The following is a 72089-nucleotide window of genomic DNA, read 5'->3' as shown; positions in this document are numbered from 1 at the left end:
AATGAGAAATAGCATAAAATATTACTTAATCTGTGTTTAATAAATGTAATAAATAAATAAAATAAAGCTCAAATGAAAATCTTCAATTTTAATGTCTTTAAAAAGAAAAATTTACATATTCGAAAATTGGAAATTTAATTGTTACATTTACCCGAGTATCATTCTTCTCATGATGAGAGAGATGAGTTGGATCCATAATAAAAAAATATTAATTTGTGGAATGATCCCTTTCGAACATTCTTATTTCAACTCTGTAATTTAGTACATAAGTTAACCGGAGAAAATGAATAAAAAGAAGTTAACTACTCTTGTTAAAAGCTAAAATTGAGTATTTTTGTTCCATTATTTGACCAAAATAATGATTTCTTACAGTGCACATTATTTTGTTTAAATATATAATATTTGAAATATTTATGTTTTATTACTGCAGAAAACCATTCTGAATTGCTATGTTGCTTTATTTCTGCCAGAAAGATACACATATTTAGAAGATACTAGTAAACAAGGAAGAGGCTGTAATTTGCATCTCAATGAGATCAAACCTCTTCAAAACAGAAACTTTTATGCATAAATTTTTGTCAGTAATTTCTTTAAAATATTATTTTCAAACAAGTGGGAGAGTATGTTGATAAGCAAAAGCATGAAAAGAAAATAGAATGAAAGTAATATAAAAAAAAGAGAAGTAAAGCACGAAATATAGAAAAAAATTCATTTGACATTTATTATGACTCTCATATCATAAACATTCTAGTTTTAGGATAACAATGAAGATGAATGACAAATAAATGTTACAAACAATAAATAATAGTATAAAAACAAATTACTACAAAATCAGTTACATAGAAGTGCCTGATTCATGACTTTTCTTGATATTTTCATTTTGTACTTTATCTAATTCCCATAGGGGTATATTGTTTTTCTTTATGGCAACCTAAGATCGAAAGGAAAATACATTAATAGATTTCCATAAAAAAAAAAACTCATAAAGTAAAAAATTTATAATAGTGTATAGTAATAAGCTTATTTTTCGAAATTGACACTTGCAAAACAAATTTTAATTTGAAAAGGATACACCTGAAGGTATTTTTCCTGCACAATTGAAACTAGCTTCTACTGAGTAATATAAAGACACACACTATCAACTGACATTTAACATAATCATTTCATTACTTTAGTTACACAAAGAATGTATAAAAAAATGTTTCATCAAGATTTCTAAAATCTTTGAAAGTTTTATTTTAAGAAATTTTAATCATATAGATATACACTCTTACCTTTAAACATTTCTGGTACTCTTGAAACAAAGGCTCACAAATACTTAAATCTCCTTCCTTGTTTTTCAAAAACCTTTCCGAATACCAATAATTAAAACATTTTTCATATTCTTTTTTCAGCTCTATACAATCCTTTCCAAGACTGTCCATTTTAGAAAAACATAATATATTTTTTTACAATTTGAAACTAGAATGAACATAAACCTGAAATAAAATAGACATCAAAATATAGCAAAATTCAAAATAAAAACAAATAAATACCTTGAAATGAAAAGACATTAAATAATAAAAATATTTTTCCAATTTTCTTTTTAGTTTTGTAGAATCCTTGCAATTTGTCCATTTTAGAAAAGCACAAAACACTTTTTTCCTTTTTAGAATTTTAAACTAAATGGCACCTGAGGATAAAGAGTTCAAAAATAATAAACTTATTAAGAATACATAATGAAATATAAATGAGTTCATTAGAAAATAAATTAGTTGTTGTATAAAAATAATGATCTACAATACAGTTATACAAGCAAAAAGACCAGACAGCACACACAAACTCACTTGTATGACAAATATTTGATCAATATGGAAACTTCCTGCTACTTATTCTAATACAGTGTTACCGCGAACTCTACCAATACTAAATAATTCACATATGGTACCGGTACTGCTTAGAGGTCAAGATTACCTCAAACAAATTTTTTGGGTCAATATTGTTATTAATAATTACCTACACACCTTACACAAAGAAATAAAATCGAAACTTTTGTGCAACAAACAAAACGCCAATAAAAGGCAGAGAAAAATCACCAGAAGATCATAATTGTATAGTGCATATTAATTTCTATAATATTTAGTAGTACTGAAGATAATTAGATTGAGTATAAAAATATTTACGTTTAGCATATTCAGGACCTGACTATCGAATGTATCTCAAATTATACACTATAAGTATTTGATTTTGTGTTCAATGGTACCTTGAACACAATAAAAAGTAATAATAAGTATTTTGAAATACAAATCTGAATTTTAAAGTAAAAGGGACGAAAAATCTCCATCCCAGGATTGAGATAATGTTTTTATAGCTCTTTCTTTGATTTAAACAGGCATATTATATGAAGGATTTCTTTTACAGAAAATAAAACAATCAAAAAACTTTTCTGACAAATTACCAGAATTTTGGCAGTTTAAATAAAAATTTGCAGTTTGAAGCATAGAAACTTGATGCAACTAATTGTTTGTTTACAAATGTTACCAGGGCAGTAAGTTTATGTAGCCATTATTAAAAAATACAAAAGAAATTTAACAATTTTCGTGATGTGAAAAATATCTTATTACTGAACCTTAAGACATGCTTTAAAAAATATTGAAATATTTAATAAATATTAATTTAAAATTGCTCGGAGATTTTATAGAACTTTATGTGAGCTTGGAACTTGCATATATTCCTACGAGGTTGTTGTATCTGGGCCACCGAAAACTGCAAATTCATTTTTGAGTTTTGAGATCGAGATTTTCTGGAAAAGCTGGGAACCTTGGGAACGTGTTTTCAATGAAGATAAATAAATAAAGTTGTATAAATTTGTTAAACACGTTCTAAATTTGTTTTAATCATGACAATTAATGCAAATGATTGACTATTGTTTTGAAAAAATTACAAAGCGTTAGCAATGTTTATTTTTATTTGCTAGGGCTTCGAATAATTGATACAACGTATTTTATTCCTCCATTCAATTATCACCGGTTTGAAAGAAGGAAGTATAAACTACCTTCAGACATTTGTGTATTTTTGTATTGTTATGGGCTATGATGGAGTTTTCTCCCTTTTTAAATGGAAAGATTCATCTTCTACACTATACTATGAAATAAGTTTAAAGATACAATTGTTGAAAGAGTGCATCTTTTGTTTCTTACGATCTGCTATTCATTTATCTAGAAATATATATTTGGAATAAAACTGTATCACAATGAGTGAAAATTCGCGACCTTTTGTTCCTAAAACTCCAATTGACTTTCAAAAGTTAAAACTTGACAGATTGATGGCAAATCCAGTAAGTATATAATAAATATTCGATAGACCTATGCACGTAAGTTTTCTTGCATATTGATATAATTCTCTTTGAAAATTGTTGTTTCCCTTGAAAGCGAGAAAAACTTTTTTTTAAAAACAAACGATTAATTGTTCATTTCCTTAATCATTTTCAATTTGTACCTTATGTTGGAAATAATAATTCGTCACATAATACAAGTTTAAACAACTTATTCTGCAATTGTATGTTAAGTCGTGAAAAATATGTAAAGCAATTTTATTTATTTATTGAAAATATGAATTGATATTTAAAAAAAAGTAGAATACAACTGTCCCGTGTTTCAAATTTAAAACTTCTTTGGGCCTAGTTTTTATTTATTTATTTTTTTTATTTATTAAGTATTGAATAATATTCAAGTTAAATTATTATGCAAAATATATTTATTTCAAGATGACTTATTATTCAACATACTTATGGAAAAAGTAATTACAATGTTTTGGTTGTCATATTTTGAATTTCAAAATTTGTTTACAATTTTGATTTTATTTCTTCTTCAAATTCCTCATCACAATTACTTGATCTGGAAAAAATTTTACAAAATGTAATTTTGTAAATTAGTTTTAGAAAAGTAAATGTGATGGCCACTTTTGGAAAGATTCTTGCTTTGCCAACTAAGCAATTTAGTTGTCTAGTTTTAGCAACAACCATTAGTGAATGCAAGAAGCTTCAAAAAGCTTTATAAAATAGGCAAATTAGCCATATCTACGCACACCAGTCTGTGTTTTTGTTAACTTCGTTGTAAGTACAAAGATTAGGCACTTGCATTTGGTACCATCACATACTTTTATATTGATATCTGTTCACAGAAACTTCAAGGTTCCGTATAGATTTTAAACTTGTTCAAAATGTTAAAAAATATGCAATATTGAAGTTTACCGGCAGTTGTCTATGTTGTGTCATACATTTCATGTTAAATCCCTTCAGGAATTTTTTTTTTTGGTTAGACTTCTGCATTACTTGACCTACATTATGGCCAAAACTTTACCTACATTATGGCATAGATACTGATCTGAAACTCTTGCCTGATGCCATTTTATTTTAATAATTTTATTAAATAGTTATTTCAGCTTACACATTTAGTTTGGCAAGTATGACTTGCGATCTCAGTGAGAAAGACAGGAGGTTTATCATGTGATTGCCAGACAGAATTGTATTTACAAAGTTAAGCTATTGTTTGCTGTAGACATGATAAAAGAGGAAACATTTGTTTTATATTTGTAATGTCATATCAGACTACAATTTGTTACTCAAAATACATAATTTTTAGTTCTTTATTTTGCACAGGAAAATTTATCTCATTATTAAGATTGAAAATATTAGTTTTAACAGTATTCTATATGTAAAAAAAAAAAAAAAAAATTTAAGTTTTAGATTTATGAGTGTTACACCTTCAAATTTCAAATCATAAGAAATAATTACTGGATAACGCTCTTTTCGTGCTTTGTTTTGTTTGTTATTTTTCAAACATCTTTCTCTTTTATAACCAATTAATTGTTTTATGTTTTCTATATCTAGGATAAGCCAGTCATTATACCTGATGGTCCTAGAGAAAGAAAAGGCTTTTCTGTTCCAGAATTTGTTCGAAATGTCATGGGTATGAAAGATATTAATTTTTACCAATTATTCATAAAATGCATTTTATTAATTAATTATTCATAAATGCTCCAGTGCATACACTTCATATTTCTGATTCTTTCAACATAAATGAACTTTATGACAGTTATTTTTTATCTGTGACAAATACTTAATTTTCTTGAGGCAAAAATAAATCCATCATTCTGTATCAGGTTCGGCATTATTTCAATCACTTAATTAAGACTAAAATATTTTTTTTCATTTTATGATTATTAAATAAATTCTGTATGGTGTAATTTTTCTTTTTAAAAGTTTGATTTCATCGATAATGAAGTTTTTTTTACTTTTTTTACAAAGAAATAATAAAGGAGAGAGGTATGTATATTACCATAGTTCAAAAAAAGACTCAAAAGAAAAAAGGTTAAGATTGGCATAAAACTTTTAAATTGATTATGGGGTTGCTTGGGGTTTTAAATTGATTATGGGTATTGATGCTTTATTTTTGGCTTTGTTATCTTTTGATAAATCGCCAACCATAGATCTCTACCCATGCTCCTAACTGTCTGTTGAAAACAATTCAATCACTTTTTAATTTGGTTTTTGATTAGGCTGTTCATGGGAGATTTATCTCCCATGGCTTGTCCTTATTAATATTATTATGCAAAATTTATTATATTACATAGAAAGTCTTATTATGGATAAAATATCTCGAGCTTTACAAATACAAAATAAAAGTTTTATTATAATTATGATTCAGTTTTCATCTTCAACTGTCATTTTCATTATCCTGTTTTCATCACAATCTTCAATTAGCCAATTATACCATACAACTCTAATCACGCCTAATTTCGTCATTATATACAAGCAAGTGTTATATGGATTTAATAGGTATAAGAAACTTAAATATTAAATCTAGTTTGAAAGTGCATGTCCAGCTGTTACTTAACTCAGATTTTGCATTCAGTATGTATTTTTTATTATGAGTATATAACTTCGTGAAAAGAAAAAAATAATTATTAATATTGAAAAGAAAAATAAATAAAATTGTAACTATGCAAATCCAGGTAAGAATTTCCATCTTCAATAGGTATACCTCATGATATAATATAAAGTATACATTCATTATAGCATTTTATTCGATTTAGCATAAGTCTTCTTGCTTAGAATGCTTTTTCAATTTTTTTGATCTTAAAGTTTTACCTCTTTAGTAAGGTTTTAATTGTTTTTATATATTTATGGCACTTTATTTTATTTCCTTCACATTTTGCAAATTAATGCAGCACAATTGAGTTACATTTTTTCGGTGATTCAAGGTTTTTGTCTAACAAAATTTTTTAATTATTTTTAGTTCATATAAATATTTTTCTTAGATAGTGATAATACTATAAGCCAATTTGATGTTAATGAAATGTTTGTAATATAGGATCAAGTGCTGGAGCTGGTAGTGGTGAATTTCATGTTTATAGACATCTGAGAAGAAAAGAATATACAAGACAAAAAATGATTGAAGGAAAGGCTGAAAAAGTTAGTTATTTTGTTTTGCTTTTTATTATTGAATATATCGTTTTGAGAGTTAATGTGATGTTTTAATAAATGAATTATCCTATATTGAACTTTTTTTCCATTACATATAAAATTATTAAATTTAAAAACTTAATGTAAATTGCAAAATAAATTAACTTTAAATCATGTAACAATAAAATAGATTGTTTCTTAATGCTTTTCAATCTGGATTAAATTGCTAATTTTATGAGAACCCTAAAATCAATGCTTTAGAAAAGTATTTACTTATATTTTACGTATTCAGAAAATAGATAAAGAAAGTGAGGGACAAACATTTTGTAAGTATTTAGTTTAACGATTTGATAACTTGGAATGATTTCTGAATTATTACTTGCAGCAAATTAGGCACAAAGTTCTGATGAAAACAAAAAATGAACTGGGGAAAAAAATTGCCTAACAAAAAACTTGAACCAAATAACTCCTAAATATTTTTTGTTTTAAATTTTTTGTAAGTAGGTAGAAAAACCTTTTTGTAGTTATAATTGATTCAAACCATGCGTAAATGGAAATGCTTTCAACTAGTTGATGTTTAAATCAGATTTTTCATAATGTTGATTCAGTTTTTCTAGTTTTGATCTTAAAATACTTTATAACAGTCTTCACTTGCTCATACTGAAATTTCTAATGATAAATGTTAAAAAGAAAATAAACAAATTTTATCATTTACTTTTAATTGGTCATTGCAAATCTCATCCTTGAGGTTTAAAACTATTGATTATTTGAGTATTTATTTGCTATAAAAATATGAGTAGTCCAAAGCTGTTATATGTGAAAGAGAATTTCCTTAAAATGGTAATTTTGCTTAAATTTTGTCTACTTTGGTCAATTTTTTATGGTTCCATGAAATTCATTTTATAGAGAGCAAGCAGTAACAAGTGAGCATTGGATACCTGTAAGTGACATTATCATAGGTAAATTGTGGCATTTGTCGATTCAGAACCAATCAGGTTTGACATGATGTCGCCTACCAGTTTATCCAGTTAAATCTGAATTAAATCACATGGTTGAGCATGATCAACTTCACTTCTTCTGAAGTTGCAAGTACTGAATTCTGTATAATATTTGTTTTAAAACTTTACAAGATTATTTTATTTCATTAATTGTTTATTAAAAAGAATTATGAGTTATTTTTTTAGAATGTCAAAGCAAAAAGTGAATCTGTCTTCTTTTTTTTTAAATAATTAAATAAACTGTTGTCCGCATCATTTTATCTGTTTTTCTTATTTTTTCTTATTATTATTATTGCCTTTGTATTTTATTCCAAATACAATTTTTTCACTGTTTTGATATTATGACAAAAGTCAATTTCGAAGATAAATAAAAAGTGTAAGGAATAAATAACAGAATCTAATTGTATGATAATTATATTTTTTGCTAATAATTGGGTGGGTACAGACTCCTTATACTCCTTAGAAACTCCTTGGAAATAAAAGAGTCTCCAAGGAGTATTCGGAACTACTTAGATTTCTAAATTAGTCATTAGAAACTCCTTAGATTATTGTGTTGCATAGATGAACTTACTAAGTATGCTGATGAATTTGCTGTCCAAACAGGGAAACTAAATGATATGTGAAAATCTAATAGTTTAAGAGAAACTTTAAAAGAAGAAAAAATTGAATTGCAAGAGTTAAAAGAAAAAATAACAGTGTTGATGTTAATCGCCCAACTGTTGCTAAGGACACAATGACTTTTTACCATTTCCGGAAAAAATCAGAGTAGACAAAAACATTGAAAATTGTAACCTGAAAATGGCAGGTGCATAACTTCCTATCGAAAAAAGCATGAAGATCCATCTCTAAGCTCATAAATTTTCAAATCTCCAGCTCAACTGCACAATCATGCCATAAGTTCTAAAATGGCTAAAAAGCAATAGCACACCAAATCTACAACTACTAATTGTAAACTTATCGTCATCCCAAACATCGACAAATCCATTGTGTAACTGAAATTAGTTTGTAGTGTAGCGGAACTTAGTTTTAATGCTGAAGTTTAAACTATTATTAGTCTTAGTTTGACTGTGGTATGAAAAACTCATTTGTTACAAGAAAGTAACCATAACTTAACAACAATTTCTTTGTTTTTTTATTATTTTTTTAAATTGCAAATATCTTATTTTGGGATTACAAAGTATGGTGCAAATTTCAGTGTATTAAAAAAAATATCATGATACCAAAGCAATTGTACTTTTAATAAGGCATTGAGAATAATTTATTAAAGAATATTTTTTTGTCATGCTCTCTATTCAAACCAAAATGTTCTAATTTTCCATTAACCATTTAGATTTAAGTTTTAAGAGTTTCACAGCAGTCTTATAATTATTAAATTAAGTACTGAGTACTCGAATTTCATTTTTATTTAACATTATTTTTAGGAAAAATTAGATGAAGAATTTCAAAGAAAAATAGAAGAAAATAAAAGAAAAATGGAAGAAAAGACATCTAAAAATCGTGCCAAAAGGTTTATACTTTTCATTGACTTCTGCAAAATTCAATGTTATCATTGCTTTGTACTATGTCACTAATTATTTTTATATGGTAGATAAATAACTTTAAGTGTTCATAATTTCACTTAAATTTTAAAATTAATTATAGTTTTTAAATTTTATGTGAGTATTGTAGCCATTTTTGTACTACAAGAAATGTTATCTTATTTAGCTAGTATGAAAACAAAAATTAATGCTTTGTCATTAATTATGATATTTAGTCACTATTTCAAAGGATCAGTAAGTAAAAGATATAACTAGTCTGTTCGCATTTTCACTTGTCCATTTACATGTTGCCATTAGGTTTTTAAAAAAAGTTAATAAAGTAAATTTATATAAAAAAAACTACTATACAGATAATGTGTAATGTCTTAGTTATAATGAAATATATTACATTGTAACAAAAATACAAGTTAAAACAGGAAATCAATAATCCACTATACCAAAGCAGCATACCATCCCTTTACCGCTATTGCTTGTCCAGTTTACTACTGATAATTATGTTATGGTGGTTAAAAACAAATTTTAGTGGATCGAAATTATCCTTGGTTCATGAATGAATGTAAGTTACAATAAAGACTGAAACAATAATTTTTATACCAATGTTTACCTAGCACATAAATTTTTTTTAAAACTTATATAGCTTTTCAAAATCTCAGCTAGTCTAATTCCTCTGTGCTGAATTTTAGAAACATGTTAGAAGATGCTGGAAGTGATTTATTGTATCTGTTGGAAAAAGGCAATTTTCATATTGTATATTTAGAAACATTGTGTCTTTTAAGCAGAAACATTTAAGCAATCATATGAATTATCTTTGTAAATAGAATCAGTGCTTAAAGGTTACTCAATTTCCCCTCTCCGTTACTATGATATTTACAAATCTTGCTTTTTTTCCCTTCTACTACATTATTATAATGTACAGTTATGAGTTATTGACACTTTTTAACTGCTGTGTGAATAAAAATAGTGTTGCTGCCTGTTACATCACTGTTACATTGTTACCAAAGCAATGAAAGTTTTAAAAAAAAAAAAATATTTGACCTTGTGCTGCCAATTTTAATTACAAGGAGTGTATGCCAGTTCTAGTATTTAAGTGTCAAAATTTCTGAAAACCATCAATGTAAAAACTTTTGCATGCTCAAATTTCCATAGATTTTTCAAAAATTTCCATATTGAAATTTTCATTTCCATCACTTACTAAAATTGTTCAGCTTCCTACTTTTTTTTAGTTGAATATTGATAAGGCTATTCAGAGAAATTAATGAATAATGTTCCTTTTCCAGAGAAATGTTAAAATTTAGGAATGGTTTTGATTTTTTTTTTTTTTTTTTGGTTATTTATTCTCCATAATCATTTTATTTATTCTCCATAATTTTAGGTCTTATTTTTAAAAGCTTTTTATTGATGAGTTTCATACTTACTTGATGTTTTATCATTTTTAATGTTTCACAAATATCCTTGAAAATGACTAAGTCAGAACAATTTCTAATCTTTTTACTCCAGGTATTATAAGAACATGCATTCTAATTGAAAATCTGTGAATATTTATTCTAGTTGCTAATAATTTAGGCATATTCTGTTTTATATGATATTCAGTTTCTTTTGCACATAACATGCAGAACATAACATTTGTTTCTAAATATAACCAAGTTTATTTTGCAACGATCAATTTACATTACATTTGATAATGGTGTTTGGTAACGAAATTCTGTTATTTCACATAATACTATTGCTTTTTTTATTCATTGATTAATAGTTTCTGAGTTTTTAAATTTTTTTAGGCTGAAACGAAGGGAAAGGAAAAAGCTGAAAAAAGGTTAGTATATTTTTTCTTAAATTTGTTTAACTGAGAAAAATGTATAAACTAACTATAAAATGTTGAATATATTTTAAAGGTACTAAAAATCCTCAAAGTGAGAAAAAAGAAACTAGCTCTGATAGTGAGAGCGAAGAAAGCTCAAATGAACAAGATTTGGAGCAAGATGAAAATTCATTAGTTAATCCAAAAAGTGACGAAGTCTCTGATGCTAAAGACTCAAGTTAGAGAAGGTAATTTCTTAAAGTTCATTTAAGAGTTGGTATTAAGAGTAAAGTTGAAGAATAGAAGGATTAGTAGGAATGGTAAAGAGTCAGAATTTTTGTCCGTTTTTAATTGTTTCTATTTCATGTATTTTAATTTTCATCTGCCCCAAAGAAAATTTGAAATCAATTTCTTTTTCTTCAATATCACTTTTTGTACATTATTATTTCCATCAGACAAATTTAAATTTGGGTAACAAATCCTGTTTAGTTTAGAATTAAATTATTTTATTTAAATATTGTAAAGATATCAATTTTGTGAGATGAAAGTAAACTTTATATACCTGCAAACTCTGCTGGAGTTTCCCGTAGATTCTTAAAGTTTTCCCTTTTCTCCTGGTTTAATCGAAAATTCCTTAAAATTCTAAGTTTATCTGAGAACAATTTCCCATCAAAATAGTTTTTTGCTCAGTTTATTGTATTGTTGCTAAATAATTAAGTTAACCTTAGTTATAGTAATCTGCTTAAAACATTTTTTAAATATTCTAAAATTTTTAGAACTCTCCGTTTTTAAATTTAAAAATATGTCGTGACTTAAGTGTCTAAAATGAAATGAATATCTATTACTCTAAATTCAAAATTATCATAGACATAAAAAGATTCAAGTCTGTTTAGTGTAAATTATAGACAGAATATATTGCAGTCAGTTTAAATTTGTGTGCTTTTCGTGTAATATAGTTTTGATATTACAGTGACTAAAAAAAAACAACATATAATTCAATGTGTCTAATTAGGTGCTATGCAATAGTTGGTGTGAAATTTTTACTTTTTTCGTTTTAAAAACTTTAAGTATTTTCCAGAAATTATCTTCTTGGTGTATTTATATTATAAAAATAGACTATTTTTTATAACATATTTATTACCAAATCTGCATGCAAAAGAAATATATCAGCTCTTTTTTTCTTCTTTTTTTACATTGATTGTGATAATTCTAAATATTCTACATCATTTTTCTTAAAGAATGGAATAGTAAGAACAATTTAATTGATGTGGCATGAGCAAACTGCTTGACTCTAAATTTTCTGTACAGAAGAATGGTGTGCTACTGAGAAAAGATGAAAGTAAATACAATGCTGTTTTGTGCAGAGCTACACTGTCTGTTTCCGGGAAGGCTTGTGAGCAGCTGCAGTATCTTTCTCTGCAAATTCTGTTGTGCATGATACTGATCGTGCCATTGCCACACTAGTTAAACCGTCTACTACAGAAGGACTAGCACAATTGCTTGTTGTTTGGCTTATCTGCTTTTCTCCACCAATGGAACTGGCAAAGGATGGTGTTTTGCTGGCGGCAATGACTAAACGGGGAAAAAAACATTAGCTTTAAAATGTGGTTCAAAGAAATCTTTTAACTAACATTGATCTTCAAAATTTTTTATTAAATAAGATATTTGGATAAAAGAAAATCTGATTATTTTTAGACATATTGCTATATACATTAGTAAGCCTGGTAGCAGAATTTAGAAAGTCAATCTATTCTAAAATACTTCATAACTTTAAATTTGTCTGTGACACATAATCAGAGAAACTATTATTGTCAAAATTGTATGTATACAAAAATTTGTACAGATAATGTAGATAAAAATTATGCACTAAAAATATGCTGTTAAAAATTCATTTTAATTTATATTTTTTACATAATAATATTTTTAAAGAATTGAATAAATCCCTATGAAGCCTATAACTAAGTAAGCAGTTTTTTTTAAATTAATATTTATTTTCTTTATTCCCCAAAATTAAAGAAAATTAATTTGTTGATTTCTTTAGATTATCTATTTTCAGATTGACAAACATACAACTTTTCAGAATTACACTTATTATTGAGGTGTAACAGGTAGTGATTGTGTAAGTTTAAAAAATTATTTTTCTGCTTCTTCTCTCAACAATTTTTCATCCTTTTTTCAAAGAAAGAAAAATCCGAGATCAAAAATAATTGACAGTTTTCGCTGCTATGCTGGAGGGTTTCTGCTACCAAGTAATATTTTGTACTTCATATAATTTATATTCAGCAATATGAATTAAGAGGAAATTAACATAGTAGAAAAAAAATTAAGCAATGAACATGCAAAGTAGGAAATATTTTTATAAATTGATAATTAAACATCTGATGTCCAAAAACTACTTATTAAACAGCCTCATATTTTATACATATATTGCTTTGAGTATTCATTTAAATACTCAATTTCTGAAAAAGTAGAAAGATTGGAAAAATTATTGATTGATTTTGGAAAATAAGATGGGTAATAACATTCTGAGGCCAGTTATTTTCATACAACTGCACACATTTTAAATTCTTCTTCCTATTGATTTGAATCATTTTATAAGTGAGAAAAAAATTTATTTTTGTGTCACAGTTTTTAAATAATTAAAACTTGGTTGTTATTATTATATAAACGTTTCTTTTTTCTTTTTTTTTTTTTAGTGATTATTTTTGTGATTTATTGTGAATACCAAAAAGGAAAAGAAATTCAAATGGGTCATTATTTATATCAAGAAAATGCCTTCATATGTTGAATTCTTTGACTGAACTAATGTGTTGATTAAAAATATTGGATTGTAAAAACTTGATGCTTCTGAAAAAAATTTTGTGTAAAAGTTGTTTCATACTTGGACTTGTATATCTCATTTAAATCGTTACAATTTATGTATGCATTTGTAAAATAAAATATTTCATCAGAAGCAGTGACTTATTGGGTAAGAATTCATTTATATATATATATATATACATAAATAAATATTCCGCTTAGATATTTTACAATAATAACCTTAGCCTTCTTTGGACATTAAGGCATTTCATAAGATTAATTAGGGGGAAAAAAGATTTCATGTGCAAGAGTCCTATTTTAACTCTTATTATTGAACAAACCCTCTAGAATTGTGAAAGATTTAAGGATATTAGCCAGCTGCTAAACCCAGTTTCCGAAGCAAGTACCTTAAAGTCGGAATTTATACTAAAGTTAAAAACAATTACATGATGTTGAATGCTCCCAAAATCTGATTTAACTAATTTCAAAAATTCTAAATAATTAATTATTCTCCAAAAATATATGTATCAACTGTATATACATTATAATACCTTATGTTTAGTAAGGCCAAAACCAAAATAAAGAGGAAAGTTTTTCTTATGAAGTTTGAATTGGAGAATAAAATAACTACCATTGTTCGCATAAATATTTTTTTCTTTTTTGCCACTTATTCTAATACTTTGCAAATCCAACTAAATTTATCTTAGCAAATCTAAAGTTGTGATAATTTTATAATTTACACAATCTAGTGTTGCCATCATGTCAAATGCTACTGCTAGTGATAATTTTTTTGACGATAGTATTGATTTAAAATTGGGATGAAACAAAAATTTTAGGATAAAATACCTTTCCAAAAAAAGTAATTGGTCCAATTTTTTCCACAAAAATCAAGGTAAAATTTGCTATAAATTATTTTTTTCCTGATAAACCATTAATTTATGTGTATGAAATTAATTTTTCCTTGATAAAAGAACAATTAATATACACAATGATCTTTATGTTGTTGTCAAAATAACTTGAAATTTGAACTTAATTAGCAAACCAAGGGAGCTTTAGATTCAAGGCTCAGTGCTGACTTGTTTTCATAACATATCTTCTGAGTAAAACACTGATGCTTTTACATGTGGCGATTACCATGTAATCCCCACATGTACCTCCCATAGTTAAAATACCAATTATCTATATTGTCAAAAGCAAATTAAAGCTTGTGCTTTTCAATTCCTTTGTTTAAGTGTTTTGGTGACACTATATTATTAAATTTATTCAACCAAAGGATCAAGTCAATTTAGTGACAAATGTCGTACGAGAAACATCGAAATCAATTTGATTGTCAAATGAAACTTGGAAGGGTTTCTTAGAATCTTGCAACTTCTTTCTTTATCATCCTATAAACGAACAGGTTTCGATATTTTTTGTCATGCTTTCCTCAGTAGTGATTCATTAGAATTCGTAAATATTTTTGTTATTTCCTTGCATATTGGTTTTTTGCGACGAAAAAATAAAATCAAAAGCATTTCGACTTGTTAATTACGGAATGCCCTGTTTATGACTTTAGGCAATTTTAATTAAACACTGTTAGACTTCTAATTCTATTAACTCGAAAGTTGCTAGAACACTTCGTGTTTGGATATTTTATGTCCTGCCTTCCTCAGTAGTGATTCATTAGAATTCGTGAGCGTTTTTATTTCCTTGCATATTTAATTTTTGCGGGAAAGAAAAACAAAATTTATAGCATTTCCACTTGTTGATTACGGAACAACGCCATGTTTATGATTTTCGGCAACTTTAATTAAACCCTGTCGGACTTAAAACTAATAGAGTAAGACCTCTCTCTAGTTTCATGAAACTGAAGATTGCTAGTATCTAAGGACATATCCTCTGGTCAATTTCATTTGTTTGAGAAAGGCTAGTTCATATAGTCAAAAGACATATGAGCTGATTGCATAGCAACTAACTGTACTGGATTTTCCTGTAGACTGTTAGATTTTGCCAGTTTCTCCTGGTCTACTGGTTTAATAAAAATTCTCCTGGTCTTTGTACATCTTAAAAAATTCCCTAAAATTGAGTAAGTTTCCTTAAAAAATCCTTATTGGAATAGAATTTTTGATTGTATGTCATTAATCATTCTACGATTTCAGGAAGAAATCGTAGAATGTAAAAATGTCAAGCAACCAAGATATTTTTTATTATAAATTTTTGCAAAATATGAAATAGTGACTTGAGAATCATAAATACTTTTACCAAAATGTAAAAATGAAGAAAACAATTTGTAAGACATTGCATTGCTATTGTTTCGAGCAATCGTGTGAAATCTTCCTTTAATTACAATTAGGACTGGGCTATAAATCGATGTATCGAGACATATCGATTTAGCGCATATATCGGCAAGACGATACAGCGACTTTCATTCAAGGTGATACATCAGAAATCTGATTTAAGCCGTCGAGTAAAGACAACGAGCGCAAAACGATATAAGACACGCAAGAATATAAGATAACAACGTTCCGTTAAGACTCTTCTCTTACGTTCCGATGTCGACTCGCGCTGTGGAAGACGATGTTCTTTTCGTTATGTTGAAATGGCCTTGATTGGTGAGCTGTAGAATCAGAGTTTTGAGAACACATATCGTTATATCGCATGTTCCTTTTCGCACCTCTTAGCTTTTTTTTTCTTTGTCGCAACTTTTCTTGTAGATTATTTTCAGTGGGACTAACTTCGTGATCGCCGATGTTACCTTGTTCTGAAGGCAATCTATTATTGAAAAGAATATATAAAGAAGAGCTTCTTCATTAATTAGATAAGTTTTTTTTTAAAAAAACTTCTCTTTATTTTTAAATGTGAAAATTATCGGCAATCTAATTTAGGCGCCCATAAAGAATTGAGTTTGTTAGTTTTTTTCTTTACTTTCTTTTAATTTATTAAAAACTTTTTGGATGAAACTTCTAATAATTTAATGAGTTTTTATTACTGATTTTAAATTTATAAATCTTGTTGTTTTTATTTTTAGAAATAAAGTTAAAACGAAATTTATTTTCGTCTTTTGGATTTGGACATAAGTCAATCAACTTTGTTTACACCAAAAATTTGAAAAAATCGAAAATTGAAAAATTATTCATTTTTTAAAATCTTCAGCACTTCGTTTTATTAGAGAGTATAATAATTTTTTTTAAAAAATATTCTTTTCATATTATTTGTTAATTAGCTAAATATATTATCGAATATCACAATTTTTTTATTTTTAAGAAATTAAATCTTACTTTGTTTTTCGTTCATAATTTGGTCATTATTTAATTTAATTATTTATCTGAAATGATAAGGTCCCGCAGTCACGGTTCCCTGCAGATCACCGAAGTCAAGCATCACTGGCTGCGGTCAGTGTGCGGGTGAGTGACCACTTGGATCAGTCTGCTTAGGGACCGAGGGTGTGCGGTATTGGTCCTCGTTAAACTGTTCTACCGTAAAGTGCTCGACTTCGCGTGCAGGTCGTCGAGCTACCGAAGCGGGGGTGCCATCCCATCTGCAGAGGATCAAAATTGTCTTCGGATCATCCTCAGGGATGTTTTCCAGACCGTCGCCAATAGCCATTGTGCGCTCTAGTGTGACGTAAATGAACTATAATAACTGAAATGATAATAATAAAAAATAGTGTTTTAAAAGCGTTTTTTTTTCTAAAATTTATTTAGCACTTTGTTTTAAACATACAAATAATTTTTAACGTTTCATTTAGAACATTACGATCGAACTTAATAATTATGTAATTATTTATGCACAATAGTACAAGAAAATATTAATTTGTAAAAAACGCTTTAAAAAAAGTTTTTAACACTTTGTTTTACGCGTATTATGAATTTTTAAACAAACATTTCAATAAATATTTTAAGTAAGATTTGCACATTGTAATCAATTTATTTAATATCTTTCTTAAGCAAAACATATATATCTTCGAATTTATAAATTGATTTAAATCAATCTGAGTATGAAGTTTTGATAGAAATCTGACTTTCTGTGCCTTACTAGTAAATGAAATTCAAAAATACTATATCGCGATACATCGCTATATCGCGATGTAAATCTGACGATGCATCACGATATATAATTTCTAATATCGCCCAGTCCTAATTACAATCATAATGTTGCTTAACTTCTCGCATCATTCATAAAAATTATTAAATTAAATATTGCTTTAAAGTGTAATTTATGAACGTATTCATGCAATGATGTGCGTTTCTATCTTTGCGGTGAGAAATTTCTGTTTAAAATATATAAATAATAATTTCCTGTTGACCTTTTAGTAGCTGGAAGTAAAATCATTTAAAAATTTTGACCTTTAATTGCAGTGATAGATCTTGTAAACGGATGGAAATATTAAATCCATAATTCTTGGATGAATTCAGAAAAAATTCTCGCGTATGAAATGTTACTGTTAAATATTTAATAAGAAATTAACATTTGCTTAATGAAAATGTATACAAATGAATTTTAAAAAAATAATAAAAATACATTGTGTATATTCTTAGAGCAGTTTATAATAACTATTTTATTTTTACATATAATCATAATGTCAATTTCAAGAATGTCATTAAAACAGCACGTTTTATATAAGTTTAATATAAATTTGCATTTTTTATTAAAGTAAAAAGATAGAAAAAAGATTTATACAAGATTGGCGTTTTTTTTTTTTAGTAAAATGTAGGACCAATTTTTAACCAATGATGATTTTCATAAATTTCAATCGCCAAATATAAACATATAATCGACACGTATTTTATGCTCCTTTGAATAAAAATTTTGGAAAGAAAAAAAATTCATAGAAAATCTTTATTTACGAGTGTTTTTTTTATTTTATAATATTATTTTATAAATACCTAAACCAAGCAGTTGATCCCTATGTTATGCTAAGGGCTAAAAATAGGAAAATTTCGAAATAAATCGGCCTTGGAAAGAAAATATTTGAGGGGGGGGGGAGAATTATAAAAATCTTTTATTTCTTATTTATTTAAAATGTTATAGTATTAAGAGTGATGTTTATAGCATACAGAGTATTATTCCATAAAGAGTGAATACTATCGTATCAAATGTTTGAAAAACATATTTTCTCTGAATTAATATAGAATTTTATGACAGATTTGGGTTCTGTGCTTCAAAATGGTGGTCGAAAGTACGGGACATTTAATGTTAATTTATTCCTTTTTTGCTTAATTCACCATTTCATAGAAGTCATATTTTTAATTCTCCAGAGGTGGAGAATAGAGGGCCGATTCCAATCAAATTTAGGATTTTGTCATTTGAGATAACGTAGAATAAAATGGTGTAGAAATTTTGCAGCATTTTTTTTTCCTGTTTATTATTAAAGTAAATAACAAGCAATAAATAATCACAAAAATATTTTTTTTAGAGGAATTATCTTTAGATTAACGAATTTTATAATTGTGCGTAAATAAATTTTTTTATTCATTTAAAAATATCAAAGCCCTGGTGAAAAAATGGAAATTAACATCAAGAGGAGACGCTATACCAAAGAATATGGTATGTATATTCCTGGCAAAAGGCCCGATTATCACTTTCTGGGGGGCCTCAAAAATTAGTAAAAAGTCCACAATATTACTTTTTTTAAAAAATACTGAAAGAATCAGTTTTTCTCAAAAAAGTCATTTTTTTATTTCAAATTTTCTTTATATTGAGATAAACCAAACTCGTGTAAACAATACACTTATCAAATTCGAAAGTACAGCTGAATTTTAATTGGTGCAATTTTTACTCCAACGACTTAAGTAAATGCAACGAGAATGTATTCGCAAAGTCTCTTATAAATGATTAGTGTCAACAAGAACTAAAAGCTTATTCTTAACAAATATGTAAAGCTGTAGATGGAAGGCTACAATCTTTAAAATAATTCAGCTAATCAGTGACTTTTAGCAAAAATCACTGATGAACTTACTTTTCTTTAAATTTTTATATACCAATAAATATGAAACAGAATTTGCAATGAAAAGTTTCTCCCTGGGGTGCAGCGTCCTCTATGGACATGACAATTTCCCTTTTTGTATATTTCACCAGGTATGTTGAACTACTAAAGAAAATCACAAAATTTTTGCACACAATTGGGTATCTGCAAGTGACGTCATCGTAGCCAGAAGCCAATCAAGTTCGACACACATGCCTGGCATCAATACAGGTATCCAATTAAATCTGATTTAAATCACATGCCTGGGCATAATCACTTCATTTCTTCTCAAGTTGCAAGTGCCGAATTGTAAAACTCGTTTATCTAAGGATAATTCTTTGTAAAAAAGTTATATTTTTTATTTTCCTATATTATTTCTTATTGTTTAATTTAAAAATGGCTGAAAAATTTTTGAATTGTAAGGTAAACAAATGACAAAACGAAATTTGGAACGGCATCACAGTTGTAGAATTCTTGAAAAATAAAAATTTTAAATTGCGACTTCCTCGAAATTTCATTACTCAGAAACTATTTAGTCGATTTCGCACAAATTTTCGATTTTGTGATTAAAAAATACGTAGTTTAAAATGCGTTAAAAAAGTATGCTTAATTTAAATTTTCTTGGACCATTATAAAATTACACAATAAAAATTATAAAATAAAAATTATAAAATAGAAATTATTAAATAAAAATTATAAAATATATAAAAATAATTTTTCACGTGGTAATTCAATAATTGAGTTTTGCATTTGCGCACATGAAATCACGATTCAATTAAAGACTTAAAGAGATATGGCGGAATATGACTACTTATGGCGAAATGACTCTCCTGTTCCTGAGCAACCTATTGGGATTATATTTTCCAGATTATGGCTATACCCTCCCTATTTTGAAGGTCAAGAATCCAAATCCATTGAAAAAATTAATAATATTTATCCAGAAGAAGTATGTTTTTATACTTGATTTCGCAAGTTAATATGCTCCATCAATTAATTATCCTATTTCAGTACAATTCCTCACACCATTAACCTCCTTCTGTGAGATTTAATAATAAAAGATTGTGCATGAAATAACCATTGTTATTGAAAAATACATTTTTCTCTCGAGATCTTTATTTTATAAGCTCTTGCTTAGGTAGATGTCAAAAGTAACAAACAAACGAAAAAAAAACAGAGAGAGAACTCCAGATATTGTCTGATATAAATCATAACATTTATATTAAACTGAAAAATAAATAAAAACAAATTTTAAAGAAACTGAAAACGAAAGGCGAAAAAAAAAACCAATTAACTACAGGAACGGTTTTAAGTCTCGTCAACGATTGAAATTATTTCTCATTTATTTTTTTGGATTGAGTCACGTAATTTGCATTAATTCTTTAGGTTTGTTTTTCAGAAGCAAATGATTATTTTTCAAATCTAAGTAATCGCTAATTTCGTAACAATTTACATTTTGACAAAATGTTCTTACGTTAAACTGCAATAAATAAACAATTTGTTAAAAAAAATGAAATGTAAAAAAATTGAATTTTCCGAGAAAAAAAAATTATGAATGAGAAGCAATTACGGGGTTGATGAACGGAGCGATTAAATGGCGGAGATTCCTTGTTTATTTAAAGGAAATTTGTTTCATTTTATAATATTGTTAATAAAAATTATAATATTGATATGAATATAATTCTAATCTGTTGAAGAACGTAACTTAAGTGTAGGTAAAAATAGCTGTACTTGTATTTCACCGGAAAGGGTTGAGATTGTAAATTAGTAGGTAAAAATCCGATTATTAAATTAAAAAAATTACTTAAACATTCCGTTTTTAATTTTGCGCACTGTATGTTATACCCCTCATTGCAGATTTCTCTTAAATGATATTTTTCCATCACTTCTTCGATTGAAATTCAGTTATCTTCTAATTTTGTTCTAAGTTCAATCATAGTACACCCATAAACGTTTTAACAATTTTACGTTATTTTTCAGTTAAGATTTGGTCGAAATTTCTAATAAGTAGACAAAAATTATTTTTTATGACATCGCTAACACAGATGCAAAATATTATTTTGCGTAAAACGCATTTATATTATTACGTTACAATGCCTATAAAATATATAAATATACATAAAACAAATCGTTAATAAAAAAAATATTTTTAGTTAGATTGATTGTATATAAATGAATTTGTCTTTGATAACAGGCATTTTACTTGGGTTTTTTTTTTTTTTTTTTGATATAGTAAATAGTTTTTAAAGAAAGCTGTTTTATAGAATAAAATAAAAAAACTATTTACTAAGTAGACTAATTATTGAGTAGAACTTGAGTGACATTATGAAGTAAAAACGTAAATAATATCAAAATTCATTCTTTTTGTTCAAAAGTTTGCTTCAATTTACTTTTATTTTAAACAAAATGTGCAAAATTTCAAAAGTACTTTTTAATTAAAAGAAATATAGGCCGGGATAACCTGGTCGGTAGAGCGCCGGGCCCATGTCCAAGAGTTCGTGGGTTCGAACCCCGCCGGCCGAAGACTCCCCGTGTAGTAAATGGTGACTGATACACGTTAAATTTGTCGAGTCGCAAAGTCCTCCATGTTCCCATAACAAATCAATAGCTCTGGGGGTACTGGATTGGAGATTGATACTTCTCTGATTCAGGTCAAAATTACGATCTGTGGATGAATGAATGGATGTCTGAATGGGTCCACCCTATAAACGGGTGTGACGTATGGGTGTGGCAGAAGTCGAATTCTTGGCCATAGATGGCGTCACTGAAAAGCAATCGCACCCCTCTGCCTTAACAGGCATACGTCAACAACAACAACAATTAAAAAATATTATACGTACCGTCATCTGGGGCTACTTTGTGCAGCGGGGGCTACCACTTTTCAAGTGCTGCTATCCAGTATTATGTTTTTTTCAAGTTAAAAATGAGTGGAATTTGAAGATAGAAGTCTCCTCTATTATTACATACATTTTTTCGAATTTTAAAACAATCTCAGAGTGTGTTTTGTTTATCCAATGTCAACAACTTTCCGAGAACGTCGGACGTCGAAAAATGTGCGTGGAAACTTTAGCTGTGAGATGCAAAGACGTTGATAAAACAATTGTCGTAAGTGCAAAATTTTTTATTTATATATTAATAAACAATTATATCATGTTAGCGTTAAAAAAATTTGAAAATTAATAACAAATCCTGCACAAAGTAGCCCCACATGACGGTAGTACTTCGTCTTTTATTTATTGAGATAAATCTATAATGTTCTAACTACAATAAGAAAGAATTAAATTACTATTAGTTATAAAAGCAGAATTCATTGTTGCTTCTGAAAAACTATTATTTTAGCGACCCTTTTTCGAAAAAAGGTGTGCATTTCTTTACTAGGCAAATATTGTTTATTATAATATTTAATTTCTTAAAAGTTCTTTGTGAGAGTGATCTCTAAGTAAAAGTGATTTTATTATAATATTTTAAGAATAGTCTGTTGAAAAGAAACATTTATACTTACTGTTAATTTGAATTTGGGGTGGAATATATGTATCAGGTGGAGTCTTCACCGTTGTGGACGTTATGCAACCCATGATAGATTTCTTTAAAATGCAATTTTTCCAACACTCTTAAATAATTCAATTTCTTTGAAATAATAAAAATACGATTGAACAATTATCACTGTTTTATTTTGCTCAATGATATAAAACTATGAAACAGCTATCACTGAATTATTTTTGGTTAGTTCCAATCATTTTGACAGCCTAACTGGCATTCTCTTCTCACATTGCTTGAATTAAAATTTATGCATGATGCAATTGATCATGCAATATAGCATCACATAATACATTTGACGTGCAACATCAGTTATTAATTTCCCTTTGATTTTTCTTTATATTTGCAGCCGAATAAAGACTATAGACAATTGCTTAGCTATGAAGACACATTGCTTAGCTATGAAGTGCTGAAAGATTTAGAATTAAAATCTAAATGCTCTAAAACCGGTCAACTGTAATTCTACAACTTTTCCACAAACAGAACTTCTAGAACCAAAGTTTAATTTCCTTTGGAATCATAAATCTTGCAGAAACCTTTTGTGTGTTTTCCTACGAGCTAACGTTTCGGCACAAATACCTTAAAATAACTTTTCTTCCAATTGTTGAGACTTCTCTTTGACCGAAATGGAACTGTCGCCGTTTAAATCACATTACAAAAATCAATCAATGCGATATCTGGGACTCCAAATTAAACAGTAAGCATTCTTAATTTTTAAACTGACATTTAAAGTCACAGCTATTTATAAACACTGAGTACGTAAATCAAACTTTTACTGCCCGTTGCCGCCAATCAATTAGTTGTAGTGCCAATATCCTGTGGTTTACCAACTAAGATCAATTTGCACGCCACCAAACAGTTTTTCTTAATGGCTTCCCGCCGGAGTGTTTATCCGGAATCTACTCCCGTCTCTCCCGTTGCTAGGATATTCTCATAAGAGGTCAATCAGGACTATTCAGTTGCCTAGCAACTATTATCCGGAACCTAGCCCGGGAGAGGAGAAAGGAATAATTTTAAAGGTGGTGGTCTTTAAAGGGGCGAAATACCTGTGATGATAAAAAATAAATTTTAATTATTTTTCACTTTCTAAAAAGCAGTTTCACTTTCATTCTCCTTATAGTATTTGTTTTTAAATAATTATGTGCTAATGTAGGAAATGCCGGTATTTTATTGAATAGCTTTGACATCTTATAGAACGTCTGATGTTTTTAGAACAAAAATGAAGATCTTATGATCTTTATCTAGGTAGTCTAGATAAATAATTCTTTTTTTTTTTCGGTGAAATGTTAAAAAAGGTCGTGATAAATCTATCTTTTAAAAGATGTTCACTTCTTAATATTGCAGATTAATTTTAGAAAGATAATAATAAACCGCTAATAAAAAATTTTATTGCAAATTGTGTTGTACAAAATTAAATGAATGCCTTTCTTCTTAAAGAAAACAAAATATTTATTAATAGTTTGCGATAGGAAGGAAGTTATTTTGTTGTGAATTTCACGTCATTTTTTTTTTTTTTTTTTAAATAGAGCTGGGTCATTAAAGGAACTTTTATACTTTTCCAGTATGTCGTTTAGCATTTTATATAGAATGCCAAATACATTGCCATACACCTTTATAGAATACCTTTGGCGATGTAAGAAAAAGTAACAGTGTCCTACTTTGCCGGCCAGTTTTTGGTACAATATAAAATGCCTAGTCGGATTTCAAGCTTTATCTCTAGCATACCTTTTAAGGTTGAAATGATTTCCTAATCATCTTAAATATATTTCATTGAAATTTTTTTTTATTTTCTTTAAAAACAAAACAATGAAATTAATGGATTGATTTTAAAAAGCTTGTATCTATATTTATCAATCAATTAATTAATTTTTAATTAATTTTTTGATTGGCTTGAACTGCTGATCGTGTGCGTGCAGGGCCGGATTAACCTATAGGCACACTAGGCACGTGCCTAGGGCCTATGAAATTCAGGGGCCTACAAAAAAACTTGGGAGAAAAAAAAATTTGTTGACAAAAATAATTTACCTTTAAAAACAACAAGTGTATTTTGCACAAAATTATGAAGATACAAATAAAAAATAATATTTTTCGGTAATAAATTATTTTGCAGAATCTTATGATCTCATATATTACTTTTTTGCGATTTTTGGTAGATAAAGTTCGATAAACAAATTTGTAAATTAAAATCCATATTAATAAAAATGTAAAAAAAAATATGCAAGAAAATTTTAGCATATATTTTGAAAAGAGGGGAGGAGTGGGGGAAGGAGGGGAGGGCCCAAAAATGGCTATGCCTAGGGCCTACGAAAGGTATAATCCGGCTCTGTGTGCGTGTGTTGTATATTTCGTAACAGCATAACTTTGAACCCAACTCAGAAGAAGAGAAACTCTTGAGTCAATTCATGGTGAAACTGTCAGTAGTTTGTGTTGCAGGGAAAGGAAAATTACAAAAATTTTCCATGTGGCAGGCGGTGATGGGACTTTTGGAATATTTAATTCCAGGGAGTTTGGAGTGGTAAACGAATCAAATCAAGCAGCCTTAGTACTAAATTCAGATTCAGACCTGTGAATCTATAGTTTTTTCAGGAAAATGGAGGAGGAAAAAAATAGAAAATTCAGTAATTGTGAAATATAATAACATTTTGGAAAAGTGAATTTGTTCTAAAATATGTATATTTATTTATTTATTTTAAATAAATGAAAAGTCTTAAAATCTCTAATCTACACAAATAGGCGTATGTGTAAATTTATTCATTTATTATTTATTAGAATTATTCATTCATTTTAATTACTGAGATAAATTTATAAATTTCTAATACTATTTTTTTGTTCAATCGAATCTAAACATATATTAAAAGTTCGTATAGAAACAAATGCTTTTAGATTTCTAAAACATCTTTTTTTTTCTTTTTCTTGTCATAACTGTTCATGATGCTCAGAAACTGTTCAATCGATTCTTCTTATCATTTATTGCGTTACTTAAAATGACTTTAACTTTTAATTCAACTTTTATGTTTTTATGCATACATTAATTTAGATTTTACATTAAAGAAAAAAATAGTTTCTTTAAGTGTCAGTTATTTCATAATTTTTATAAATTTTGGAGAAATTTAGAATTAACTAATAATCTCCTCAAAAAATTCTTCCAGGAATGCCAATTATACCGATCTCTTTTTATTATCAAAAAAAGTAATCAATTCTGCGACTAATCAAATCCTCTTGTAGCACAACTTTCAATACTTTTAGTAATTTAGTATAATATTCATAAAAACAGTCCTTTTATTTATATATTTTTTCAAAAAAGTATGTTTTTCTAAGTAATTACATTAATTACATAATAAATAAAAACACATGTAGCCGTTTTTAGTTAGGTATCATTTTTGTGCCTCAGTATGTTAAAAGTGATATTAAAATAGTAATAACAACAAATGGAATTAAGCACAGAAAACATATTTTTATGATTTATGAAATGCGCTGATTTATTATCTCCAAAGTTAAAAAATCTAGTTCGCCGTGTAGTGGTAGTAGCTTTGTTTTGTACCTCTTTTGTTTTGGGGTAAAAAAACGCACATGAAACAAACTTCAATGTTTATATAAATTCAATTATACGTTCGGTAAGTATATGCCTATGTACTTCATATTTTTCGATAGCATTTAACTTTAAAACTAACATATGAAAAATTGTCTGTGCACTACAGTTCATTGGATAATTGCAAGGACGTCAGTGTAATTAAATCGTGGCATTTGTCGATTTAGAAGCTCGTGGTGTCGCTTACAAGTATTCAATTAAATCTGATTTATATCACGTAGTTAGGTATAGTCCATTCACTTCTTTCCGAGTTGAAAGTACCCTATTAATAGGTATCTTTTTTGAAAACTCCAGAAAACAGCAGAATCGACAAGTCCTTCACACTATATTTGATATATTAAATAATTTGACAATTTGTACTCTGTATATTTGTGTAAGTTGAATACAAAATAATTAATTTTACCAAAAATATACTGGTTCAAGTTTGAAATAGGTGGAAACGCTTTGGAAGTCTCACAAGTCACAGCCGAGGAAGGAGGGATGGAAAACTTATAAATCTGTTAAATTGCCCAATGACACAAGGGCTCGAAAAATTCTTATTGAAAGCTCCCCAATTGTCCTCAAGAAATCAAACTGTTTCCAATTTCGCTTTCTTGACTAGTGAGTTGCTAAATTCCAATAACCATTTTATTTATTTCTCACATCAATATTAATTTGTGACCCCTAATGTGTTGTGCTATTTTTTTTAAATAATTTTTTGACAAGAATTAAAAAATACATACTGATCACGTGACACCCTATTGCACATCAAATTTTCACATAATAGCTGTATGTAATGGATGGTTTACTGTGTAAAGTTAAGCGCAGATGACGCTAAATGGTTAGAATTTGTCGTAAGACTTCCGGGTTACCACTTTCGACTGATTTTTATGCCTAAGCTTGACAAAGCGCACAATCAAATATTATCATGCTTGTAGTATTTTCAATATAATGCGTTCTTTAATCTAATTTTCAACGAAGCAAACAACAAATAAACTCGGAAGAGTCCGCAAGCTTGCTATAATGCTTCCCAAGAAAGTAACAAACGCTGCTATTTTACACAAAATAGAGACAAATACGGGATAAGGCTCAAAACTTAGCTAACCTTACGCTTTATTTATGGTGTAATATTAATTTCGTAAAATTTGTTTTCAGCTCACCACTTGTTATTTATAAATTGCAGAAAATTCTTAAGAATTTTAAATTTACGTGCAAATTTTAATACAAACCACAATAATAAAACTTCCTTGAATATTAAGTCTGTTTGCATATCGCCTCGTAAGCATAACATAAACTGATAGATACACCGGAAGTTTTCTTAATTTCTTCCGGTTATTGTTTACATTCAGTTAACCATCCTTATGTCGCATGTGAAAGTTATGCACTGACTTAAAAACTATTTGGTACCGGTAAAAAAATGAACTTATTCTGTATACTTGTTCCATAATGATTATGTTATAGGATCTTAAGCGAATTTTCAGATTAATTAACTTAGCCTGGAATTCGAAGTGTATAACAAACTTGTAAACAAGACTCTATAGTCTAAAACATTTCATTGAAAAGAAAGTGTAAGCTTCTTGGTGTAAATTTATTTAACTTCATCCTTTGTGATCTTCCAAATTAAGCTATATTTTTTATCAGAAAACTATTTCTTAAAAAAAAAAAGAAAGAAGAAAAAAAAAGGCATTCGAATGTATAACTTTATCAAACAATTTAAAGAATAATTTTTATGAGAAATATTTATGTCAAAGGAAAAACAATAGATTCTGCGAATAAATTTGTAAAATTAATTTTTAAACCATTCCTGAACTGATTAAAGTTGTCATCACATTTTTATATAAAAAGTTGAAAATATTTTTGAATTCTACAAATTATAATAGGTTACGTCTTCTGAATAAAAAAAATAATTTCTAATTTCTTAACTGTTCGTTATCACGTTAAGAAATTCCTCAATTTAATAATTAAATAATAATATTGAAAATTCGAGACACAATCACACTTTTAGTTCCACATTTTCAGAATTAAACTTGCAAATACATATTATGCATACAGAGACACAGAAACATGATAATAATAATAAAAAAAAAAACATAGTACAAGTTATGAAAAATATAAACTAATACTTAAAACGCATCAGAAAATCCGCAATATATATATATATTACAAATCCAAAAATAATATTTGCTTAATATTTTGCATGAGCAGCGTATACAAAGTGCAATTTCAATGGAAACAAAATCTTACTCTTGTGGTCTTGTGGTAAATGTTAGAGGGGTAAAATTACAATATTTACATTTTTAAGTTCTTTTTACCTAAAAAAGAGAAGCATAGTTTTCATTGACGTCCCATTCGTTAATTAATTGATATAAATGTACCCAGACGAAATTCCTGTATGTGCTTCCACTTATTTTACTTAAAATTTAGTTTTGTTTTATTTCTCCATTTTTTTTCAATAACATTAACTTTTGAAAATTACTCATTTGTTATTCTTTTCTCCTAATTGGTTCATAAATTTATGGTAAATCCTTTGAAGATCAAGTGATTTGGCCATGAAGGGGAAATAAAAAAAAAAAAAAATTTGAATAATGATTTTTTAAAATCTTTATCAAATTTTTCAGGTCGAGGATTCTCGTTAAACAGGGAGTTTACATACCTAGCGTACTAAGTTACTCGAATTAAGTAATAAAAAATTTATTTGCAAATTTCTTTTTGTCTCCCATTGTTAGAAAATGTACCAAGAGTCACGGTCACACCATGCCAAAATTTTATTTTCATGTTATTATTTTATTTTATTTATTTATTATAATATCAATCGATAATAAAATGACAAATTATAATGCATGCCAGAAAAATTTCTTGTCAGAGATTTTATTAATAACATTAAGTAATTAAGATAAAAATTTTGTCGCAGTAACCAGCAATTACTAATTTGTGAGAAAAATTTCTCATTTTATTCAATTTTGACCCTTCCTTGCAAGCATTTTTTCCTTTTTTTTTCGTAAAATGTATCAGGATGACATAATTCATGCTCTAGATTAAAGGAAAATAGATTAAAAAAATATAAAATAATTAAAAAATGGCATGATGGAAATATCCATCATACCATTTTTTACCAGATTTACATCTGTACACATCTTACATCTTTACCAAATTTACATCTACACACAGTACAAAAAAGTTAAAAAAATAGTGTATCTTTGTATAATTTTTATTCCTGAAGATAATTAAAAAAAAAGACAATTATTATTCTCTTTCTGCCACACTCTTATAATTTCATCTGCATCGCGGTACTAGTCATCTGAATTTTTGACATCAACAAAGTCACCTTCTAATATCCAAATTCCTTCTAACTGATCCAAGTAATCTTCAAAGTCCCTCTCTTTTAAATTTCTCTAAAAAGATAACATAAAATAAACATGTACAGTAAAAAACGTTATCGTCATACATTCGAAGTGAAACAACTGTATATAGTGATGTAAATTTTTGACACAGGTGTTTTTAGGTAGTTTATTTGAGGTATTCGAGTTATATTTATTTGAGTTAAAAAAAATTTTTTTTTTAAATCTTTTAATAAATCGCATGTTTCTTCCAACCTGCCATGTTAAAACCTACTGCTATGATTATGACAGTCGATATTTTCTTTTTACAGTTATGTTACTTATTACGCAACAATCGTGAAAAAAGTTGCTAGCAACAACCAATTTACAGTAAACCTGTTTTGTATACAATTTTTTGTTCACCAAGTGTTGTGATGGTAATTTCCATCATCATGCAAAGAAGAGTTAATAATTAAATAAATGGAATTATAAAAAACCTTGCTCTTATCCATTTTATAAATAGATAAACAAATTAATTTTTCATATTTTTTTCTAAAGTTCTGATAAGATATTTTATAAGAACTGGTGGCTAGATACATTAAAATAAATAAAAAAAATAAAATAAATAAATAATGATAGAAAATGGAATAAGATAATTTATAATTAGTGCCTGCGAATGTAACTCTCAAACAATTTTTTTATTAAAATACATTTATGAAAAAATAAATTTTTTACTAAAAATACAGATCTAGAAACGATCAGGACTTTCTCACTATTATCAAAATTAGTAAACAGAATTATTTTTAATTAAAAGACATAAATTTGAAGTCAGAATTTTTTCTGTTAATTCATTCATGTTTAAAGAAACAAATTTTTTTACATTATTTAATATCTATTTAAAAATCGTAACAGAAAAGTTATCGTTATTTTATTTATTTTTTTGCATAGAACTGTAATTTGATTATTATACTGGATATAAAAAAATACACACACTAGATATTCTTGCTGTCGTGTCCATGGAGCAGCCAGCTCTAGTGCTTCGGAGCTATAACGGATCACCTGAAGTGGCAGCATACCCAGCCTTAAGACATTCGCATGATATGTTTTGGGAATTTGGGCAGTTCTTGCAGTTCTATGGATAATTTAAATCATACATTAGATGATAAGGAATTAATGAACATAATAAATAATTATATACGGAGTTGTTATTTTCTTTTTTAAGTTAAGATTCGAATATTATTACAACCATTTGAATAACGAAAAAATTGTTAAACATTTCCTTTCTCCCGAAAAAGACTCATAAATAGCGATCGAAATGAACTGCAGGTAGCGTAGAGCAGGGCACCTATGACAAGAGCCATAGGAGAAGGAAGTACACAAGTTTTTTGTCTTGATTTTCAAATTGCTTAAAAACTTTTAAATTAGGAAACTATATGGAACTGAAAACTACATTGAACAAGGTTTCGAAAGAAAGCGCCATGGAAATTTTAAAATAACATTTGTGAAAATTAAATACGAAAAATACCAAGAAAGGGGAAAATATCGTAGTGCATTCCTATACAACTGAAAAGAGGAAGAGAGGGAAGCCATGAAACCGGTCTTCTGGACAGAGGGCGCATTCGAGCGTTGCAATCGCGAATGTAAATGTAAAAAAAAAAAAAAAAAATGCTGAAGAAGAATTTTTTTCCTACATGAACCCATGTGATTGTAATGTAGTATATATAAGTAGAAGTTAAAGTAGTTATTTAAGATAATATTCATTAATTTATTTTTTTAAGGTATTAATCTTTTTAACTGTAACTTTCTTCACTCTTAGTGAATATTCATGTTCATTGTTTTGTTTACTGTGTGGATTTCATAAAGAATTTGATTCAAGTTGTTATTTAATTACATTAAGATTTTCTCATTTCTGTTTTATTACTAATTCGGCAAAAAAAGCTGAATTTAAAATTTGGTTTTTTCTATGGTCATGGTTGTTAAGCCACCTAGTGAAATGACTGAAGCACCAAAAAAAATTGATCTTGGTTTGTTAGAAGAAGATGACGAATTTGAAGAATTCCCAACTGAAGGTATTAACTTTCAAATTAAAATAAGCTGTACTATTTTTCTTAGTTTGTATTTCAGATTGCTTATTTAGTCGCACGTGTAATTGTTTACAAGAATTGTATCACCTTATTTATTACTCAAAATGTTTGATACCATGGTGTTTAAATTATAGATTGGACAGCAAAAGAAGAAGATGAACAAGATATTAATGTCTGGGAAGATAACTGGGATGATGACAATGTTGAAGATGAGTTCAGCAATCAATTAAAGTAATATTTTATTCATTTTGGAAAACATACCTCTTTGGTATTATCTCTAATTAATATTTTAAGTTATTAAATTACTGTTTCTATTTTTCAAGAGCCAGCAATAACTTTAAAAGAAGAAACTTTAGGAAAGATATTTGTATCGTGATTTTGCGGCAGAATAGTCGCTAATTCTTAGCAACTTCCGCGCCAGTCTCCTGCAAGAAACTAAAAAAAGACATAACAGAGAGGGGCCAACTGGAAATGCTAACTTATAGTCTTTTCACTGGTAAACCTCGGCATGTTTTTATTTTTAAAAAAGCCAAGTTTCTATTTGACGATTGTAGTTGCACAACATATCACGATATGGAAATATATCCCTAGACAAACAATAGTATATTGTCATAGTCAGCTTTCGCTATTTTAATGTGCCTTGACCTTTGAATTAAAAATTTGTTAAAACTTTCTGTTAAGACTAAGCAGGGTTTGCCGATTTAAATCAAGATTTAACTTACGATTAAATTCATGTCGCAAATAACTTCAGTGTATTGAAAAAATTCTGATTTGAATACAATTTTTTTAACATTTAGCTACTTTTTATTTGTACTTCTTTAAACTTATAACTTAAATTTAGTTATTTTCTATAGGAAATGAAATTTGTGTCTGCAAGTTAAAATATATTTTATTATTATTATTATATACTATTATTATATATATAGGGGGGGGAGCTATTTTCGCCCAGTAGCGAAACATAAAAGCATGTAATTAATCGATGTTTTTCCTAAATTTCTTTATTTCTTCCTTTTTTAAAAATATATGAAAAAGAATTGCAAAACTTTATTTTTGCATGTCATTTTACAGTTCAATTTCAATGAAATCATTAAAAATGGAATGCAGATTAGTTTCATAGTTGCCGTTAGCCCTAGTGAAAATATTTTAAAAAAACTTGACCCGGGTTTGCAAAAGTTTCCTGATCCTACCTTGGTGAGCCCTATTAATTAATACAATTATATATCAGTACTTACTTAATAATTAAATTATTTTTTTCATTAATTGATTTTCTTTTTTAAGAAAGATAAATAATTGGCACTGTTACTGGTGGTATACGTATATTCGATGATAAACAATCATACTCTTTTGAAAGTCCTTTATTTTTTAAGTTCTTAATTTTAGCTTTGTTAAAAGAGTGGGAAATAACTATAAGTATCGTAATAACTATAAGTTGTTCATTATTATCAATCTAAATATTGATTTTAATGCCACTATTTAGACAAATTTTTTAGATTAAGGAAAACTAAAGTGGTTTGATCTCAACCTTGTAAAAAAAATTTTTTCATTTTTAATGTTTGTTATTAATACTTATATGCAGATTAGCAGAATATATCTAATCATGCGTTTTGAGGGAAATTCAGGAAGGCGAAGGCAGATTTTCAGTCGTAAAAAATTCCTACAAGAATTTTTATTGTTAAAAAATGAATCATTTTACAAATTCTACCTTGTTAAAAAACATTAAATGTCAATTTGTGTATGTATTGGTTTAAATTCCTTAAGTTTATGAGTGGGACCTTTAATTCAATAAATTATTACTCTTTCAATATATTTTGATTTCTAATATTTTTTAACATATGCTCATTTATTCAAGAATTGTGTAAAATCAAACAAATTTCTTTTGTTCTGGAAATTTTACTTCTCACATATATTTTAAAAGTTATTGTACTAAAGGAAAATGTTAACACTTTTGAGAAATTTCGATAAGAAAAAACTTTGTTCTGAGCAAATATTAAGGACAGAAAATTTTCTGCACTACTGCTTTGTACATAAATATTTTCAATAAATCATCAATATAATATATTCACTGATAAGTAAACTAATTATAATTTACAAAAAACTTAAATGTTTGTTTAAATCGGTTAATAATTTTTTAAATCAATCAATTCAAGGGTTTAATTAAGTTACTATCAATATTTAGTACCGATATTAGAATAAATTTCCTAATTACATGTTATTTTACTATGCTATAATAGTTTAACATTCTAATCTATACAGTTGAGCATCAATCGAAATAACAGTTTAAATTAAACAAGACTAAAAAAAGAACTTGGAGTACAGAGCTCTTCAAAACTATATTTTTGTAATCACTATTTTGTTGTTTTAATAAAATAATTAAAGAACATAATTGATGGATTATTTGAATCTTACAACATATTTAAATAGGTTTCCTGTTTTCTATTTGATAAGAATTAAGGTTTTAAAAACTAAGTTGTTTAAAAAACATTGATTTAGGTTAGGCAGATATTTTTGTCATATTTGTTTGTGAAAACTGAAACCACTAAATGCTCTTGCATATTATTTTTGCAATAAATTAAATTATATATAATATATGCATGTTGGAATTGACTTCTTGTTTTACCTCTCAAATACGTCAGACTCTAAAATATCTTCTTTTTTTTCTTTATATTTTTTTCCAGGTTGTCTCTTAAACTTCGAAGACACCATATACTGTCATAAATAAGGATACTGAATCTTTCTAAACTTAGAATTTGTATTTACAAGTAGATAAAGAATTAATGTTTATGAAAAAAGTGTTTCTTTATAGTATACAGAAAATAAAATGTTTTTTTTTTTCTTTCAATTTTTTTAAATTCTTCTACTTTAGACGTAAGAATTATTTAATTTCTTCATGTAACTATTTTAGTTAATGAAATTGAAAATTAATAATTTCTCTTTATTTGTTTTAGGTCAGAGTTAGAAAAGTGTGGCCATAAAGTAAATGGTACTGGTGAACCCATGAAGTCTTAAAGTTAACTTTGTATTTATTGTTTATAAATAAAATTTCTTTATTCATTTTATATTCTTTAATTTTCTTAAGATCAAATATTTTCATTTTGATCTTCCATTTTATTGTCAGTTTTAGACCAAATACTCTAAAAATCAGCTAGGTTTGTTACACAAATTTATATGAATATGAAAATTAACTTTTCCATTTATCTTTTAGTTTGAGATAATCATTTAAAATAATCATATATTTTTTTTAAATATTTATGTTTGAATCTTTTTTCTTTTATAAATTATATTCGATTATCATATTTGATATAAATAAAGCAGAATATTTGTATGTGTGTTTGCATGCATGCCTCTTATACAATTATCAAATCAAGATTGTTTATTTTCCTTAGATGATTGCTACTTTTTAATATCGAAAAATTAACATTTAAAAAATTTGAATGTACAAATATGTTATATTAAAATGCAATGCACATAAAAATTCTAAGAGATAAAATTTGTGGTGCTTGCTTTCAACCAGTATTGATATTACTGACCTTATATTAGGTTAATGCTATAAAGGAAAATTAAGCTTTATTAATAATATTAGGAAAAGGTTATTATAGTAGGAAATTTATTAATAAATATTAGGTAAAGAGTTTTTTGTGTTCATAAGAATGGTTACAAGGTAAATTATATTTGAAAGAAAGGAAAATCTATTCAATTTAAAATGGTGTAAGTCAAGCCTGAACAGGGTTTGTCAAACTTTTCTGTTTAATAGTCCAAGTGGCTCCTTTACTAACTTTCCAGAAAAAGCAAAGGGTTATTTCTCCCTCTTGAGCCTTAGGCATATGTTTTAAACATTTTTCAGATGTTTTTTACGATTTTTGAGAATGTTTTAAACATTTTGATCATCTTACCTTTCCCTACTAGGTTGCTCATATCAACATAATTTAACTTAAGTCTCTGAACCTGTTTATTTGGAAACAGCTAGAATTGGCACAAATAAGATATTTTTCTGACACAAATTTCGTTTGCCTAATTACAATTAAAATGCCAATTTTAGTTATTGTAATGTTTTTATTCTTCTCACTCAAATTTTAATAAATTTCTAGAAAAACAAGAACATTTTTAAAAAGATTAACACAGATTATTTATTATTCCTAATTTATTTACTAGTATTACCTAATTTATTAATTAACATGTAAAATTTGTTTTTAGGCCAACCATAGAAATTTTATAAAATGTGGTACTTTCTTTGACATATAATTAAATTACCTTGCAACTTTAATCCATAATAAAAACATATGATAAATCTTACAAATAATTATACAATTTCAAAATAGTCAAATTTGGCAATTATTATTCAAGTTTTAAAAAAATTAAGTTTAAAAATTTTACAACTGAAAGTGTTTTATTCAATTGAATTACTAATTTTATATAAATTTCTTCAGAACCCTTTAAAATAGCAGAAAAATATACATCGCAGTGTCAGAAAAAAAAATGGCGCATTTACGCACTTTTGGTAGAAAAAATGGTTTAACTAATAAGTGATTTCTTCAAAGAGTTGGGCTGGGTTTTTCCAGGTTGAGTTCAAATCTGAAAGCAACAATGGACACCTAAGACAAATGTAAAAACGTTTTCAGTTTATTTTAACATGAATTAGTCCACTATTGTTCCCAGAGTTACATATAATGACACAAAAAATTTGTCTTAACAGCATTAATATAATACATTTTTATTATACATGAAATAATAACAATTTTAAAGATGCTTTGCAAGTTTTTTCTGTAGTCTCTGTTGCTTTTCATATTCTTGACGCTTTTTTTTCAATTTCAATACCTAAAAGTACAACATTTCATTTAAAAACAGATTAATATAGATGTGTACACTATTTCAGAAAACTTTCAATTCCATGAAAAGTTATATAAATAGCATATGTAATAAAAGTAAGGAGAGTTAATGTGTTCTTAAATTTTCATGGTTATCAGTAGGCTATTTCAGGATTATTAATGTGGTGTTCACATTTAAAATTATATTCTTTAATATCTTAATATTTTATCATCACAAATTTTACCAGAAATACGTAATTTTTTAGATTAAATAGATAACAGCCCGTGGTGGGTCTTGGCCTACTGTGCCCACACCAATTTTCTTGACCTTGGATTCTGGGGTTCAGGTACAGATGACACAGTTAGGAAACTAAACAGAAACCTCTAGTGTTTAGTACCAAAGCATGCTTACTCATTCAAAGTACTCATTTTATTGACCCACTGAAGGTATAAAAGGCTGAGTCAACCTACACTTAAAAGAGTAGGCAAAAATTTAAGATGTAAGCAAAATAAATAAATGAAATTTTATATTATGTACCCAAAGATTCAGTTCAATTGGTTAAGCAAATTGCATTTTACAATTTTAACTTAATTATAGCTAATTTTTTTTTATAAGAAGTATCATATATGTGAATATAAACGTAAAAATTTCAAGATGTAAAAGTAAAATAAAAATCTTTACTTATTAAATAAATAAATCAACTATATAGCTATAGAATTAAATCAATTATTGCTCATTTGCGTTTAGTCAAATGAAACTAATCTTTCGTTAGTCGATGTTAAGTTGCCATCTCAAACCTTAAAGTCATTAAATAATTACCTATTTAAAAAAAAAATTACATTAAAATATTTATACTGCCCTAAATTTTGTTTCAAGGTGCAACTTCCTAGAAGTTCTTAAAGCATTAGCAATAAATAATGATTACAGAAAATTTAAAACATTAATTTGCTTTATTTACTAGGCATTAAATTTTTTTTCTTCTTCCAAACTAGTCACCAGCTTACTAAAGTTAAAAGTGTTATTTTTTCCCCATTTTAGTATATAATTCAAATAAATAATTATGCTGTTATTTATTTTTGATATTAATCCCACGGGGTGAGGTTTCGCCCTCTATTTCTCGCTCCCGTGATATTTCCGGGCTGGAGTGTTCAGTAGTAATGCGATAATAAGAATAAAACTAATTCATTTCTTTTGCCCGGAAAACAATTTTTTTCTTATTTTACACACTAAATAGCAGTACCAGGATATTTTTAAGGTAATTGTAAATAGTTTATTTTATTTTAAACTAGATGTCAGCATTAATAAAAAAAATCGGCATTTTTATGACCGTTTTCTTGAAAATTAACCAATCATTAAGGGGTTAAATTAACATTTTTTAAAACCAGGGTTGGAGTTTTTGCCAGGACAGAGGCAAAAACCAAATTATCTAAATTGCTGATTAAATATTATTACAAAATACTTGAAACAAATTTAAATCAATCATAAGGAATAATTATTTTGATACATTACATGAAAAAATTATTTTTAACATATTAATAATTAATATAAAGACAATAATTTTTAAAACATTGAAAGTTTTTGATCCCTTTTCATTTTAGAATCCTTAAATAAATGTTTTTTTACAAATAAATAAATATTATTATTTGTATAATATTATTATTATTATATTATAAAAAATTATTATTTGTACAATAATTAACTACACATCTTGATAGATATTTTATGCTTTAAATTATAGTTATATTAATTTAAAATAAGTTCATTTCACTGGAAAAAAAAGAATAATCGCAAATTTTCCAATCAATAATGTGTTAAACTACAAAAATGATATATTATTACATTATGATTTAATTATGGAATAATAATTTTTCTGTAATTATTTATATTTATAGTATATATTTCAATTTTAGGAATAATTTTGTACCGAAAATGTGTTTTTGTCCTCTCATCTTGGAAAATATAGGCTTTTGCCACTTTTTGCCAATTTGCTTGGCAAAAACCTGTTTTTGCCAGGACGGTTTTTACCGGTATTTACCACCTGCGGCAAAATCTTGCCAACCCTGTTTAAAACCAATTCATGAATTGACCACTCTTTTTCCTCTTCATAATCTTAAGGAATATATATTTAAATTTAGAAATTACAATTAAATTTGTGCAAATTTATACAAAATTAGGTATTCTTTCTCTAGAAATTTTAGGGAATTTTGTTTTATCAGAAGAGTGACAACCCTGAGTTGCAGCATAACAAATCTGTACTTACTTCCTTATTTTTTCTCTTTTGACCAAAGATAATTTTTTGATAAAGGTGCTTATCTTTCTTGGACATGGCCATGATTGCCAACCTTTTTTCTTCTGTAGCCTCTTTCTGTGCAATTTTAGCAGGATCTTCTTTCAGTGACACTCCCTGTGACACTTTCATTTTTGATTTTTTACTTTCAGAGTTCATGTCTTGAGCTTTCCTTTTTTTAGAATCTTTTCTGTTCTGGTTTTTATCTGGTGCTGAAAATTAAAAATGTAATTTGATTTTTATTAATGAGAACTAGAAATTTTTTCTAAAAAAAGTATATTCTTTTTTTCATTCATGTACATTTGCATGCACAATGAAACTTGTAGATTTTTTTTTTTACCCGTTTAAATAGTTTAAATCCTTAATACTATTTCATCCACTATTTGAATAATACTAAACTAACCCTTATAAGAAATCTTACTATGAAATTTTTCTAAAAAAGACTAAATTTTTCTTCTTCATAACATGGAAAATCATGCTCATAAAAATAAAATCTTTAGAAATAAAACTCTTTGCGGCAAAAATCTCTGGACTCCTTGAAATTTTTTTTTAGGTAGTCTTGAACTTTCAACTTGAGAAAAAAAAAGATTAATTAGTTTTGTACAAACTATTAATATTTAAATCTTAAAATAACTGAGTTATATTTCAATCAGCATAACTTAATGTGTGCATGATATAATGTAAACAAGAACTTTTACAAACCAACCTTAAAATGTACACTTATATATATATATTTAAATAATTTAGCCGATCTACTAACAAAATTCTATCATTTCGGAAATTTTATACTTACTTTTCCATGAAAAATTTCTAAATGGCATGCACCATAAAGAGTGCCCAAAAATTCACTCAAAAAGTATAAATAAAAAATACAGGTTTTTAATTAAACATAGTGAATGGGGATTTGCTGTAACATGTAAATTTTTTGTTAAAATATTCAAAGTCAGTGTTTCATAAATGTGACAGAATTATAATGAAACAGCATTCAGTTTTGTTGATCAAAGTATCGGTGGTAGTGGGCTTGTTAGGAGAGAATTTAAAGTTTATGCTAACCCAGCATTAACTTTGGATCCTTCTCTAAATGTTTAACAGGCACTCAATCATGTTCATCAGAACAAAAAATTACAGGAGCAAAGTCTTAATGGTAGTGAGTGAATGAAGGCTTGATTAGAACTCTACGTTTAATTATAATATATCTTTTTCGGTTGGCAACATTTCACAAAACGAATGGTATAAAATTCAAATCAAATTTTGCATGAACTTTGGAATGCCATTAATAAACCTTAATATAATATTTTACTTTAAAAAAAAATCATTAACAGATAATAAAATTATATAATCTGCCAAGATAATTGGACCATTTTGTCAAAAAAATCTATTTTAAACAGCATTTTCTCTGTGGAAGACATAAAACAAAATTAACTGAGCATGAAAGCCGTCAGAGCCTAAACTGAATTTTGGGATCAACAATTAAAGTTAAAAAATAATTATCCTTGTAATTTATATCAAGAGAATTAGTAGATTTTACACGTGTACACAAAAATCAAAGTGCAAAGTTTATTTTATTCAGGGTGCATAGCTCAATCTTTCAACAAAAAATAAGCACCTTTTAAGTACTTTTTAAGCACTATATACATTAACAAAATGCAAAATAACTTTACAAGACCTTACATGATCATGATAAAATAACCAGTTTCTGACAAAGAACTTTTTTCTTGATTATATTAGCCAAAATAAAAAGATCGAGAGATATTTCGGTTCAATTTCAGAGAGTGGAAAATGAAGCCTGAAATTGAGATTATCTTGCAAAAAGTAGCTGAGTTACACATGAGAATGCACCACTGAACCCAGCTCAGTATGCGCATGCGGACCCTAAAGTATTTCGTATTTCATCAAAAATGTAAAATGATTGGCACTTTTATACGCTACGGAAAGATGAAACGCTGAAATGCATTGCGTTTGAATGAATTGTAAAAACGTTAAATAAAACAATCTGAAAACCACGCTATTGCATAATGCATGGCAAAAATTTACATGGTAAAGAAAAAACCTTTTTCGAAAAGGGAAAATTAAGCACCTTTTAAAAACACTCAATAAAAAAAAAGTACCTTGAAAAAATTAAAAATAAGCCCTTTTTAAAAACGTTGTGCACCATGTTATTTATTGCCTTAAGGTTGTTGATAGTGATACTATTAATTAATCAAAAATTACCTGTATGAAAAAAAAGAGAAAATTTTTTAATTTAATAACATTATAAATATTAAACCACAGGACAATGCAAGTAATAAATAATGGGAAAAAAAACTGAGTCATGTTATTCAAATATCTGAGTGTTTAGAAACTGATAAAAGTTTTTAAAGGTTAATAAAACATCAAGAGACAACTATTGGTAATTATGTAGATAAGAAGTTAAATTAACATAAAACTTATATGATAATCAATTAAATTTATAGAATCAACTACATAAAAAAAATGAAGAAAATGTAAAAAAAATTTTCTTACACAACTATAATTTTTGTCCTCAACATAAAAAATTCCATTAAAAAAACTTTTCTAAAAACCTTGGAATGTATGTTTTAAAATACAGACTTAATTCACACATTATTTGACACAAAATTCTAATTGTATGTGTGACAGGGGTAAAATAAGAAGAAAAATCAGTTTGCTGAGCATAAAAGTAAGCAGCTAGATATGGCAATGACAGCTGGCTATTCATAAAATTGTAAAAACTTTTGAAACAGAAGTATTGGTAACCATGAATATAAAAATTTATATTCAAGAAAAAAGTTGACATGACAAAATGACTCAATATAAAAAAAAATAAGAGAAAAAAAAGTAATTTATAAATAAACAAAAAAAAGTATACAACAATCATCAAAATAGTAAAAGCCACTACTCTTACATTCCGATTTCTCTTCCACTGTTTCTTTATCTGATTCGGAATCCGATTCGTCTTCATCATTGAAATCTTCAACACGTGAAAGAGCTAAAGAAAAACAAGATTTATACATTAATAAATTTTTATGAAAATGCGATTTTTATTTTTTGTAATTAGTGAACAATTAAACAATGAACAATATAAACAATTTTATTAGTGTAATTGTCCTTTGTAGTTTAGTTTGTAGTTTAAATGAATATTAAATATTACAAAATTTATTTTTATTATCCTAATCTAGGTTATGTTATGAAAAACTGAATACTAAATATACTCTTTTGATTTTTTAACAAATAAATAATATAAAACGCAAAATAAATAAATAACAGATAGTTTGAAGACATTTATAGCAGAAATTTAAAATAAAAGGTATAACATACAATGACAGAAATAAAAAAAATATTGAAGATAAGAACCCCCCGAGATATAATATTAATATGAATTTACAAACTATATGAACTATGCAACCAAAAAGTTACTTAAGGTTTCAAAAAGAGAATAAGATGTTTCCTTTTGAAAATGTTCTTTTTATAAATATGCATTTTAAATGCTTTAATTTCTAATTGAAAATAATAAAATTAAAAAATAATACATAAAAATAAAATAATAAAAAAACAGCAACATTGCATTGGTTATGAAAAACTTTTCCAAAGCTTTTATTGATAACTTTTCATCAAATAACTTTACCACAATCTAAATTTTTATTAAAATAGTATTTAACCGAGCAAGTGAAAAATGTATAAGAAATATCAGAGATGCCAGCAGGTATTAAGATAATTGGTTTTATTTTTAAGTAGTTATAAAATACATTTCTCGCATTAAAAAAGTAAAATAAAAATCAACCTATAAGGGAACCTGACATTGGTAAACTGTTTTGAAACTAGGGTCTGTTTAGATATAGAATTACTTTCCTTTTAAATATCAAAACCTAAAAAATTCTAATCAATCTTTGCATACCTGCCAACATTGGAGAAATAAAATAATGGAGATTTTACCAGCGACATATTTTAGGCTCATTACATATAATTAAGTAAGTCAAAAAGATAAATTAAAAATTGGAAATATTATAAGCACTTACAGTTAGTGAAGTAAAAAATATGTATATAATTCTTAATCTCTAAATAAGATTTTTTTAAAGCTTTATTTATAATTACTTAAAATATAAACACTCAATATACTGCCTGGCAATAGCACCATCTGCTGAGGAATAAGAAAAGTATTTTTGCCATCATCAATTATTTTATCAGCAAAATTTTTTCTTAAAAATTTCTTCAACAAATACAGAGAAATTTGAGAATATACAGGTAAACAGGAGATAGTTGCAAAATACAGGATTCTTTGTTAAAAAAACAAAAAAAACAGGAGACTTGGCAGGTATGATCTTTGGCTACAGAGATAAATTAAAAATTTCACTAAACATAGTAAAATAAAAAAAGAACATACTTCGAGTTCTTCCACTCTGGAAATCTAATAGAGCCTGTTTTTCAGGAGGAATGTAATCACCCTCTTTCTCCTCAACAAATGGTGAGAGATGAGGTGGAAGTAATTCCCCAGGAAAGTAGAGTTCAACAGGAAGAAGCATCTGGGCATTGACTGAATCATAAATCCACTGGGGCTGAACATAGTACCTAATTTATAAATGATTCATTAATCGAAAGGAGAAATCAGAAATATATGTTAAGTACAATGATAACTACTATGTTAGGTACTATTGGAGCATAGCTCACTTTAAATAAGAAAACTACACTTTTAGCAAGCAATATTTTTGTGATTCACAAAATTTACAATTAGTCCCACCACTCCAGTTCATCCTTTCACAGTGAACAATACATAAAAATATCTCTTTGATGTTTACTTGGGTCGATGAATTCGCTCAATGTTTTTTGGGTTGTGAGCCTTATTCAAAGAACAATAACACAACAAAGAGAGAGCACAAAGCCAATTAACTATTTAAACAAAAAATAATAAAACAATTGTATTTGTTTGTATGCGTGAACTTTTAAGATTTTTCATGAACCCACTTTTTACAAACACTCAGATGTGATAAGCAAATATTGTGGTCTCTTTGCACTTATTATAAGCAAGTTTAAATGTACATGCTAGCTAAATAGTAAAACGACTACAAAATCTAGGTCATAATTATATCAGCATGAAAATGCATGTTAAAGATTAAAACAAGATAATGAAAAACAAGGTAATAATATACAAATTATAAGTTGTCATCACTAAAAAGCAATATAGGAAAATAAAATTAAATCACTAACAACAATTCAAAACACAAATTTTTTTTTTTGCAAATATTCAACAAAAGATTATTATGAGATATTAAGATATTATAAATCCTGTAGATTCCTTTACCAAATAATTGGAAAAATTTAATTACGTATATTATATAGTTTATAAGACCACTTTAAAAAATTGTCGAGATCACTTAAAAAAATTATTTTTTTTTGTTCACTAATAAAAGTGAATTTTAAAACAAAAAGAAAATATCAACCTAGTTAAATTATAAGCAAATAACACTAAACATAAATCAAAATCACTAAAAAAGCATACAATTTTTCAATATAAATTATATTGATTTTTGTGTATTATGGTAGAAGAGCCAAAAGGAGCATTGTGGTGCAAAACCTAAATGATACAGCAATTTACCACAATGATGTACATGAAGTAAAGAAATATGCAAAGCAAAGGAATAGAGTCGAAAGAGAGCATGAAAAAATAACAAATAGATAAAAGTGGAGATCACTGGGAATTGTTAGGGTGGAAACTATATTTATCTGAAGAAAGTGAAACCCCTTAAAGGTTAGTATAAATTAGACTTTCACAACAAAGATAAAAGTATTCAGAGGAAAAGGAACAGGATAGCCTGGTTGGTAGAGTGCTGGGCCTACGTCCAAAAGGCTGTGAAATCGAAAACTCTACGTGTAGGAAATGGTGACTGATGCATGTTAAATCTGTCGAGTCACAAAGTCCTCCATGTCACCACAACAAATCATACCCCTGGGGTTACTGAATAAGAGATTGATCGTTATCTGGATTATGTCAAAATTACAACATGTAAAAGAATGGGTCCGCGATAATAACAGGCTGAGACGTGTGCGTGGCTGAAGTCATATTCTTGGCCATAAATGGCGCCACTGTAAAACACAGCCTATGCCTAACATTCGCTCGGTCCAACCAAGCAGGCTCGCCGCTACTGGTAAGTGGCCTTAGAAGCAAAAACACAAACAGAACAAAAAAATTACAAATATAATATATAAGCAGTTAAAAATAAATATGATGTTACAAATTTTAAAGTAGGATAATGAGTGAGTAAAATTCTGACTTAAAAGATCAGTTTTACCTATTAATGTACTGTTTGGTTCCTAATGGCCTGTCAATAATATGATGTGTAATTGTCAGATCATTTTCATCAAATGTTGCACCAAGTGATATTGTTTTATCAAAAGACACTTCTCCTCCGAAACATCTAAAACAAAAGTAAAGGCAGTAGTGCAATTAAAATAAATCAGTTAAAGTGGGGGGAAAAACGAATATATCTGTTTGAAAAATCCAATGCAAACCTTATAATAAACAGAAGAGATTCCTTAGGAACTTCCCGGTTGAGGAAAATTTTGCAACCACTAAAAAGGTTTTTGAATTTTTTAATTTCTTCAGATTTAGCTTTCTGTTCCTGAATATTTTCATCGTTGGACATCTAAAGTGAAAATAATATTTAGAAATACAATTCAGTGTAAATGAATTAAAATGCAATTTAAAATAAAGGAAAATAAGTTACTTCAGGGAATTCGTCAATTTCTTCCTCTTCTTCCACATTGTTGCCCAAAGTGGATTTAAGACTTAAATTGAGAGCAGCAATAAACTATAAATAAACACAAGCAATTATTGAAAAAGAAAACAATTATAAAAGCAACTTAAAAAAACTTTTAAAAAAACTACACGAGGTGTATAGCGATCTACATTGAAATATTAGATAAATAGAACCTGCTTTATTTATATTTCTTGACAGAAACTCTGATAGAATCTAACAATGAAATTATGTAAACAGTTGAAACTATTTGTCGACAAAATTTTTTGACATTTAAACTTAATACTTTTCCAGGCATTAGATGGCCAGGTATAATTCAAATTGTAGTTTATAAATAAAGAAGCAATTATATCACATTACTAATGGCACTAGCAATAACTTCACACACATCAAAAAAGTTCCCACACATAATTTAACTTATAATGCTTGAATTGAAATGCTTGGATCGAACTGAATTGAAATAGAATTAAACAGATACGAATCAGTATACGATGCAAGAAAATTCCCAAACTGATAACTCCACACTTTGGAGGGAAAAAAATGGTAAGATGACTAGCAATCACTATACTTGCCAACATTGGAGAAATAAAATAAGGCAGATTTTAATAGCGAGATTTTTTAGGCTACAAGTAAAGTTTTGATACATCATGCATATAAGAGAAATTCGAAATATTATAAACACTTACATTTAATGAAGTAAAAAATATGTATCTACATATATCTTAATTTGAAGAAGTTTCTTTAAAACCATTATCTATAATTCAGGGGTCTGCCCAGGCCGAATTTACTACTGTTTAGCGGTACCTTCACAAATTCAACTTTAGGAAAAACGGTAGTTTTACAAATTCAACTTTAGGAGAAATGGTAGTTTCACAAAATACATTTTCTTAAAATTTTATTTTTGTATCCCTTAAGAAACGGTAAATCCATATTTTGAACACATTTTTGTGTTGATTTTTTAATACAATTTTTCACAAATTATGTCTAAATTTTCAAAAAATAGGCACCTCTCTGAAAAACCTAGACAGATCCATGTAATTACTTAAACTATTAACTCAACATACTGCTGTACTGGCAATGGCACTATCTGTTGAGGAATAAGAGAAGAATTTTTGCCATCAGAGGATATTTTATCGGCAAAAATTTCCGTTATTTTTAATTTCTTCAACAAATATGGAGAAATGTGAGAATAAACGAGTAAACAGGAATAGTCATAAAATATGGGAGTCTTCGTTAAAAAACAGGATACTTGGCAAGTATGCAACACCTGCAGAGTTTACAAAACAAGACAAATGAGGTAGATACAAGCGTAAAAAAACAAGCCTAAAGATAGCTGCAATGTTATGAATTTTAAAACTAATATTTTAAAGCAAGATCATATTTCCCCATTCAAGAACAACCATTTTTTCAATTATCTGGAACAGGTTGGATCTCAATTTAATTTCAATAATTGACTAAATAACATAAAGACATATCTTACCTCCGTGCTGTCCTCTTCCCCATTCATCAATTCTTCAGACGAACAACTAACAGCAAGCTATGTGAAATAAAACATTATGCGTAAGTATAACAAATAATTAATAAAATAGCTTTATTACAGATCAATTACTACCTCATATTACATCTCAATTCGGTTGAACAGGTCAACTGGTCAGATTTCCTTGATATAATCAGGAATGTCAACTATATAATATTACTATAATAAAGTATTAAAAACTATATTTTGCAGGCTTCTGCAAAGTTTTACCAATATCTTATTAGTTAAAATTCTTAGTGGTCGATGGATCGTGGATTAGAGTCCCCTTACCGTCAGGCTAACCGTTGGAGGTTTCTGTAATTTTCCTCTCCAACCAAAGCAAATTCGGGTTAGTTTCGATAAAAAGGCCTCGAAGTCGTAAACTCAGAATTAGGTCTGATGTACAAAGTTCTAGATAAAAATAGTTATAGATAAAATTTTAAATTAAAATTATCAACGATGATGGCTGTTCAATGTTGGTTACTTATAAAATAAAATATTTTAATATGGTCAATCCAAGATAACTGGAACAAAGTTGCATTTTATATGAACTTTAGAATTAATTTTAAAGCTTTGTGGGCTGAATAACTTTAATTCGAGTCCACTAAATCAAAAATCATACTTTAAAATAAGACTTTTGCTTCTGCTAGAAAAATCACCCCCTAAAGAGGAGCAAGTTGTCATTTCTTCATAATTATATGAATTCATCTTTAAATTTTTTTAGAGGGTAGTACATGGAATTAAAATATAATTTATACCTTTAACAATGCATTATTTTTTTTATTTACTTTCTAGTAAAACCAGTGAACTGGAAAGAATTTACATTTTAAATATAATTTACATTTTTGACAATGTATTATTTTTTTTTATTTACTTTCTAGTAAAAACCAGTGAACTGGAAAGAATTATAAATAAAATCATGGAATTAATAAAATTCCATTTTTACTACAAAATAAAGCATAGTAAATAGGCGAGAGCTGGACAAAATATGGGTCTGGATTTATTTGGCATCATTCTGTAATCATTAATCGCATGAAACTGGTTGCAGATAGTCACTATGCTATTTAGAGGTGAATGAAAGACAGTGTAGGCTACTTGTTTTTCAATGCCAATGTTTTGCAAAATTTGATCAGAAAAGCTTTAATTTTCTCACCGCCAATTTTTCTTTGTACTTCCTAATGGCTTCAAGAATTATTCATGGTAAATTTAGCATCAGATAACACCTTATTTAGCTATTATTTTAAATTATTAAATCACCTAATTTTCAACATTATTGTATAAAACCTCAGGAAGTTTGAACATGTTAGCAATGCAGAGAAGCATGATCAAAGCATGAGCATGAAAGAAGCATGATTTCTGTTCTAAAATCTGATTCTACTGCTACCTAAATCTACTAAATGTTACAAACATATTAAGTTCAAAACTTCGATACTGCTTGATTTTAAAATCTCTGTAAGTTATATAGTGTATAAAATTAATTTAATCAATTTAATGCAATTAACAAATATTTTAGTAATAAAAAAAATTTCTTACTTATTATTTAACTGGTTACCCAATTTCAATTACATTAAACTAGATTGGATAAAACCAGGTGGTAGTATACTACCAAAAAATAATTGTTTACACCTCACAATATTTTTTTGAATTTATTTTGAAATTAAAGGACAAAATTATTATTAATTAAAAAAAGATATTTTATAGTTTAGTTTTCTAGAAAAAACTCAGTGACTCAGTTTTTTCCAACATCCTGTTACTGAAATAAAGTTTCATTTTGAATTTTTTAAAAATAGTGTGTAAAATGATATTTTTGTACATCTACAAAGAAACTTAAGTTATGTTTGTTTAATTTCAATAAGCATAACACACCTAAATATACTGGATTATTATAAATACAGCAGAACCTCAAATATTCAACATCTACTAAACCAGGGGGACATAAGAACATCGAAATTATCAAATAATCAAGGGGGGATGTAAACTGATTTTGTGAGTATATAAATGCTAAAATATGAGTAAAACTACCAGGGATGCTACTCGCAAAATATCAAATTGTCTCACCAGAAATTGCATTTCGTCTCAGTTAAAATCTCTTTTTGGCTCAGTTTGTCTCAGCTAAAATTATTTTTTTCACTCAGTTTATCTCAGCTAAAAGGATTATTAATCAGTTTGATAACAATATAAAGATAATTTTCAGGATCCATAAAACCATTAATAGCATACTAGGAGTACTACAATTATACATACATTCACTATTGCTAGGATTTTTAAAAACCTGCATATGATTGATTATAAGAGTCCACAAAATTGTTTTATGGACTCTGTTGTTTTCATATATATTGCATTTATCATTTATGCCAATGAATAGTATCTGTTCCAGAATTTTACAAAGTAAATTTTAACTTTCTTACTTTTTAAAATATAATGGTGTTAACTTTCTAAAAAGAAATATCTATTTAGTTTCAGTAATTCAAAAGGGAAAATACCCATTTCATTTTGAGCTCAAATTTCATCTCAAAATATATAACTATTCAGTTACAATGAAAGGTCTACAGATTTCAATAATTAAAAGAGAAATTCAGTAATTAAATAATGAGAGTTTAAGAAAATGCAAACAACACAAAAAAAAACACTCTTTGATAGAATTCAGGAGGTGCAGTGAAATTTTGAAATATTTTAGGTAGGAATTTTTCAAGAAAATTTTAGGGAGCACTTAATAGCCAAAAATTAGCATATATACATTTTTATATCAAAACAGAAATATTTAAAAACTATTATAAACAATTTAAAAAGACACATATAAATATAATTTTCTTTCTAAAATGACTCGCATCCTTTATTAAGTATAAAAGTAAACTTTTTAGTTTATTGGCATTGACTAGTAGATTGTACTTTCTTGCATTCACAAGATTAGTTAGTTGACTATGTTCTTTTAATTTGTATAGCTAAATATACAATCATAAAATGTGATTATGAATGCACTTAGTAATTGTTTAAATGCAACAACTGTAGAAAAATATATCACATCTTTACAGTAACTAATTCAAGAAAAAACTTAATTCTACTTCTTTCTAGAATCGTGAAACTGGATTTTAAAATTGCGTGAATATGAATTGCGATTTTGGGTTTTAAAATCGCGTGAATATGAATCGCGATATTGAATTACAAAATCGAGTGAATATGAATCACGATATTGGATTTTAAAATAGCGTGAATATGAATCGCGATTTTGGATTTTAAAATCGAGTGAACATGAATCGCGATTTTTGATTTTAAAATCAAGTGAATATGAATCACGATATCGGATTTTAAAATCACGTGAATATGAATCGTGCGGTTGGATTTTAAGATCGCGTGAATATGAATCGCGATTTTGGATTATAAAATCATGTGAATATGAATCACGCTGTTGGATTTTAAAAACACGAAAATATAAATCACGATATTGGATTTTAAAATCGCGTGAATATGAATCGCGCAGCTGGATTTAAAAAACACAAATCACGATATTGGATTTTAAAATCGCGTCAATATGAATCACTATTTCGGATTTTAAAATCGTGTGAATATGAATCACGATTTTGAATTTTAAAATCACGTGAATAAGAATAGCGCTGTTGGATTTTAAAAACGCGAAAGTACAAATAGCGATATTGAATTTTTAAATTGCGTAAATAAGAATCACGATTTTTAGATCACGTGAATACGAATCGCAATGAGTAATTTTTAAATAGCGTACAAATACGAAAAACGAGATCTGATATTACAACTGCGTGATAACGAATCGCAATATTGGATTTAAAAATGCGTGAATACGAATCGCGACGTTGGATTTTAAACTCGCGGGAATACAGATCGCGATATTGAATTTTTAAATTGAGTGAATAGGAATTGCTAGTACGATTTTTAAACAGCGTAAAAAAAGTCGCAACACATAAGTTTTAAATAAGTTAAATACGAAAATCGATGATTGATATTAAAATCGTCTGATTAATAATCGCGATTTTAGCATATTCCAGCGCAGTTCCTAATATTTAAAATTCCGAAAATCAGCCAAACGAAGAAAAAAAAATCAATTACCGGTGGTCGAAACGAAACGCTTAGACTCCTTTCCACTCTATAGCGGAAGTCGCGAGAATCCGACTATCGTTCCGGCGGCTTGGGTTTCTCTAATTGGACTCCCTAAAAATTTTAGTTTTTGGAACATGGTCGAAAATTTTAAAAATTGGGAGAAAAAAGCGGATTTCCGCTTTTTCGCGGAAGTCTTTCATCCCGTGGAGACGTGAACGGCAAAATGATCTCCAATGACTCACGGCGATGCGGATTAATATTTGAAACTGAATTCAGGTTTGCCAAATTTTGGACGTTTTGTCTCAGAATGGCGCAGCTTTGGCAGAAACTGAGCTGAATGTCGCAAAATGGCGCAGTTATGCCGTTTTGTCTCAGTTTGTCGCAAATGGCGCAGGCGTAGCATCCCTGAACTACTGAAAACAGAAACAACAAAAAAAAGTTTAATAAAAACAGGCATTTTACTTTTCTATTTTGAATAACCATAAAATATTAATAATAATAAAAAACAACAACAGAGAATTTGTTTTCTGTTTAACAACTATGTTCTAACCAGATGCTAAACTCTTATAACTTGACTATTATCAACCACTCAAATGCCAGAATATTGTGTTTGTTAATGGCTATTAGCTGTTTGCATTATTTTACTTCAAAAGGAAGTTAAACTATTTTACTTAGAAAGCCTATTATTTTGATGTTATAGATTAAACTAAAGCAGTAAGTTACTTATTGCTTCTAAAATCATTTTGCCTTTTTATTGCAAATGCTCACAATACACAAGAAATTTGAAAGAAAAAAAAAGGGGGGAAGGCATGATACATTATGAAATTTATGTGGAAAAACCATACTCCTGTATTATTATTAACAATATCAACTTGCTCAGGCTTCCAAACTTTGCAAGTGTTTAATTTTTTAAAAACAAACAAACCATGATCTAAGTAAAAATTATTTCCTTACCGCTGGAGGATATTTCAAGTTTATTGAACTGTACAGCTTATAATTAACGAAACCCAACATGGTACTGTAGAACTGAGCAAATGTAACCATGATTTTAAAGTCTACGTCTGTAGGTCTCTGAAAGAGAATGAAGTATTAGCTAGCTGCCTTTGTTTTTGAAACATAGTTAATATTTTCCTTTCATTGTCTATGTTTATAAATGCTTATAAAAGTTTTTAATGCAATAAAATTTTTTATAGAACTAGAATTAACTATAAGCATTTTGAGCAGTAACTCTAACAATACTACACTATTATGAATACATTTTAAAATGGAATATATCACACACTGCTATAAAATAATAGTATAAAGTAAAATAACTAAATTTAATATTTTGAGGACATAGTAACTTTTAGGCAAATTAAATACTTTATGAATAAAGTTTTACAATTTTACAGAAAGCAAAAACTTTTATAACTGCATTATACATCTAAAGGAATAGTAAACATTTAATTAACATGAATAACATCCTCCTAATTAGTATATAGATCTTTTATGCACTAGCTCAGTGCATTTCAAAATTCTTATATTTTCAAAAATAGTTAATGTTGGAAGAATTCTTTCTAAAATCTAGAACATTCATGTTTTCAACAGTATATATTTTTTTAATAAGAATAATTATCACTATCTTTTATCACTCACTATCTAATTATCACTTTAATAAGAATAATTATCACGATAATAAGAATAATTATCACTTCTTTGTTTTAACAAAAAAGAGAAGAGCTTTTCAGTCAAAAATCTACTGCAAAACTAATCAAATTTTAATGTCTGTTTCGTTGACAAAGGTAAAAAAAAATATAATAATAATAATAATAATATATGAATCAGCAAAAAAATAGTGAAGTTTTTTCTCCATAAAGTTGCAGAACTGATCACACAGTTTTTTTTCTTTTTTTCAAAGTACTGCAAAAGACAACTGTTGGTAATTTTTATTTTCATTTTAACACAATGATATTGTAAGAACCTTGTCTATTACTGAGCAAAAATTAAAAATAGTTTCTAGTTTTTAAAAACATATTATTTTAAATAGAAAAAATAGCAAGTTCTAAGTTAATTATTTGAAGGGAAAAATTACAATAATAAATAAATAAAATAAAGGCTCAATTTTGAAACTAAAATAACTACCTCCCACTTTATAATTGATTGCATATTGTTAAAATAAAACACATGTGATGAAAGTATAACAAAAAGCATAACTTACATTAAAACCAAAAGTATGAGGTACAACCCAAGTTATTGTTTGTCCCATTATTTCAGCTTGATAGTAAATTCCTTTGATAGACACGAAAACTTTACGCAAGGCCTTTGTCTCTACGATGTAGTGCAAGAATTCAACTAAAACCAATAAAGATGAATAATTGAATTACATTAAGCAAATGAACAAAATAAACAGAAAGTTGTTAAAAAAATTTTTAAAATAACATGTTTTTTTTCCCAATTAACATTCCTAAATGATTGTGCTTTCAATTAAGATGTAATGAATCAAGTTCTATGCTACTTTGCATAAATAAAACGTAGTGCTTTTTTTTTTAGTGGTGTTTTTTTAATGGCGTAGTAGTGTTTTTTTTTTTTTATATATATAGGTTAACTTTGAGCATTAACACAAAACGTCAGAAATCTGTTTTACAAATTAAACATTAACTACAAATTAAAGTATGATATAAAATACAATTTAAAAGAGTTATTATAATAAATAAAAAAAATTAAACTAAAAAATGGTTTTTATATACATGTATATTCAGTAATTTCACTTTAAGTTTGATTAAGTTAAGTTTGATGAGTTCACTTTAAGATGACTTTTCTTTAAGTTGCTACAAAATGTCATTGTTAAAAATAAAAATGTCAACAAAATGTAATTGTTTAATAATCTCTCTTGCGGAATCAAAGAATATCTGATGATTTAATATTCATTCTGAAGATTTCTAGACTATCTAATCTACTTGTGCCTATAAAAACACGAAAAGTATTTGTATATGGAAGTTGATGTATTTTTCTTAAAATAATATTCAATCTGAACACTAATATTCATTTTAAAACAGGTAAATAATTTTTAATCAAAGCTTAATGTTTTATTTAAAGTAATTTAGAACTAAACTAATCACTACTGTATTGCAACTAAATATTATTTATACGATTGCAACTAAACAATATTTATAAAACTCTCACTTAACTGTTTTAAAAAAAAAAATCTGTAATTACTGAACTGTTAATTGGATTAAAATCACTTGAAATAATTTGTACAAAGAGATCAATTCAAACTTTTATAACAACTAATCTCTAAATCAAAAGATTTTATTTTAACTTTTAAAATGAGTAACTTAATACAATACCCCTAAATCACACTAGTAAAATATCATGGCAACAACATAAATATTTTTTTTCCTTTCATAATCCCTCAGTTTAATATATAAATGATTGTAACATTGAAAATTTTTAATTCAGTATTACAAAAATTATACCCAAACAAAAGTAATTTGGAGATGGTGAGGACGCTCAACTTTTTGCATAACATTAAACAATTTCTTGACAAATTCAGATGCACCATACAACTTAGACATTAATAAATACTTTTTTATATGACTTATATTTTTACTCAGTACCTTATAATAAAATTATAGTTGAGCTATAACCCAGAAAAAATAAAATAAAGTTAATAAAAAAATGCTTCCAATAATATCAGAACTGCCTGAAGCACGGCTTAAAATCATCCAATGTGCCAGTGCTCTAGTGAGTAATGAGATCAATTAGGAATATATGGATATGTATGTAAATTCATTTGACAGAAAAACAAAAATTCAAAAGAAATTTAAATAATAAAAAAAATTTTATTTCATTAAGTAACATTTATGTGTATATAATTGAAAAAGCAATAATTTGAAACAATAAAACTTGTTGTATTACTAACCAGTAAGTCTCCTACATAAATGTATTAACTCCACTTTAATGCTATGTGATTTTGGAAATGAACTGAAGAGAAAGCACATAGAAATGACATCATCTAAATCTCTTAAAGCATCAACAAATGTGGGGTACCTAGTAAAAAAATTTTTAACTATCACTTCAAAGGAAACAGTATAGTACTCAATAATGGGAGAAAAAATACTTTTAAATACAAACTTGAAAAAAAATTATATTCATATTTACATTATACATTAGTTTTTACACAATTTACTATTGAAAATTTAGTTATAATAAATTATAACTCAAATAATAATCGAAATAAAAAATTGACTTCCACAAATACAAACAATCATATTTCGAAAATAAACTAAAGTTGGCAGGATTGAATATTGAGTAATTAAAAACTTGACAAATGAAAATGTTTCGCATGAGAGAACAAACATGCAATTCAATGAGAAAAAAATAGATAAAGATATATAAATAAACAAAAAAAATTGTTGCTTTAAAAATATTTTGTGGATACCCCCCCCCCCAAAGTTTTATATTGAGTTTGTCTTTTGATCCTGTCTCAAACTTAGTTATGGATAGAATTGCAATAACAACAGACAAATGAGAGCAAGTTAAAATAAATTTCTTCAGAAAATAGTTCATTTATTTTTTATTCCGGTGGCTCGGGTGGACATTGTTTAGATGTTGCCAAAATTCTTCTCAAATCGTAATTCTTTCTAAACAAAAAAATTGACATGTATATGAGAATTGTGTCGAATACAAAAATTTCTTCAGATTATCAAAAAAACTGACTTCTTTTTTAAAGCTAAGATGGATGCTTTGGCAAGGATTACAAAATTATCACAAATAAAAAAAATCAATTTAAAGAGGGTCAGGTTAGAGATATTAGACATTATATGACAAAATAAATTCTAGGATACATAAACTTAAAGGCATATTTTCAGATTTTTTGTTTCTTTTTACTGGTTACAACCACTGTTGGCAATGTACTAGTGTTATGCGCTTAAAACTAAATCTTGGGTTTAAGAACTCAAGTAATCAAGGGACTTAAAATACTTTTTATTATCATGATAATGTCACTCCTAAAAATTCTTGTGACACTTTCTGAAATACTTCTTGATTTTAAACATGTTAACAAATATAGAATGGAGTTTTATTATACATTCTGGAATTTACCTTTCTTTAACAACATGGTCTAGCTTAAAAATGGGTTGATTTTCTCGAAGTCTTTGGCTAGTGTCTTGATCTTGTTTACCAATAGCCTTCTTCAAGCGTCTCACAAACACCTAAAGAATTTCAAGTAAAAATTACAGAGACAAAACAAAACTGTTTAAATGCATTGAAAACCATTTTAAAAAATTAACTAAACTAACTAAAATTAAACTAAAATTTAAGTAAATCTGTTGTAATGTAAAGTTTTAAAATGAAAAAAAAGTATTTCAAATAGTCATTCATCAATCATTAAACAAATTTGTAAGTAGAATTTAACAAGTAACTAGTACAAGTATATATGGTACAATGAGTTTTTTACTTGGTCAGACACATACACAAAGATATATTAAAATCTAAATTAAATTCTTCAACATAAAACAAATAGTATTTTTATTTAAAAGTACATACTTACTCAATCAATTGATAACACCTTTTATGTAAACAAGAAAAATTGCAGAAAAAAGTTTAATCATAGTTTAGACTAATATTAAATTTCTGGAACTGATTTATGTGTCTGCACACGGTTTCCGGGATTTCTTTTCTCAAAAACATTGGCGATAGCTACGGCCAATATGGTTTTTGGATTTTACTTGTTTGTTGAGATTAATGTGATGTAATGATTGATAGTGTGTGCGGAACAGAAGTTTTGTAATACTTGCACAGTTTTTTTTTCTCTCTCTTCTTTTTCCCCCAATTTTATGTGCAATTGCCTGTATAAATTTATAAGGAATTCACTACACTGCTTTTTAACATCAGGGCTTAATCCACGTTTTCAATCCTAGTACCTATTTTTGTGAACATTTTTTTTATTTTTGTGAAAATTAAGTATTGCTAAAAAAAAACTACATATGTATACAAAAAGTACAATACTATAAAAAACATACACATATTGCGCAAGGAATTGCTTATAAGACAGCTTGCAGATTAATTCCATTTATTAATTCAATGTAAATTATACAGCCAGCCAGCATAGAAATTTTTAAACTTATTTACTAATAAAATTTATTGAACTTATTATGAGTAAGAAATTATTATTTTGATATTGTGTTAACTTTACTTTTGAATTAATGGTTGAAAAAATAATAGAAATACAGAATACATAGATAAAATTATATCAATCACAGAGATATTTTGCGATTTTCAGTATTTTTAAAGATAGCAATTATGTTTTGAGCCTGTTCATCAGATAATAATTTGGATCCATTGAAAATTATGTTTAGATGACAATTTAAAGACTTCTGTGAAATGCTGCATCTCAGTTTGGTACAGACTAAATTCATCTTAGAAAACAATCTTTCCACAGATGCTGTAGAGGAAGGAACAATCACACATAAAGTTAACAGTCTCATTAAATTAGGAAAATCATTCCACACTGTAGCTTTTCTTTCCATAATTGATATTAAATCTGATGGTGTAATTTTGTGTCCCATACACACTTTAGCTTCATCTTTTTCATTTTTTCTAATCAACAATTTTGCTGCCTCTAATTTTTCTATATCAAAGGTTAATTTTGATTCTTGCCTTTTTAATTCAAATTTAATAAGTTCTTCTTTTGCTGATATTTCTTGAATAAATGGTGCAGACTCTGTTGTTTGTCCTTGAAAATGATTAGTTTGCTTTTGGCCATAGAACAACATTAAATCTGACCATTTTTTTTCAATTAATTCTGCTTGATAGACATCTCTTCTTTCATGGTCTTGGACAAAAACGTCAAATGCAGCCAAGGGAGACTTGTCACTTACTTCAAATGCAATTTTCATCTCATTTTTAAAATCATCTAAAAATGGATAGATAAAAATTTTTCTCAAAATCTAACAATATTTTATGAGAATCACTTTTTTTGTTCTTACGAAGCTTGCGGTTTAAACAAGTTGCTTCTTCAGCAAACTCTAGAAAATCCAAGCTTTTAGAAAAAAAAGTTGCTTCTCTCAAATTTTTACCAAAGTTTTCAATGTCTTTTAAAGTGTCTTGTACTTTATCATTGATAGAACTAAAGTAAACTGATTGTTTTTGCAGCCACAAATTTAATCTATCAACAATTTTTAGCATATCAGCTAGAAACAACATAGTTAAAAAAACTTCTGGGTTTAAGAGCTGATCTCTCACACCCTTTACTTCTGGTTCTTTTGTGTTATTAAAAACTGCATCTAGAGTTTCAATCATCTCTTTAAATCGAGATGCCACTCTAACACATGCATGCCCATATGATAACCATCGTGTTGTAGAAACTTTTAACATTTTTAGTGTTTCTATATTGTATACATTTTCTTGTATATTTTTCAAAATATTATATTTTTTTGCACTGTAGTGAAACATTTTCCACAAACTAATCAACAAAGTGTCCACACTTTTTTAAATAGCTATGTTTCTTTAGCAAATGTGCAAACACAAGAGCTAACCGATGGTTGCGACAATTTATATAAATGCAATGAGGAGATATGTGCTTCATTCTTCTTTGTAACCCTGTTACTTCTCCACTCATCACGTTGGTTCCATCTAATGACACAAATAGACATTTTTTTATATCTATGCCTTTTGCAAGCATAAAGTGCTCATTATAGTTGCAGCATCAGTAGCTGCTAAATTTATAAGTCCTAAAAAATTCTCTTGAACTTTTCCATTAGGAACTTTAAATCTGGCTAATAAGCCTAGTTGCTCTCTTTGTGCTTTGTCCATGCTTTCATCTGCAAACAAAGCAAAAGCATCACACACTTTTAATTGTGATAACATACTTTCTTCAATGTATTCGGAAATACATTCCAAAAGGTTTTGTACAGAAACTCGTGATAAATATGTTGCATTTTTTGCACAAGTTTCTAAGTGTCTCCTAATGTCTGTATCTTGAAGATCATTGCCCAAAAATTGTATTAAACTCTCAAAATTTTCTAAAACAGCCCATTGCTTTTGTACCATAAAGTTTAAAACTTTAACAAATTTCTTCATTACAATGTTATTTTTTTCTTTATCATTTTCGGCTCCTTTTTGAATTTGCTCAGAAACATTGAATTTTTTAACTGAATTGATACTGCTTGTTGCATTAATATGCATTCTACTGTCTTCATGTTTCTTCATGCATCTAGTTGGATGCCCAAGAAAATTTACCCCTTCAGTTATCCAAGGTCCTTTATTATTTACAACAGAACACACTCTGCATAAAAACCCTCCAGCTGAAGGACTATAGTATATCCATTCTTTACATTTTTAATACTTTGTGACATTGGTTAATTTATTTTCCTTATCGATGTTTTCAGGCTTTTTGCTACTGATGAAATTGACTTCGCTTATGACATTTTCCTCTATCGCAGGAACAGCATCGCTTTTTTCTGTAACAAAACAATCATGTAACTCTTCAATCATTGGTTCCGTAGCATTTTTAATGCACTGTGCCTCGTTATCAACGGTTTTTTCAGACGGCGACTGTTGTGACAGTTTCTCCTCAGTTTTTTCAGACTGAAAAAATGTTTTAATTGATTTAGTTCCTATACTATCGATCGTGCGTAAACGCTTCATGTAATAATCGCTATTCCGTGAGCCACCCGCTCCACTTAAATTTCTTCCTCGCTTCATTATAAAAACTTTTCATATATCTTGTTAAAAAATACGAATGGAACACGTTTTACGCTAAATCATAACAAAAACACTTGTCGCCTGGGAAAATGAGTTGAGTTGTTTATGCGCTCGCTCAATTTAGCCGGTTGCTTAGTATAAAAACTTCACCACTCACTCCGATTGAATGGCGTATTTAGGAGAAGTGGCGTATTCAGCATATCAAGCCTGTTTTCGAGCTAGTGCGGTTGCGCGGAACGCCGTCTGATGGCGTACCATACGGCGTTCACTGTGAATCCACTTTTCCGTGAACCGCTCGGAAAACTATTCAGCACTTTAATTCCTTCTAACTTTCTTTTTTATTTTCGTGAAGATGCGTTTTTTTTTTGTGAAGGTACCGATTTTTTTTTTTAATTTTGTGAAGGTACCGAAAAACAGTACCAAAATCGCCCTGGATTAAGCCCTGAACATTAAATAATCATCCAGGTGTTTTTTTTTTTTCAATCCATCTACATAGTCAAAATAAATTAAGAATGCTTAAATTAATTTTTGAAGAGATGTGTAGAATCTTAGCATGTGGGTGTGAGAATAATTTTTTTGCAAGTTTTTTGCTTTAAATAATGCTGGGGAATGTTAACTTTACTGCTTTATAAAATAACTAATGATTTGATCAATTTTCTTAACTAATTATTTAACTAATGATTTGATCATCTGCTGAACGATGATTAAAGACATGCTGAATTTTAAGGTGTTGTGACGGAAAGAAAGAGGATACATGCTCTATAAGCGAGTATCTCCAATGTGTTTATGTTTTTATTAACATATCTTTCTATATGATATGCAAGTTTTAGTTTAGCATCATTAAATAATAACGATGCATATATGTATTGCAATATTTTTATGAAACTCGAGGCAGAGTAGTAACAAATCATGTTTAGCGCTGTAAAATAGTTTTGTGCGTGTATATTGCTATATTTTTTGAAATTTTCAATAGAGTAGCAAAAAAGTTACACAGAGTTTAATATTTGATACAGGTCTGTAATTTTTTCATTTATGAAATGCATCTTTAATTTTATTTAATTTTAGTTTTCTGAGTATATATCGTTAGATTTTTATGAAATTCACAGCAAAGTAGTAATGAAACATTAGCCTGGGAGATAATATTTGATATAAATCTGCCACTTTTTTATTTTACTTAAGAAATGCTTGCTTTGTACTGTTAAAATGGCATAAAAACATTAGAATATAGAATTTAACAGGATTTCACTATTCGACTCTGATTTTGGCATGTGACAAAAAGAACAGCAATAAAACTGCACCAAAAGTAGTTGGCAAGAAAAAATTACCAAACATCATATGAGGGCACAATTAATCAGAATATATAATAAGTCAAATCCATACATACATATATATATATATATATATATATATATATATTTAATATAAACTTTTTAGAACACCACATGCATCAATCTTTTATTGACCCTGAACTGAGTAAGTATAGAATTAGCTTGTTTATCTGCACAAAAAATCAGTTTTCTGGTGTTATTGAAAAGGTATGTTGTTAAAGGTATGTTTAAATCTTTCTATACATTAAAAAACAAATCTGCACATATTTCTTTTTCTGAGCAGAAAACAAAATAGATTGTAACACAAACTGAGCATAGAGTTAACAGTAAGATTAGACTATAATAAAAAAAAAATCTTTTGTCCTAACCTTTTTTTTTTTTTTTTTAATAAAACTGGAAATAAAGAACAAAGAGTTAATGCATTATTTAACATAATAAAGCATAATGTAAAATGCTAGCAAAATGTTGGCTCTAATGTTGCTGAAGATTCATAAACAAAAAATGATATCTTGGAAGAAAATAAATAACTTCAGCCATAATTATTTTAATAATAGAATAAGGAAAAAATATTTTATTCTTTTTAGGTTCATTTTTAAAGCAATAGGTAAGGGACAAAAATTTAGTTAATATTGCGTACGATAAAAATTAAATAAAATAAATAAAGACAAAGCAATATAAGCGTAATAAATATTTACCCTGAAATCACGAAACTTATTGATTAATGGTTCGTGAGACAGAAATTGAATGTCTTTCAAGAAGTAATATGTTTTGTTGGTTGAGCTTTTCTTATTGGCTTTTCTTTTATTAGGTGGTTCCACAGGATATATTCCTTTTAAAATGCATAATCTCCTGTAAACCCAAAAATACATTTGTTATTATAGGTGTCAACATATTTAATCCATAATGTCATTAAATATCTAATAAAATTTAAAATTTTTTTTAAATAAAATTCAAAAATGACATTTTAAAAATTGTTAGTGTGAATTTACTGTAAGAAAAAAAAACATCATTACTTCAAATGGTGTCAATATCTTTTCCATATAATTTAAACATTTGATTCTTTGATTATGTCATCTTTCCTTTCTTATGCATCTCTCGATGCTATGACCTCTGTTAATATTTTTAGCTCTTCCAGATTCCCACATACTGCAAGATTTTTGTCCACTATATTTACTTTATCATCTTTAATTCCTTTTGTAATTATTAAATATATTATTTTGTATTATGAGTTTTTTCTAATCTTAGAGTGGATATTCTTAGTGCATGCATATTTAACGTGTCTAATTTTTGAAGAAAGAGCAACTTAAACAACTTTTTTCCAAAAATGACAATATTTATTTTAGCTTCAGAATTCAAAGGTCACCAAGAAATTTTTTTTGGCTAAAAGATTTCCATTTTTCTATTATCATTATAGCAAATGTGTAGGTAATACAGATTTTTTATGGTTTCTAAGTGTTTGAGTCATTAAAGTTCTTGAAATAAAAGTTTTCATTGGGCAAAACATTGTAATAATTATCATATATTATTTTACTGATTCCTTGAAATACTTAACCAACATTAAAAAAAATTGCAAATCTTTAAATAAAGAGGATATAAACATGTTATCTGATTAATAGGGATTGATAAAATATGTCACAGGAATTTATGAATACAAATGAATTTATGAATAATACAACCTACGGTCCACTGGCCTTCAAAGTTTATGACTTGGCTCCCGAGCAGTTATTAATTATTTATAGAAACTATAAAAGTCTTTTTGAATAAAAAAAAATTAAATTAAGATAAAATTTTCTTTTATATCCTTGGGGAAAAAAAGCCATAGTAGGAAGTTGGCCTCTTTTCTTATATTTTTTTACTGGTCATTTACTCCTATGATTACTAAATGTTTTCATGTAAGCTAGGACCATTTTGTTGTGTTCAGTGCTTTCAAAAAAATATTATTTCATAAAAATGTTAGACATTATTACGATTAGGATTTTGCATGTCACTTTCGATTAGGATTCAATTGCACATTGAATTTTCACGAATAAAGTTTTACCTTCCTATGTTGTTCTCCGACATAGCATTTTTTAGTTTTTGTGGTCCCTTATCAAAAAAAGGTTTTGCATCTCTGATAACCATTAGATAGATACAAATAGCACTAGATCACATATATTTAATAGTGTATTGATCATATTCTTTTGATATTATTCAGTGTTTTCATCATAGAAAAAGAATGGGTGAGAATTTCTCACCCTTTCTCAAAAACAGGGTGAGATTTCAGAAAGTTAAGTGAGATTTCTAAAAACTGAAAAAATACAAATAGACTTGAAAAAAAAAATTTCCTTCATTATAATACATTTTTAACGTCTTCTATTTTTTTAAAGCATTGAATATTCTTGCTGCATCATCATAGAAGATTTTGCCTTTACTAGGTATTTGTCCATCTTACATTAGTGCATAAAAAATTTGAACGTCTTTTAAATGAAAAAACCTTACCCGCGGTAAACACGTGGTTGCAGAGAAATGTGTTCTGAAAGGGGTTCCGTGGTTCGGAGAGGTTGTGTTCTGTTGCGCGAAAAAGTTCTGAACAATACTGGTAAATAGGGAATCTAGATAACGGGGCAAATGTTGAAAATAATGAAAGATCCAGGAAGAAAAGTGAAATGGATTTTATTCTAATTGGCGTAATTCGAAGCTTTTTCCAAAATGCGAGAAATTCGTGAATTTTGAAATTGATTTATAGAATGCGCGAATTTCTCGCGGTAATCATTCTTTAATGCGAGAAAAGAAAAAAATATGCGAGATTCTCGCGTTCTCGCAATGTAGTGAAAACACTGTTATTTAAACACATATTCAGAAATAAAAAGACATAAATTGATTAAAATGTTCAGAAACTAATCTAAGAAAAAAAATTATGACAGAAGGAATACAATTCAACAGTAACTTTCGGATCAGAAATTTATAAGTAGATTTTTCATAAAATATGATAAACAAGAATTTAAAAGCTACTCAAAAAGAAACTGAAAGAGAAAGTTTATATTATAAAAGATATAATACCCCTTTGGTGAAAATTAAAAAAAGGTTTGTTAGATTCTGTGTGGCACTTATATCTAAATATGATGATTATGATTCCGTTATTTGTATTTTTTTTAAATTAAATTTTGTTATGTTTATTAACAGCTATGATTAATGTGTTTTCATTATGACTTTCATTTCAAATTTTTTATTCAGGATCTTTCTTAAAACCTGCATACTTTCAACAATTTCATTAACTATTTCTATAAAACAAAATTGACCAAATAATATTTTTTTTAAAAAATAAAAGTTGGATCTTGCTTTCTGTTAATACAAATATCAGATTTACCAACCAAAGTTTTAATAAAAAACATTAATAATATCCAAACACAATATTATAGTAAAAATAATAATGTTTTTAATTAATAAGGTTCGACCTATTAATTAATAACTAACCACTGAAAAAAATCATTGTAATTTGTATTGAACTTGTATGAAATCATATTTAAAACACAAAATTAAAAAAAAATATCACAACCTTCAGAATATATGTACTGTTATAATTTTTATTTTATACCTGAAATCTTTTAAGGAGAGTCCTAATTTTTTCAGTGCTTGTTTCCTACTAACATAGGAAGTAGCTATACCTCTTTCCCCCTGAAAAAAATTAGATAATCACTGTTAGAACCAAGGCATATAAATTGACACTTAACAATTTCTGGAAGGTTTAAACTATAGTCACATTCACTAAATACCAACCATCATAAATTGCCAAATATGTACATACGATCTTATCAAATGTAATATTTTGTTATGGTTTGTAAACTTGGTTTTATTTCGTTAGCAAAAATGTCGGAGGTCTCAGTATTGTGATAATCGTCAAGTTTCAGTAACTTAAGGGCTGTGGCCCACAAGAAACTAAAAAAAATATCACAGAAAGGACAAACTCGAAAGGTTTAACTCGTAGCCATTCCCGTGCAAATTTGACGAATGTAGTTGACGCGACAGATCACGATACGGAAATATCCCCAAAAAAAGTATGATACTAAATAGATTGATTTATAACTAAGAACATTATCTTGATTTCTTCAATAGTCAAATATAATAATAACATGAAATAGTAAAAAATTATCTTATGAAGAAAACAGTTTAGAACTATATTACAGAGATACACAATTTAAGACCAAACGAAAAGTTACAAGAACTGAGAAAAATGAACAGTAACAAATTTAAACAAGCCTAATCCATTTCTTTTCAAAATCATTCCATGAGCGTTCACTTACAATTAATCAAATACATCACAGAAACAATAAATCTGGCACTTTAGAATGTCTTTTAAATATTTGTCTTCTCCTCAGATATTTGCATCAAATTTCATTTCACACAGTGACAACTTTATATTTTCATAGTTAATTGTCAAAAAAAATAAATAAAAAGTCGCACTAGTTTACATAATTATGCTCATATAAATAATACAATGAACACACTTAAACATCAATAAAATTATTATCTATTTATCCAACTAATTTAGCAATACTAAAATGCTTTTCACACATCGCAATTGAAAAAAAATTATTCGATTTGAAGAAGATCAAGCTAATCAAATTTAAAAAAAGATATAGACTTTAAAAAGAAGTTTGTTTAATCAATACCTTCCTAAATAAAATGCGACCCATTCTAGTTTTTCCTTCAAATTATTAAATTTAGATTTATGAAATCGAAAAGCCAGGACAAATTTATAAATACAAAACAACGTGCACAGTGTGTTTTGTTGCCACCAGATATTTCACACTTGAAATTTTTAATAATAAACTATTGAGCAAATATGTCTTGGAATACACAAAAAACACTTCAACTTCTAACTAACGCTTTACTCCGAACGCTTTATTACTGCTGAATGAAATGAATGGATAAATATTAATTCTATTTTACCTAATTCTGTTTCTAAAATTTTACTGAACGAGATGTACTTTTCTTTATTATCTGGATTTAATTTTAAGTCACACTTGTCTAGCGCCCAAATTCTTATATAGGAAGAATATAGGAATAAAAGGTGGTTGTTTATATTTTAAACGGACGTCAAGGTGAACGTTGACATCACTGGTCGAGTAACTAGTTTGTACTCTATATCCACTAAGTCTCTTTGCCAGAAAAATCTGAAATTCGCAAATTTTATGACACATTTTTTTTCAGATTTTATAATTCGTAAATTTTAAAATTAGAAAAAAAAAACTAATATGATCTTAAAATTTAATTCTTTATATCATTCTGAAATTCAAATATTTGAAATAAAATAAAACACACAATTTATGTACTTAAAAAAAATAAAAAATAAATAAAATAAAGAATATTTTAGTAAACATTCCAAGCTAGCCTGTTAGCGTACAATTAGTTTGCTCGTAAAACGTTTTCTTGGTTTTCATTTGTGTGTAATGGAAATTCTAATTATTTTCATTCAAAATTTCATGATTTTCATTTAATTTACTCCTCTATTTCAACAATTACAAGGTACTTTGATATCTGGGTCATGTTAAAAGTTAAAAATATAGGAAAGTGTTTCACAACATCCACTAAGATGACAAATTGTCTGTCAAGTATGATAAAAAATATTAATGGTCAAAAAAACAATTCATTTCGATAATGAACATTTAACTGTAATGCAATTATTGTTCAGTTATCTAAAAGACCTTTTCGTTGTTTTCCTTTGCATTTAACGCAACATTTGTTTTGTCTAAATTTTAATTTAATTTTAAATAATATATAGGTTACTACAAAAGTTTTTATAAACATGATTTTTCTCTGATATTTAAATTGCAAGTTACTTTGATTTCTGGGTCGTGTTAGAAGTTAAAAATATAAGAAAAGTATATCACAACATCCACTAAGATCTAAGATGACAAATTGTCTGTCAAGGATGATAAAAAAATAATTCATTGCGATAATGAACATTTAGCTGAATGTTATTATTGTTAAGTTATCTAAAAGACTTTTTTGCGGTTTTGCCTTGCATGTAACGCAAAATTTGATTATTTCTATTTAGTCTTAATTGAAATAAGTTATTTTCATAACTTTAATGCTTATATGATTGTACTCCAAGTAACTTATGAGTAATTTTGATTTCTGGGTTGAATTAAAAATAATAAGGACGTTTCCTTATATTCACAAAAATGATAAGCCATCTTTCAATTTTTAAGCAAAAACTGAAGAAAACTATTTCTATATTAATTAAGGTAAGTGCTACTTACCCCGTTCTCCAGGACTGCCACATTTTGGAGGGTAATAAATATCAATTTGCTCAGTCATAAAAGACTAACATGTTTTAAAGACAATCACTTTAATAACGAAATATAACAAACAAAAAAGGATTAACAATTAAACATCTAATTATCGTACGGAGCTAAACATGCTTGTTCACAGATTGAGATCAAAACATCAACTGGTGGCGCTGTGGGCGCACCAAAACAACATACGCAGAAGTGGGAATTCTCGACAATCTCCCACCTTTGGATTCGAAGAAATATTTTCGAATCCAAACAGAATTCTTAGTCTATATGGTCCATCTGAAAAAACTAAACAAATAAAATTATTAGCAAAATGGTTACACTTCCAGCGGAAAAAGTCTTTGTATAGGTCTTAATAGTTTCCCAGATTGGGTCTTAAGTTCCACTAAACGGATTCTCCCATCCTTTCCTGGATAAGTCCTTTCAACTTTGGCCAATGGCCAGAGTATTCTTTTATGGTTGGAATCTCCGATTAGCACAAGATCTCCTTCTTTGATAGACGACTCCCTTTTAATTTTAGAATTATCTTTAAGCAAACCTAGATATTCAATTCTGAATCGGTTTCGCAGGTCTTGTCGCAATTTTAACCGATAAGAATATCTTTTGTTCATTTTTTTTGAATCAATTAGGTCAAGTTCAGGAAAACCAATTTCTTTAATTTCCTGTAGAAACATGGATGGCGTGAGCGCTGACAGATCTTCGGGATCTTCTGAAAGATACGTTATAGGACGGGAATTAATTAAACTTTCCGCGTCGCATAATACTGTAGCTAACTCTTCTTCATTCAAACAAGCTCGTCCTAGAACCTTTCTCAGGATGCCTTTCAAAACTCCTATTAATCTTTCGAAGAAGCCTCCCCACCAAGGGGCAGAGGGAGGATTAAATTTCCATGAAATTCGTTTCCTTGAAGCAAAGTCTTCAATTTCGTTCCAATTAATGTTCTTCAAAAGATTTGCCGTTCCCACAAGATTTGTCCCATTGTCAGAGTATACAGTGGACGGGTGTCCTCTGCGAGCAATAAATCGGCGAAGGGCCAAGATGAAACAATCTGTTGACAGGGACGATACTACTTCGAGGTGTACCGCTCGGTAGATGGCACAAGTGAAGAGTACCACCCAGCATTTTCTATCTCCTTTTAAAAGCAGAGGTCCGCACAGGTCGACACCTATAATTTCAAAAATAGCTGCGTCTCTGACTCGATCTTCTGGGAGTGGAATGCTTACGGCTTCCAATGGTTTAACCGAGAATCTTTTGCACTTGACGCAATTTCTTACGACGCTTCGAATTGTCTTTCTGGTTTTAATGATCCAAAACGACTCTCTGAGGTGAGACATCAAAGTTTGAACACCGGCATGTTTCAGTTCAATATGTTTGTCCATTATTAATTTTTCCACCAAATCATGCTTGCTAGGCAATAATATAGGGAATCTAAAAGTTTCTAAGTCTTTTCTCGATGTTATTCTTGTCTCAACTCGTAAGAGACCATCGCTGTCTTTCACAGTTCGAAAATTTATCTTTCCATTAAAAGATTCTCTTTGAATTTCTTTCAAAACGAACTTCTCAGATGCTTCGATCTCTTCTACCGCCAATTTTCCCTTCTTTCTGTCACTATGATTTCTTAGAGTATTTTTATAAAATCGGATGACGTAAGCCATGATTCTCACAATTTTATTGAAGGAAGACACATTTTGGAAGATTTCAAAGGTATTAGTTGTTAAATTTGTGGCTGAGGATATAGTTCGTTTTCTTTCTGAAAGAACTACTTCAATATCCGGAGAAAGTTCACTAGCTGGCCAATTCTCGAATGGCAGTTTTAACCATTGGGGGCCCTCCCACCAATGGGATTTCAATAAATCTTTAGAATTACATCCCCGCGAGGGCAAATCTGCGGGATTATACTTTCCTTGAATATGTCGCCAAGCCTCCGGATCCGTAAGTTTTCGAATTTCATTGACTCTGTTAGCAACAAAAGTGGCCCAGTTATCTTGCTTTTTAATCCAGTATAAAGCGTTCATTGAGTCAGTGTAGAAAAAGGTTTGCACATTCTTCATATTCAAATCATCTCTTACAGTGTAAGCGAGCCTGGCTCCAATGGTACACGCGAGAATTTCTAATCTAGGAATTGTTATCGATTTTAGGGGTGCTACCTTGGATTTAGCCTGTAAGAGTTGACAGTTAACTATTCCCCCTTTAACATTTCTAATAAAAATTGAAGCCGCGTAAGCCGATTTGCTCGCGTCTACGAAGACATGCAGAGTAGAATTTTCATCTAGATCAGGTGTTTTTCTAGGGATTTCTATTTCTTTCAGATATTTTAATTCATTAGCCCACTTTAGAAATTTATTCCTCAGATTATCCGGAAGTCCTGTATCCCAATTAATTTTCTCCTTCCAACATTCCTGCAAGATTAATTTAGGAACTAGTGTGACAGGACTTGTAAACCCAATAGGGTCAAAAATTCGGCTTAACATAGATAATACATTTCGTTTACTCGGAATGGGTTGATTTTCCTCATTTATCTCACAAGATAAAGTATCCCTGTATAAATTCCATTTAAGGCCCAATACTGAAACGATTTCTTTATAGTTATCTCCAGACAAGTTCAAAATTGAGGTTTCCTCATCACTATCTGGCCGATTATGTTTCCAATCCCTTAGGTCAAATTGTGCTGAAGCCATTAATTCTTTAGACACCGTAATGAAAGAATTTAACTCGTCAATAGTGTTCACACTTGCAACACAATTGTCCACATACATGGAATCTTTAAGTTTTAAAGCTATGTCTCTCTTGGTTTCATCTACATTCTCTAAATGATAATTTATAGTCGCGGCGAGTAAAAATGGACTTGCATTTACGCCGAAAACTACACGACAATGTGAATAAACAATTAGTTTCCCTGGATCACCTCCCTCCCACCATAAGAACCGCAGATATTTCTTATCTGAGGGAGCAACGTTTATTTGTTGGAAAGCTCGACGAATGTCCGATATTACCCCAAATTTCCCCTGACGAAATCTGTTAATGAGTTTGGGGATCAGTTCTAAATTATTCGGCCCTTTCTCAACGCAATCGTTCAGCGACACAGAATTTCTTTCCTTAGCAGACGCATCAAAAACCGGTCGGATTTTAGTTGTGGAGTTCTCTTTAAATACTGGTCTATGCGGTAAATAATGACCTTTATCTTTTGTCAGTTCCTCTGAATCAACGGGTTCAATAATTTTTTCGGCTACCCAATCTCTGAAGACGTTTTCATATTCATGTAAACAGTTTCGTTTTTGTAACACCTTTACGCAAGACTTTAACCGTTTTTCGGCAAGGTTTCGATTGTCCGGTAATTCAGGATGAACCTCTAACCAGGGGAGAGACACTTCATATCTACCTTCTTCATCCCTTCTTAACGACCGAACAAAATGATCTTTCGCGGCTTCCTCAATTTCTGATCTCGTTTGAGAAATATTCGGTTCCGTAATTCCCAGAGAATCAAGTGACCATAAGTCACAAATATTTAAGTCAGTAACATGAAGTGATAAAAGCACTTCATTCGTTATAGGACTTTCTCCAGTTCTTCCCATTAAGGTCCAACCGAAATGCGTATTCATCGCGACAAGGCCATTCGTTATATTTTTAATTTCTCCAGTAAATAAATCTCCAGCATAATCCGCACCTATTAATCCGTGAATTTCATAAGCATGCTTATCAAATAAACATAAAGTTTCATTCACGGTTACGTCACTAGGATAAATTCCGTGCCCTTTTAATTCCTTCATAATTTCCCTATTGTCCAATTTTGGAATCGGGGTACAAATTGTCTTTTGTTCCAGTACATTTAATGTATAAGTAAAACTATTGTCCACATTACAAAAATTAATCGTGTAATTTTTATGTGATTCCCTTTTCTTTAACCCCCCGAACAATCCATGCACAACTGTTTCCTGCCCAAGACTCTTTAATTTTAACTTACGCGCTGCAAATTCCGATATATAACTACAAGAAGATCCAGTATCAATAATCACCCTAATCAAATGTTTTTGTTTACCTCCCGAAACACTTACAATGAGAGTTTGCAACATTATTTTTTCTCTACTAGAAGAGTTACTTAAAGCACAGGCAGTATCAGGTTTCATTTGGGAAAGATCAGAATTATTCCCCTTCCCCCCTGTTTCTATCGAATTTATTTTTCTTTTCCCCATACACATTATACTGACGTGTCTGCCGGAACATATCTCACATTTAACGATAGCCTTACAAGAAGAGGAAAGGTGTCTTTTTTTTATTTTATCATTTAAGCATCGGAAACAAGAGCCAGACCGCTTACAAATGTCTATTTTTTCTTCCAAACTCAAATTATTATTCGTG

General features: G+C 28.1%; 5 protein-coding genes and 1 long non-coding RNA gene across 8 annotated transcripts; 2 read left to right on the top strand and 4 right to left on the bottom strand.

The window, feature by feature from the left end:
- Positions 1–697: 697 nt before the first annotated feature.
- LOC147807294 (uncharacterized) lies at positions 698–2651 on the bottom strand. Of its 2 annotated transcripts, none has more exons than XM_087168210.1 (3): positions 2438–2651; positions 1275–1478; positions 698–931 (listed from the first exon to the last, which is right to left on the bottom strand). In XM_087168210.1, exons 2-3 carry the CDS (start codon positions 1422–1424, stop codon positions 836–838), a joined length of 246 nt encoding a protein of 81 aa, XP_087024336.1. In that variant the 5' UTR covers positions 1425–1478; positions 2438–2651; the 3' UTR covers positions 698–835. The 2 variants fall into 2 exon arrangements, with proteins under 2 accessions (XP_087024336.1, XP_087024337.1); XM_087168211.1 differs by having other exon boundaries at positions 2163–2458.
- A 117-nt stretch (positions 2652–2768) lies between these two features.
- LOC107450550 (PRKR-interacting protein 1 homolog) lies at positions 2769–13729 on the top strand. Of its 2 annotated transcripts, none has more exons than XM_016066370.5 (7): positions 2769–3316; positions 4871–4949; positions 6354–6454; positions 8865–8950; positions 10757–10791; positions 10871–11024; positions 13473–13729. In XM_016066370.5, the coding sequence occupies exons 1-6, from the start codon at positions 3233–3235 to the stop codon at positions 11017–11019; spliced, it is 534 nt and encodes a 177-aa protein (XP_015921856.3). In that variant the 5' UTR covers positions 2769–3232; the 3' UTR covers positions 11020–11024; positions 13473–13729. The 2 variants fall into 2 exon arrangements, with proteins under 2 accessions (XP_015921856.3, XP_015921857.3); XM_016066371.4 differs by having other exon boundaries at positions 2775–3316; positions 12015–13729.
- On the bottom strand, positions 12143–23988 carry LOC147807293 (uncharacterized). The gene is made up of 2 exons (XR_015435601.1): positions 23019–23988; positions 12143–12348 (listed from the first exon to the last, which is right to left on the bottom strand). It is a non-coding gene; the product is annotated as an uncharacterized LOC147807293 (long non-coding RNA).
- A 7617-nt stretch (positions 23989–31605) lies between these two features.
- Sem1 (Suppressor of exocyst mutations 1) lies at positions 31606–35078 on the top strand. Its single transcript, XM_016066388.4, has 3 exons — positions 31606–32007; positions 32157–32253; positions 34968–35078. The coding sequence occupies exons 1-3, from the start codon at positions 31902–31904 to the stop codon at positions 35026–35028; spliced, it is 264 nt and encodes an 87-aa protein (XP_015921874.1). The 5' UTR covers positions 31606–31901; the 3' UTR covers positions 35029–35078.
- A 1545-nt stretch (positions 35079–36623) lies between these two features.
- LOC107450555 (pescadillo homolog) lies at positions 36624–66210 on the bottom strand. The gene is made up of 15 exons (XM_043046434.3): positions 66105–66210; positions 65030–65109; positions 62151–62304; positions 56525–56634; positions 55344–55471; positions 53640–53773; positions 52397–52513; positions 47339–47395; positions 45829–45912; positions 45614–45747; positions 45394–45519; positions 43491–43675; positions 42015–42098; positions 39086–39324; positions 36624–36834 (listed from the first exon to the last, which is right to left on the bottom strand). Exons 1-15 carry the CDS (start codon positions 66126–66128, stop codon positions 36757–36759), a joined length of 1734 nt encoding a protein of 577 aa, XP_042902368.2. The 5' UTR covers positions 66129–66210; the 3' UTR covers positions 36624–36756.
- A 1840-nt stretch (positions 66211–68050) lies between these two features.
- On the bottom strand, positions 68051–71857 carry LOC147807292 (uncharacterized). Its single transcript, XM_087168870.1, has one exon. It carries the CDS (start codon positions 71855–71857, stop codon positions 68051–68053), a length of 3807 nt encoding a protein of 1268 aa, XP_087024996.1.
- Between the last annotated feature and the right edge of the window lie 232 nt (positions 71858–72089).

Source organism: Parasteatoda tepidariorum, chromosome 7, assembly GCF_982258835.1.
Source record: "Parasteatoda tepidariorum strain Cologne lab strain chromosome 7, Ptep-v5.0, whole genome shotgun sequence".
In the NCBI taxonomy this organism is placed as follows: Eukaryota; Metazoa; Arthropoda; class Arachnida; order Araneae; family Theridiidae; genus Parasteatoda; species Parasteatoda tepidariorum.
The sequence above is the reverse complement of the archived record's forward strand: the minus strand, read 5'-3'. Positions and strand labels throughout refer to the sequence as shown.

Excerpts from the sequence above, each read along its gene's own strand:
- LOC147807294 (XM_087168210.1), bottom strand. The coding sequence starts at position 1,424 with ATGGACAGTCTTGGAAAGGATTGTATAGAGCTGAAAAAAGAATATGAA. Across the intron at positions 932-1,274 it reads AGTACCAGAAATGTTTAAAG|GTTGCCATAAAGAAAAACAA; the intron begins GTAAGAGTGTAT and ends TTTCGATCTTAG.
- LOC147807292 (XM_087168870.1), bottom strand. The coding sequence starts at position 71,857 with ATGAAACCTGATACTGCCTGTGCTTTAAGTAACTCTTCTAGTAGAGAA.
- Sem1 (XM_016066388.4), top strand. The coding sequence starts at position 31,902 with ATGGTCATGGTTGTTAAGCCACCTAGTGAAATGACTGAAGCACCAAAA. Across the intron at positions 32,008-32,156 it reads TGAAGAATTCCCAACTGAAG|ATTGGACAGCAAAAGAAGAA; the intron begins GTATTAACTTTC and ends TTTAAATTATAG. Across the intron at positions 32,254-34,967 it reads GAGTTCAGCAATCAATTAAA|GTCAGAGTTAGAAAAGTGTG; the intron begins GTAATATTTTAT and ends TATTTGTTTTAG.
- LOC107450550 (XM_016066370.5), top strand. The coding sequence starts at position 3,233 with ATGAGTGAAAATTCGCGACCTTTTGTTCCTAAAACTCCAATTGACTTT. Across the intron at positions 6,455-8,864 it reads TTGAAGGAAAGGCTGAAAAA|GAAAAATTAGATGAAGAATT; the intron begins GTTAGTTATTTT and ends CATTATTTTTAG. Across the intron at positions 8,951-10,756 it reads TCTAAAAATCGTGCCAAAAG|GCTGAAACGAAGGGAAAGGA; the intron begins GTTTATACTTTT and ends AAATTTTTTTAG.
- LOC107450555 (XM_043046434.3), bottom strand. The coding sequence starts at position 66,128 with ATGGGTCGCATTTTATTTAGGAAG. Across the intron at positions 65,110-66,104 it reads GTCGCATTTTATTTAGGAAG|GGGGAAAGAGGTATAGCTAC; the intron begins GTATTGATTAAA and ends AATTTTTTTCAG. Across the intron at positions 52,514-53,639 it reads CTCATACTTTTGGTTTTAAT|AGACCTACAGACGTAGACTT; the intron begins GTAAGTTATGCT and ends ATTCTCTTTCAG.